At 39.8% G+C, this 60,948-nt stretch overlaps 2 protein-coding genes across 12 annotated transcripts; one reads left to right on the top strand and one right to left on the bottom strand.

Annotated features, from left to right (window-relative positions):
* Positions 1–7,314: 7,314 nt before the first annotated feature.
* Positions 7,315–48,771, bottom strand: cep170aa (centrosomal protein 170Aa). Of its 7 annotated transcripts, none has more exons than XM_086259073.1 (23): positions 48,571–48,771; positions 38,927–38,986; positions 38,248–38,387; positions 33,452–33,541; positions 31,159–31,240; positions 29,755–29,810; positions 29,431–29,656; positions 27,519–27,656; positions 24,094–24,267; positions 23,454–23,768; positions 18,995–19,360; positions 18,462–18,751; positions 16,786–16,878; positions 16,010–16,127; positions 14,264–15,841; positions 13,953–14,003; positions 11,860–12,118; positions 11,538–11,718; positions 10,896–11,063; positions 10,708–10,796; positions 10,497–10,590; positions 10,335–10,386; positions 7,315–9,977 (listed from the first exon to the last, which is right to left on the bottom strand). In XM_086259073.1, the coding sequence occupies exons 3-23, from the start codon at positions 38,350–38,352 to the stop codon at positions 9,643–9,645; spliced, it is 4,860 nt and encodes a 1,619-aa protein (XP_086115199.1). In that variant the 5' UTR covers positions 38,353–38,387; positions 38,927–38,986; positions 48,571–48,771; the 3' UTR covers positions 7,315–9,642. The 7 variants fall into 7 exon arrangements, with proteins under 7 accessions (XP_086115199.1, XP_086115196.1, XP_086115197.1 ...); XM_086259070.1 differs by having other exon boundaries at positions 11,487–11,718; XM_086259071.1 differs by having other exon boundaries at positions 11,487–11,697; positions 48,571–48,770.
* Positions 47,955–60,664, top strand: rtkn2 (rhotekin 2). Of its 5 annotated transcripts, XM_086259078.1 has the most exons (14): positions 51,599–52,143; positions 52,456–52,557; positions 54,085–54,284; positions 54,624–54,682; positions 54,824–54,877; positions 54,988–55,105; positions 55,335–55,535; positions 56,065–56,159; positions 56,892–56,998; positions 57,091–57,222; positions 57,671–57,839; positions 58,051–58,158; positions 58,479–59,220; positions 59,955–60,664. In XM_086259078.1, exons 1-13 carry the CDS (start codon positions 52,009–52,011, stop codon positions 59,189–59,191), a joined length of 2,193 nt encoding a protein of 730 aa, XP_086115204.1. In that variant the 5' UTR covers positions 51,599–52,008; the 3' UTR covers positions 59,192–59,220; positions 59,955–60,664. The 5 variants fall into 5 exon arrangements, with proteins under 5 accessions (XP_086115208.1, XP_086115204.1, XP_086115203.1 ...); XM_086259077.1 differs by having other exon boundaries at positions 58,479–60,664; XM_086259082.1 differs by lacking the exons at positions 51,599–52,143; positions 52,456–52,557 and adding an exon at positions 47,955–48,109 and having other exon boundaries at positions 58,479–60,664.
* Positions 60,665–60,948: the final 284 nt, after the last annotated feature.

The raw sequence follows: 60,948 nt of genomic DNA on the forward strand, positions 1-60,948 counted from the left end.
AAACAGTCGTCTTTTAATTAATAACTTACATTTACTTTAACATAATATTACAGGAAAATGATCAGAAATGTTTTCACAGATGTGTGTTTAATGAATCATTTAAGTTAAATCACCCATGATGCATTAGGAAATGTCTACACACTTATACATGGGCCCATTTTTAGTAACCATCACTGCTGTGTGGACCGATCACATGGTTATAAACCAGGTGAAAATTGCCTTCAAACTTTTGAGCTGTAGTGTAGATTGCAATGATAAAGTATAGTTATCTATTACAGAAGAATATATAGAAGTATGAGGACAGGGAGACACTGCAAAAAAGTTATGAGCTGTCTTGCTGCAGAGAAAGTGGAGTCTGTCATCCTTGAAAAGCTCCCAAGATAGGCAGCTGGCAGGTTGAATGATGCTCTGCCTCTGTGGTCAAGTACAGACATAGGCCTTAAGCAACCATGAGCCACTGATAAGCGTGACAGATTAGGAAACATGCATACAGTTCATTAGTTAGACTCCTATGAGCCACTAATAGGAGAAAATGAGCACGCAATAAAGTGGACTTGTTAGGGAGAGATTGCCATCAGAGTTAAACACTCCAACTCAATTTTTGATCACAAACGCGGCTAAAAAATTGAGCGTTTTGTTGACACTGATGACAAAATCCTGGTCAGATACAGACAGACACATGCATACAACACACACTACTGCTCAAAAGTTTGTGGACAGACTGAAACAGTCGTCTTTTAATTAATAACTTACATTTACTTTAACATAATATTACACAAAGCTTACCAGTAATGTTTTCACACATGTGTGTTTAATGAATCATTTAAGTTAAATCACCCATGATGCATTAGGAAATGTCTACACACTTATACATGGGCCCATTTTTAGTAACCATCACTGCTGTGTGGACCGATCACATGGTTATAAACCAGGTGAAAATTGCCTTCAAACTTTTGAGCTGTAGTGTAGATTGCAATGATAAAGTATAGTTATCTATTACAGAAGCATATATAGAAGTATGAGGACAGGGAGACACTGCAAAAAAGTTATGAGCTGTCTTGCTGCAGAGAAAGTGGAGTCTGTCATCCTTGAAAAGCTCCCAAAATAGGCAGCTGGCAGGTTGAATGATGCTCTGCCTCTGTGGTCAAGTACAGACATAGGCCTTAAGCAACCATGAGCCACTGATAAGCGTGACAGATTAGGAAACATGCATACAGTTCATTAGTTAGACTCCTATGAGCCACTAATAGGAGAAAATGAGCACGCAATAAAGTGGACTTGTTAGGGAGAGATTGCCATCAGAGTTAAACACTCCAACTCAATTTTTGATCACAAACGCGGCTAAAAAAATGAGCGTTTTGTTGACACTGATGACAAAATCCTGGTCAGATACAGACAGACACATGCATACAACACACACTACTGCTCAAAAGTTTGTGGACAGACTGAAACAGTCGTCTTTTAATTAATAACTTACATTTACTTTAACATAATATTACACAAAGCTTATCAGTAATGTTTTCACACATGTGTGTTTAATGAATCATTTAAGTTAAATCACCCATGATGCATTAGGAAATGTCTACACACTTATACATGGGCCCATTTTTAGTAACCATCACTGCTGTGTGGACCGATCACATGGTTATAAACCAGGTGAAAATTGCCTTCAAACTTTTGAGCTGTAGTGTAGATTGCAATGATAGTGTATAGTTATCTATTACAGAAGAATATATAGAAGTATGAGGACAGGGAGACACTGTAAAAAAGTTATGAGCTGTCTTGCTGCAGAGAAAGTGGAGTCTGTCATCCTTGAAAAGCTCCCAAGATAGGCAGCTGGCAGGTTGAATGATGCTCTGCCTCTGTGGTCAAGTACAGACATAGGCCTTAAGCAACCATGAGCCACTGATAAGCGTGACAGATTAGGAAACATGCATACAGTTCATTAGTTAGACTCCTATGAGCCACTAATAGGAGAAAATGAGCACGCAATAAAGTGGACTTGTTAGGGAGAGATTGCCATCAGAGTTAAACACTCCAACTCAATTTTGACGACAAACGCGGCTAAAAAAATGAGCGTTTTGTTGACACTGATGACAAAATCCTGGTCAGATACAGACAGACACATGCATACAACACACACTACTGCTCAAAAGTTTGTGGTCAGACTGAAACAGTCGTCTTTTAATTAATAACTTACATTTACTTTAACATAATATTACACAAAGCTTACCAGTAATGTTTTCACACATGTGTGTTTAATGAATCATTTAAGTTAAATCACCCATGATGCATTAGGAAATGTCTACACACTTATACATGGGCCCATTTTTAGTAACCATCACTGCTGTGTGGACCGATCACATGGTTATAAACCAGGTGAAAATTGACTTCAAACTTTTGAGCTGTAGTGTAGATTGCAATGATAGTGTATAGTTATCTATTACAGAAGAATATATAGAAGTATGAGGACAGGGAGACACTGCAAAAAAGTTATGAGCTGTCTTGCTGCAGAGAAAGTGGAGTCTGTCATCCTTGAAAAGCTCCCAAGATAGGCAGCTGGCAGGTTGAATGATGCTCTGCCTCTGTGGTCAAGTACAGACATAGGCCTTAAGCAACCATGAGCCACTGATAAGCGTGACAGATTAGGAAACATGCATACAGTTCATTAGTTAGACTCCTATGAGCCACTAATAGGAGAAAATGAGCACGCAATAAAGTGGACTTGTTAGGGAGAGATTGCCATCAGAGTTAAACACTCCAACTCAATTTTTGATCACAAACGCAGCTAAAAAATTGAGCGTTTTGTTGACACTGATGACAAAATCCTGGTCAGATACAGACAGACACATGCATACAACACACACTACTGCTCAAAAGTTTGTGGTCAGACTGAAACAGTCGTCTTTTAATTAATAACTTACATTTACTTTAACATAATATTACACAAAGCTTACCAGTAATGTTTTCACACATGTGTGTTTAATGAATCATTTAAGTTAAATCACCCATGATGCATTAGGAAATGTCTACACACTTATACATGGGCCCATTTTTAGTAACCATCACTGCTGTGTGGACCGATCACATGGTTATAAACCAGGTGAAAATTGACTTCAAACTTTTGAGCTGTAGTGTAGATTGCAATGATAGTGTATAGTTATCTATTACAGAAGAATATATAGAAGTATGAGGACAGGGAGACACTGTAAAAAAGTTATGAGCTGTCTTGCTGCAGAGAAAGTGGAGTCTGTCATCCTTGAAAAGCTCCCAAGATAGGCAGCTGGCAGGTTGAATGATGCTCTGCCTCTGTGGTCAAGTACAGACATAGGCCTTAAGCAACCATGAATCACTGATAAGCGTGACAGATTAGGAAACATGCATACAGTTCATTAGTTAGACTCCTATGAGCCACTAATAGGAGAAAATGAGCACGCAATAAAGTGGACTTGTTAGGAGAGATTGCCATCAGAGTTAAACACTCCAACTCAATTTTGACGACAAACGCGGCTAAAAAAAATGAGCGTTTTGTTGACACTGATGACAAAATCCTGGTCAGATACAGACAGACACATGCATACAACACACACTACTGCTCAAAAGTTTGTGGACAGACTGAAACAGTCGTTTTTTAATTAATAACTTACATTTACTTTAACATAATATTACAGGAAAATGATCAGAAATGTTTTCACACATGTGTGTTTAATGAATCATTTAAGTTAAATCACCCATGATGCATTAGGAAATGTCTACACACTTATACATGGGCCCATTTTTAGTAACCATCACTGCTGTGAGGACCGATCACATGGTTATAAACCAGGTGAAAACTGACTTCAAACTTTTGAGCTGTAGTGTAGATTGCAATGATAAAGTATAGTTATCTATTACAGAAGAATATATAGAAGTATGAGGACAGGGAGACACTGTAAAAAAGTTATGAGCTGTCTTGCTGCAGAGAAAGTGGAGTCTGTCATCCTTGAAAAGCTCCCAAGATAGGCAGCTGGCAGGTTGAATGATGCTCTGCCTCTGTGGTCAAGTACAGACATAGGCCTTAAGCAACCATGAATCACTGATAAGCGTGACAGATTAGGAAACATGCATACAGTTCATTAGTTAGACTCCTATGAGCCACTAATAGGAGAAAATGAGCACGCAATAAAGTGGACTTGTTAGGAGAGATTGCCATCAGAGTTAAACACTCCAACTCAATTTTGACGACAAACGCGGCTAAAAAAATGAGCGTTTTGTTGACACTGATGACAAAATCCTGACAGCTCGTACATTTGCTTCTTCCACACATATATAAGCATTGAGCCAAATTTAGTAATGCCAACATATTAAAAGAACAATCTTTGTCTGTTATATATAATACATCTATATATACACTGTCACAGATACTTGTCTTTAAGTGAAGATTTAAGGTGATAGAAAATAGAAATAGATGCAACTTGAATCTTTACTGAAGCTCAGTGTTTGGCACAGAGTTCATTTTCACTGCTGTAATAACTAATAATGAATAATATAATATTGGCCATATTATATTTACATTACCAAAGTGAGATGACTTTAGTCTCATGAACAACATTAGCTAATTTTTATTTTATAGCTAATCTTAAATGACTGTTCAGTACAGAAATGAAGCCCAAAAATCATGTTTTACAGTTCTCAGCCTCAGATACTTATCAAATCACACAAAGCTCATGTAGAAACAAATGTACAAAATATGTTCTCCTTCATTTCTGTCAAACAAAGATGTATGAAACGTTTCCAGCTGTTAGTATCATGGTTGCTAGGCAACCTGGGCAGCGCGAGGCTAGACCGTTCCATCTCACAAGCCTACAAGCCTCACACTTCCGGCCTCAGCGGTCTTTGAGTGCGGCCCTTGAGGACCGTTAAGGCTGCGTACTTTAAGGCTGCAGACTCTGAATTGAGAAACAGGCTGTATCCCAATCCAGGGTCTAGCCTCCGCTGCCCAGGTTGCCTAGCAACCATGATACTAACAGCTGGAAACGTGTCATACAATTTTGTTTGACAGAAATGTTTGTTTGTTTCTACATGAGCTTTGATCATTCTCTGTAAGATTAAGCTCAGCTATTGAACGGCGTATATTTTAAAGTAAAGGCTTTAAAACCAAGTTAGTACAAACGTCACTAATGTCACATAACTTTGCCGACATGTGGCCAACAGTAATGTTTTAATGGTCTTCGTTATTAAACATTTGCACATAAATAAGTGACATAATATTCAGTACTTACTTAAAGTTTACTCTTCGGGCGCCCCTCACTATGGAACGCCAGGACTGCCATAATGAATTAATTAAATACACCATTAAATAATTAATTAAATGTGTCAATAATTAATTAAAATGTGAAATACATAAATAATTAATTAAATATGTCAATAATTAATTAATTAAATGTGTCAATAATTAATTAAAATGTGAAATACATAAATAATTAATTAAATGTGTCAATAATTAATTAATTACATGTGTCATAACTATTTATTTAATTAATTAATTCCAATTTTAATTAATTATTGCCACATTTAATTAATTATTTAATGGTGTATTTAATTAATTCATTATGGCAGTCCTGGCGCTCCATACTCATCCGCCGTTTTTTTCGGCAAAATTATCCACACCCACCGCCGCGCTATGCATTCTGGGATATGTTGGGCCACGAAGTCTACACTGCCACAGCCTTAAAATTCAGGGAAATTAAGGACGCATTTCAGGGCCGCATTTCGAGCAGCCTTTGAATTGGGACAGCCTTCGGCGCGCCGCTGTGACGTAATCGGCCTTGAAATGCGTACTTTAAGGCTGCAGACCCTGAATTGGGATACAGCCACAGTCCCTGAATTGGGATACAACCATACATACATGTTTTGGTTCGTGCAACTGGTCCGTCTGGTTATTGTCTCCCCAGAAACATTTCCGTTGTCTTTTTTCCTATTTCCGTTGTGCTTTATGTGCTTTTGTAGCGTTTTTCTTTTTGCAGCATTTTTCTTTTTGCAAGCGTTTTCTGAAGTTGCAGTCCGTTTGGCCTCTCAGGGCCACCGTAGAGGTAGTACTTAATGGATTGAAAAGAAAAAAGATGACACCCTTGTAGTTCACACAAGTGGTGATGAGTTATAATTTGTAAGGTTTGAGTAATCATAAATTTTAAAACAGGAAAGTATACTATTTAACATATATTAAGTCAAAGCTAATACAGCTGCTCATATATAGGTAATTTGAAGAACTACCTACACCAATGAGTAGACTTCCCAGAATGGAAACAGCACTCTTTGTGTGGTTGGAGAAAACAGTCAAGTTGTTAAGAACAATGACTGAGAAGAATCCGCCTGTGTACAGCAGCAGGCTGCCTTCCTAGAATTTGGATATCCCCCGTGCGCTCGTCTCTGTATTATGTGCATTACCTCTCTTGGAAAATTAAAACCACAGCAGCTTTTTATAGCTTTTTTCATTCACTATCATCTTACACCAAAAGTCTACTCTGAAGAAGATTATTCTAAACATGCAACACAGTCACCAATCCCAGCAAATTCACCCCTAAGTCAGACTGTACAATACAGAAAATAAAAGAGCTACATCTCAGACTCTACAGGCTTCAGTTAGCATGTTAAATGTGAAAGTTCAGTTAGAAAAAGACTGAACAAAAACGGCCTGAGTTGAGCGATTAACCAAAGTGACAAACATTGCTCTAAATAATACTCCCCTAATCCAAGTAGTCACCTAAACCTGGACGTGGATTTAGAGGCCTGAGGGCCATCTCACACATTTATTCAGAAAAAAAAAAAAAACAAGTTTCAATTAAAATTAAACAAATCAAAATCTTGTGGACGTATGCCTTTTACATGTTGGTAAAATGTTTAGAATGAGATGGAGATATAACACTCATGCACCCTGAAAATTATGAAGGTCTAAATATGTATCAAAGGGACTCACTGAACATCAGTGGATTTCTATGGGGCAAACGTACTTAAACTAGCCACTGTGACCATTGTGGCAGAGAATGAATGTTACTGATGGGAACTATGAGGGTTTGTAGTTAAATTCCTGCTCTTACAGGATCAGTGAGTGTCTGTTTAAAGATTATTAATTCCAGTAAGATAACACATCCTGTCATAAAACTCACACCAGTTTCTTGATCATGAAAATGGGTTCACAATGAGTTCAAATCTCTGAGAATTGTTTCCAGCACCTTGTTTTGAAGGCAAAAGTGCAGTACTAGCAAGGTGTACCTAATGTAGTGAGTGGTGAGTGTTTTTTTTCACTGCCTAGTCAAATGAAATTGGACAGACAAGTGTATGGCTCTTTTTTATTAACAGTAAGAACCAATGCAGATAACTGAACAAATATAAAATGCATGAAACATCCACAACATATTAAAACAAAAAAATAAAATAAAATAAATAAAATGTTTTTTTTTTCTTTACAAAAATAACAAGAAAAAAAAAATACAAAGACCACTGAGCAGATGACACATGTAGAGTTTTAAAAAATAAGCCTGTACCTAGCATTCACAGTCCCCCAATTTATATTTTTTCTGATAAAATGGGAGAAAATAAAAAATAAAAACACAATTAGAGGCTTCTTCTTCTTCTTCTTTTTTTTTTTTGTACAGGCAGAATAGTTCCAGAGAGGCAAGGCAGTCACGTCTGATATCAGGCTAAATGATATCGCTCATCTGATGCAGCCTTTGACTACTTCTGCATGAAAACACACCACAATCTGATGTGCAAAACCAGATAAATCTTCCTTAGACGACTACGTCTTTTTTTCTTCTTGTAATCAATGCCCCCCCAGCTTCAAAACGGGCACTTTGAGGCATTGAAAAACATTGTACAGTACGGTATAGAGAAGGAAATGAACATGTATTGTGGTACCTAATTCACTATTCCATGAGCATCTAAGTACTAATACACTTGCCTTTAAGTTGTCTTACTCTAGTACACAGACTATAAGCTGGAGAGAGATTCAGAAAATGGTTAGTCCCCATAAAATAACTACAAAAGCAGCAATGTCAATGAGTAAGAGGTTAATTATACTGAAATTCCACAGTATCAGTAAGATAACAATGCACCTTCTGTATATACACAAGCAAAATTCATTAAATCTTCACAGACGGGGAGCTTATTTTGTAATTATCTAATCAATTCAACGACTTGATATTTTAAACCATAAAAAGGCTTCTTGTGAGGTGCCTATATTCTTTTGACAGCACATTAATTGAAACTAACCCAGCAGCTTTTTTCAAGTTCAGATTTTGTATGCACAAAGAAAACGAACAAGTCAAATCATAAAAAGTGTCTAAATATAAAACAGTGGTTTAAACAGTGACCTTCTTTGTTGCTACTTGAAACAGAAGTCAATCTGTGACTTGGAAAGAAAAAAAAAAAGCAGAGAAAAAGCCAATTGGAAATCATAAAGACACTTAGGCATAGATTCTCACAGGGGCCAGAAATATCTGTTTGCAATTATTAAAATAATGATTCGTTATAATAAATAATCTTCTTGAATTCTTGATTTGCTAACAGAGACTGGGTTTTGACATTCAGAGAGGTGGGTGAACTGCAGACCAGATCACGTTAAGATGAACTGCAATATCAGTTGATGACTTTTTAGTGTTTGGAAACATACTCGCTTTGGTAAGTGATTATCATTGGTTTCCCTTAGGCTGTTACTACTGAGTAAAACCACTATTCAGTATTGTTGAGAGCAACCCAGGCGCTAGCTTGCAGGGAGAAAACACTCTGCTCTCTCATGCATGTGCTACTGCTCTGACAAACATGTTTCCAGCTACAAGGAGGAAAAAATGGGGAGGACAGAGGGGAACATAACAGGCGAACAAGAAATAGGTGAACCGACAGATGGGGAGGCACTGCAAATCAGTTTGAGAGACGGCTCGATGGACGGTTACAATTCGGAAATATATAAAACATCTGCAATTTGGCAGTTCCTGGCATAAAGCATGTCTATTTATGACTGTGGTTTGTCGGGGTGGTTATTTAAGGCTGCTGAAATATTCTTTGCACTGGCGTGGAGCTAATAAATTATTGCAGTGTGTTGTATTTTGTTCTAGTGTAAATAGAACATGTTTTGCAAGTGTTATGTTACAATGCAGTCTGTCATGAAAGTGTTAAAAGTCTTTGAAGTAGAAGGGATACGGGGTCATGCTGCTACTATGGAGGATATGTTTTAAGGCATGTCCTTAGTGTAGAAGGGGTCCAGACACACGGAGAAGGCAAGAGGACTGGAGGAGACTGTACGCCCACAGAAATCTGTCCACTGAGAGAGCACCCGACCGGTACCGCCATGTCAGCCGGCCAGCTTGAACAGTTCAAAGTTGAAATGTCAGTCTTTCATTCATGGGTCAATTTCTGTTCATGGTTAACTCATGATGTATCAGCTGAGGGTCAGAGAGGGGAGTCTAAACGTCAGATGAAGCACTTCAATTCTGGTGAGGAGATCTTTTTTTTTTTATATTATGCTATAATCTTAGACTGGTATAGTCTCAGAATGGCCATTGTTCTGTCATAAACAAATAAACAAACAAAACAGTTTGAATGTTTCTACATGGATCACCAGCCGCTAGCACTCCAATCCATTTGTTTATTCACATAAACCAAACTTTATTTCTGGGCGATGGCCTCCTCTCCGCTCGGCCGGATCCGGCTGAAGCTAAGACCTCCGACTGCCGATTTACCCAAACCAATGCTGGTGTCGCGTGCTTTCTCCTCCGTGCTGGCAGAAGAAGTCTGAACCCTGGCGGAGGCTGCTGCTGAACCTCCAGACCCTGGAAGTATCTCCGGCAGTGATTCTTTGGCTGGGGGTGCCGACCCAGGGCTGGTAGCAGAGGGGGGAGTTGTTTTGGCGGCTTGGGGCTTTGTAGGGGTTGTGGGGCTGGTCAGGCTGAGGCTGGCCAAGGCATCCAGAGTCCCATCTGGGTCTACCATCACATTGATCACTATCACAGAAATAGACAGAGGGTCAGTGTGTGAAAGGCTTCATGCAAAAGCCAGTGTATATTTTCTATTGTAAAATATAGTTTTTGATCTGGTCTTGCTTTAAAAGCCACATGCACAAGTGTAGAAGAAGAAAAACATTTCAGATTTGCAGAGAATCTTTCTGACACCTCCATTTCCTACATATGTGTCCGTCCCATTTTGCAGGGTGATGAATTTTCAGCATTTGAAAGAAATCCATCATTTTTATTTCTTTTCCCTTAGTATTAAGGTGCTTCTCAACTTTTAAATACAAATAAACAGAGTTGAGATGCAGGAAAATATCTACGACTCTGAGCGAGTTCACATTTATAATTTACCTTGAAGCTGCTTTTCGACTCTCTTCAGTTCAAGCAGAATACCAGAAATTTCCTGTGAATGGAGGGTGGAAATAAAATGATTAGGAAGTAAAACGATTGGGTTCACTTAACACTGGGAATTGTTTGTCACTCGATATGATTCAGACAGATGAATTTACGCACCTTGTTGGAAGTTTTAAGGAGTGGTACTTCACTCTCTGATCTTAGTTTACTCTCAATTTCATCCCAGTTTCTGTCCTTATCCTTAAACAAAATCCTGGAAGCAAACATTGTACAACAGGTCACGTTTGTATTCAGGATCAATGGGTTAGAGTTAGGCACTGTAGATATGTTGTTAAATGCTAATGGTACTTATATCAACAAGTATACTCACCTTATTTTTCCTGCTGTTTTGTCAATGGAGTGCCTGATCTTGGTGGACAGCTGGGAAACTGAATGGAGCAGCAGGCTGTCTAACACGGCCTGCATGCACACAGAAGAAGAAACTGACTGTTAAGCTGACTGCTGAATGCAATGCAGCTTCCAGAAATTTGGTGTCATATGTTCTTGTTTGCCTCTCACCTCCTCTCTATTCCAGGTGCGTCTTCTTAAAGCTCGAGGCTCCAAGTTGTCAGGAGCACGGGGCCGGAGCTCTGCTGGTTTACCGTTTATCTCTGGTGGCTTACTAGTTGAAATCACAGGTGGGATCTTCCTGAAGTTGAGGCTCTCATCAAACACCCGATCAACCAACTAGGCAAAGAGGGGGAGAGATGGAGCAGGGAGAGAAGAAGGATGTCAAAGTTTTGAACCGAAAGTAGAACTTCGGTGTTGTTCTACTTTAGTTTAACATAGTATGTGAGAATTCATGGGAAATGAAAGAAAAACTCTATCAGTAAAAGCTAAGCAGCTCTGAAGCTTTTTAACTGTTTAGCCAAAGAAAGTCGGTTTTTAGTCTTATAGTAGAAAAATAATAAAAAAAATACTCTCTTGGTCAAAATAAGGATAAACAAATGAAAGTGGAGTGCATGGGACTGTAATACGTGAATACCACACAGCAGGTGAGATCAAGAAGCAGCAGAGAGGCATTTTTTTTAAATGAAAGCAAAACATTAAGATGGAAGAGTGCAATGGAAACACACGCAATAAGGCAATAAGAAGAAGAAAAATGGGCACCTTTTTCATGCTGTCCTGTATATCCGGCTGCGTAGGACGTGCAGGGCCTACCTCTTCCCGAGTGTCAATGGCCGATCCTGGAGTGGTGGCAGCGGTGCTGACTGTGGTGCTGGGTGCTGTGCCGGATGAGCTGACTGAGTCAATCTCGCCGGCAACATCGTGGATTTCACGAGCCAAGATGGCCAAGTCCTTAGCCAGGTCCTGGCTGATCCTGCGCACACAGGGGAATAACCTGTTAACCATCAGACGGGGTTCTTTAGGACTCGGGATAAACAGCCACATGAACACATGAAACCTGCATACACAGAACAGCATATACAAAACCGTTAAACCATTAAAGCTCAGTTTCACTCAGTTCAGTGTGGATCAGTACCTGGCTATCTCCTCGCTGTGTGCTGTCCAGTCCCTGATGTACTCCTCTTGCTCTTTCATGCGGTGTTTGATCCCCACTCCACCTGGGCCCGTCACCCCAACTGGGCTCACAGTGGCGCCGAGTCTGGAGTTGCGGTGTGGGACGATGTGATGAGGCCGCACGTGGGGCCGTTTCGGAGAATTGCGATTGGAGCCGAACTCTTCCTCCGAGGTGGAACCGTACTCTGGCGGCAGACGTCTCCACCTGCTGCTGCTGGACACTATGATAGAAGTGCATGAGAAATGTCATCTTTCAGTCAAAAATATCAGTTATTCATAAAACAGATAAATGTGCTTGTAAAGTTGAGATGCTTTATTTCTGAGGAAGCCAGCAGCCGATTCTGCTCTGATCTGACAAAATATGAATGTTAAGCAGAGGAGAATGGATGCTTCCTTGTTTGTTGACAAACACAGATATTTCTCAAAGGCAACGACGATAAGCTTGATTACTGAACTGCCTTGCTGGGCTTGAATAAAAAACGATGGGAGAATAAGAAGCGTTAGTGGTGCCAAGTATTTCAGGAATACTATCATTATTGCAACTTTGCTTAGTTGTTGTATGGACTGATGCAGCAATGTTTGGAGTTTAAAAAACATAATTAAAAACAACAACAACAAAAAGAAACACTAGTTGAGTTTATTGAAAAGCTCTTGGCCCATGCTGCCAACAAAAGCATCCAACAAGTTAACAAATCTTGTTAGAACCATGTTAGTGTATGTTAACCTGCTTCAAAATGCTCACACACCAGAGCCATTAATGTACTGTAACTGTGCCATGATGAGATGACACAGAGTGCTCTTCCAGTCTTCTCAGAGCGGAAGTGTCTAGATCAGGGGTGTCAAACATAAGGCCAGAGGGCTAGAATCAGCCCAGCAAAGACTCTAATTCAGGACCAAGTAAAGGAAGGCATAAACAACACCAAAGTAATTAGGTATTCGCTCAACAGTTAAATGAAAGAAAATTTCCATGTTTTTCACTATCAACTATAAAACCTTCAGGGTTTTTTACAATAGGACTAAAATAAATGGTCAAATAATGGTCAAAAAACCTTTTGCTTTAAAATTAAGAGACAGCCTGAGCAAAGACCTACCAGAACTTCTTCTGTAATTCTGCACGTCTTATAACTTAAACGCAAAGAGTCGTGCTGACAGATTTCTTTTTTTGCCACAAAGTGGACTGTACGTGGTCCGACACCCCTGCTCTACATGTAAATTCTCCACAAGGTGGAGCCAGGACCACATAATCACAGAGTTGGAGATCAAATATCAGATCTTTGGATAGAAGTGAAGCTTAATCTTTAATACATCGCTGTTAGCATTTATACCTGCTATAAAAAATTTTTGTATACTTTACAGAGCTGATACGACTGTATTGATTTGCTATCAGGAGTGACACTCGGCTGATCATATTGGAATTGAATATGATTGAATTCACTGAATCTATAAAAGCATTTAAAAAACATGGTAAACTTGTAAAAATCTAGCTACTGCATCAGCACAGTAACCAATCTAGATACAAACAAATCCTGTTACCATTTGCATCACGGCAGTTTTAACCTTGTGCTAATTAATAATTACATATAATACAACATACTACTACAAAAACAGAACTAGGAAACCTCTGAAAAGGTGCACTTCAGGCTGCATGTAGCATGGGATATAGGGCCAAACTACAGATTTGACGCAGTAAGAGTATGGGTAGAGCATTCGAGTCCTCATCACAGCAGATTTTAGGTAGGAGACGTTAACAATACAAATATGCTAGAGCTGGGTCACTGTAGTTTACGTTGACATTTACTGGTGATTTACTAAGCCTTTGCATTTTTGTATGTGGCAATTTTTGCCAAAGAAGCTACTCAACGTACATACATTGTTTTCATTTAACTTTTAAATGCAAGCAGCGCCATTTTTAAAACTGAGTTGCTGCAGTAACACAGTTCAGATCCTGTGGAGCTCAACCTTCTATTCCTGTGACCCAGGTCTGACACACACTTGTACACACTAGACACACACACATACACAGTCTAGTTAGGCTCTATAGTCCTGGTACAGTACCCATTAGCTCCTCCTCTGTATCACCACCTGGAGGTTCGGGTTGAAAGCTCTCTGGATAATGAAAACCAATGCACCAAATCATCACAACACGGTGGAAATGTTTGGACACAGATGTTTACACACTGACATGTGAGGTATGCAATGATGTAGATGTAATTAGACTTTGTCATACTTTTTTATAAAGAAACTGATAATTAGGTCAAAACAAAAATAAAATGAACAGCTAAAACTAGAATTCTACTTTTTCCTTTCTCTGTGCAACTAAAAAATCTGAATCAATCAGACAACAGTGCTGGAGTAGATGTATTCACCTGTTGGTGAGCAGTACCCCGCTGTAGTGGTCTTGCTTTTGGCTTCATTCAGTTTGGACACGCTGTTGGCTCTCATTCTGGGTGTCAGCTTGTTCTCCGTGGGTGTTGATGAGCGCAAGCCCAGACGCAGAGCAGTCTCTGATGATAGCCGGGGTGAAGAGGTGGAGCTTCGGGTCACTGTACACTCAGAGTCACTGCGGGCTGAGATGGAGCCCAGACGGTTTCTTCGTGGCTGCGCCAGCAGATCCAGCCGTGACATCCCTTTCCGGCCCGATGGCGGTTTTGAGGTGGAGCTGGTGGTGGACACCTCAGAAGCCACAGACACCCTGTCTGCATCAGCTAGATCCGTGTCAGATGTGTCTCCCAGTCGAGCACGACGGAGAAGAGAAGCTCTTGTGGGTCGTGGCTGAGGCAGTGAGGCTTGCTTGCTCAAGGAGGAGGCTGTGGCTGCATGAAGAGTCCGGCTGGTTTTGGAAGAACCACTGGCAGATGTCTTTGCAGACCTATCAAGTTTGGATTGCAAGACATCATCTGAGCCGCGTCCGTGTGTTGAGTGCCCCAGAGGTCCAGAGTAGGTCTCCTGGTCTGAGGAGAGGATGTCGGAGATGGGAAAGGATGAAGTCTGGTCGTCATCAGTGAGATCTGCCGAGGGCTGCCGTGCTCTGGAGGAGGCAGAAGATGGCTGAACAGAGCGACGTGCATCAGTCCGGGTCGTTGCTTCGACTGGCCTGCTTTTAGTCTTTCTCTCCAACCGTTCACGAGCACTGGGATTTGTGATGCTGGTTTTGGAAGCTGTGCTCATATTGCTTTTCTCCCGGTGCATACTGCTGAGGGAACGCCGTTTTTGTACACTGGCTGCTGCTTTCTTATCTGCCGATTCAGCCACATGACTAGCTGTGCTGGCTGTGTCCACATCTGATTCAGGAGAGATAGAGTCAGTCCGAGGGAGGAGGGCTGAACTTGAACCCTGAGCAGTGATGCCAGCTTTACTACTTTTCTGATCTAGTTTGTTTTCATCTCTTAGTTTGGCCTCTAGGAAAGCCATGACAGCTTCAGTGTCCTTCAGGAGAGTTGCAGTATCCATGCTGCCTACAGAATCACTGCGTTCACGTCCATTGCAGCCTCTGTTTATACGTGGGATGAGCTCGGCAGGGACGCTGGCACTGGGCTTCTCAATTGTGAAACTGCCCTGGCGGACTAGAGGCTTTCCAGACTTCTCGCTTCCTTCTCCTGCTCCTGCTCCTCCTCCTTTCCTCTCCTCTGACTTCTTCCTCCTCTCAGTGCTTCCAGAGGTCCGGAGAGAAGCCTTAGATGGAGAGGAGGTGGAACTTTGTTTCCGTTTACTAGTCATTTCGCTGTTCTCCATGGGAGTCGGGGACTCCCCGTCTCCCTTGTTCTCTTTCTCCTGAGGTTCAGTATCCTGCTTTTCCCCAATCTCTGACCTCAGAGTCTGGGTAGCGGATTTAGCCCGGGAGTCATCCACAGGGAGCTGAGGGAGGGTCCTACGCTTACGGTCAGTCAGACTGGAGGAGGATTCGCCTCTGCTGAGGGAGGCACCAGACTCAACAGTATTAGCACCTATAAGAAAAAACAACTTAATTGTGATTCTTTTTTTTTTTCTTTTGTTTGCATGAAATTAAAAAAAAAGATTTTCAGTCCTAGTTCTACTTTGAAATAATTAGCATATCAAGGTTTTAAAAATGAAAACATATTGTGTTTAAAAACTGAGTTTCCAATAGTATCTACCTCTCTCTTTGTGCAGGAAGCTGCCTGTTTCTGCTCCTGAACCCTCTGGGTCTGTTCTTGTGTGATTGGCTGCTATGCTGGCCCACTGAGAGACCCAGCTAGAATCACCAGGGAGAGCCTGGGAGGACACAACAGGGAAGAAAACAGGATTGAGAAAATTACAATAGAGCTCACTTAACTTAATGGTGGCACAAAAAATACCCAGGAGATCACAACAATTGCTATATCTAAAAGCCATTAAAGTATATAAATGATGAGAGAACTGAGTTAGACTGTAAGGATGAAGATATTTCACTACATTTTTATTTGATATTAAAAAAAATAACAGTTTGCTATATGCTCTGTGTATTATTTAAATACATATAAATCACCCAGACAGGGGGGCATAAAAGACAGAAGAACAGACAGAAAGGCTGTCATTGCACACACACGCTGTCCCCTCCCTCTTGTAAAACTGCCTAAAGGGCCGAGCATGTCTCTCCTCATCTTAGTATGATCTAGGTCACTCGTAGGGAGGACTTGCCTACTCCCACGAACAGGCTTAGGGAGTAAGTGCCATCAGAGTTATTCTGACACACAATATGAAGCTTAGTCATGAATCTTAAGTCTGTTATATGACACTGGACTAAGAGGCTATTGTCAGTACTTTAACATGCTAATCTATAGGTGAACATAAAAAAGCTAATCAAAGACAGAAAAAGGAAGAAAAATACTATAAGGGGCATAAAAAAGTAACAAAGCAAAAACAAATAACCAGTTCAAGTTCTGTTTTCTACCTCTTTTCCACTCTGTCCTGCCTCCTTTCCTTTTCCTTCTCCTTTCAGGTCTGACAGAATCGATGAGTCTTTGTTCTGCTGCACACCAAACACCTAAAAATGTGTAAAAAAAGAAGAATACAAAAACGTTTTGCTCAAGTACAGTTAATCTTTAGACAATATGCACATTTTGTATGCAACAGAATAATGGTAGTCTTTGGAATGAAAATGAAATACCGCCATAATATATTTTATAAACATATCATTCAACAGTTCTCCTACTGAACAAAAGTGAACTAAACAGAAGTAAGTGCTGTTGAAATAAAGCATTAATTGGGTCTGGTTATTTGAGTACCATGGCGACATAAAAAAATATCAGTCACACATCACACAGACACACACACACAGACACACATGCACTATTTACAAAAGAAAAGAGAGCGAAAGGCGGACAGACTGTGAGCAGTGTGCCAATTAGCGTGTCAGCTAATTACAGGAATTAGCATAACAACACTTCCAGTTTTGAATGTAATGTGCCCAGACTACCACTACCTCGAAATACACCCCACTAATTATATCACAGCTCCTCCTAAGATAACACCTGCATGCAACACTTGAAGGGACAAGTGCCACACTAAGATGTCATTTAGTAAAGTTAAAATCAGGCCTGTGTGATAACCTTGTAATTTAATAACCCACAGCAACAACCTGACTTCCTAAAAAAGGTTTATGTGCAGCCAATCCCAACTTCTGAATCGGTTAGGTGACAAATAAAAATACTGGCCATTGTTAGAGTTGCAAACTTTCCTTTCTACAACGTTCTAACCTTAGCAAGTAAAATTGTCTCTGTAAATTTAACTCACAGTCATCTCTCTAAGTGCATTTCTTGCCTATTTCCAGTATGTTTTCAGTGACCATGAAAAAGCTCTATGGCATAAGACCAGTGGCAGCAGTAGGAAATTGATGATGGTGGCTCAGCCTCCCTGGAGCATTGTTTAATAAAGCAGGACAGTCCTTGATGGAGTAAGTCTCTCCAGGCAACTACAGAAGCATTAGCTTTACCAATGGGACAGAGAAGATGGGTGGTGGTCAAAAAAGGCAACAGAAAGGGGATAGCTTTGTTTTAATGTCAACAACGCCAAGTACTCTCATAGGACTCACTACCCCTAAAACTGCCAATGAAGCAGGTAATAAACAGACTATTAACCTTGCTCTGGCCTGTTTATGTTGGCTCAGTTACTTTCTGCAGTTACTGCAGAGACCTTAAATGATGCTTGTCATTCTAACTGCTACTTTTATGGTCAACGTTTGGAAACGAAAAGCAACAACACACATAATTTTTGTTTTCTTGTGACTTTGGAGGGATCAGAACATAAAACATTAAGACTCAAACAACAAAATGCAACAAATGTCCTTTAAATAACCCACATTTAAATTTACTATTGTAATTTATCGTATACTATTTACACAGCACATCTCAGGTGAAAAAAAGATTTCAATCTAGGTATTTAAGGCTTTACAGACTTACAGATTGTTTCAGTTTGTTATGTAGAGTTTAGGATTTCGTTTCTGGAAAATATGTTTTTAATCACAAACTAGTGGTGATGTTTATGGCCCAAAAATGTGGGATCCTAAATACATCTCATTTCAAGTACTGTGAAAGCTGGGGCAGAATAACAGACATGTTTCCACGCTACCTTGTCTATCATTCGCCTGGCCTCCTCTTCCTCCGGGTTCTTGTTTTCCAGTTCGATGGTGTAGGTACCTTTATCACTGTGGTCGTCTTCTGCCTCCACACCAGCTGTACTTGCACCTCTGCCCACAATTGATGTGTCCTCACTGGGGGTGGTGGGGCTACCTGTCGCCAGCCCGGTACTGGCCGAGCTCCGACCAATACTTGGGTCCTCTGACCTCTGTTTAAGAAGCACTCGGGCAGCTGTAGGGGCACCTACAGTCACTGTAGCTGGTATTGGGGCTGGGACCTTACCTGAAAGGTACACACACAGAGCACAGAAATACAGCTGTTAAAAAAAATAATGGTCACACATACATAAAATGCTTTTCAGAGGATAAATAGTGCCTTTGTGTCATTCCTTTACTTAAATAGCTAAACTCCCAGTATGTCTTATTATATTTAATGGGTATAGTTTTAAACATTTACTTTGGAAAAGACAAACAAAATCTGGTCATAGAAAGAGTGTAAAAATACATTAAATCTGAGTTTTATTACCTGAGTCTGAGGCTGTTGTGGCCGAGGTGGAAATGCTAAACACCTTGGGGTGAGAAGGAGGCTGAGGACAGAGTCCCTCTCCACCAACTCCTGCTCCCAGCAGGGGTGCGGTCTGGGAAAATGAATATGACCGGCGCTTGCGAGGATTTTCCTCATCATAGAACTCGATCATAAAAGCAGTACGAGTCCCAGTTGTTCTGGTCCCACTGACTGTTATGTTGCCCCCTCCTGTTTCTCCAGATCCTCCTGCTCCCACGTGGCTGTGTGACGCTTTTAGGCGTTCCTCTAAAGCATGGCGTCTGTTGGCAAAACGCAGCCCCAGCCCATTCTCTGAGTCGCTCTGGGTGCCATCCTCATGTTTGCTGCCTAAAGGGACAAAAAAAAAAAAAGAATTATTTTAATTGACTATATTGACAGTCCACATATTCTCAAGCGAAAGATCTTACATTTACATCACAACATATATGCAGAATAATTCCACAGCAACAGGCCACAGCTTATGTAAAAAGATGCAATATAGCAATGCTGTGCATACAGCAGCATGTGCGGCATGTTCTGACAACAAGCAGTTAACACAAGAGCCAGGCACACAGAACCACATCCACCTAAAACCACATTCGTAGTCTAAATGAACTATGAACTTTCAGTTGTGACACACACATTTAACAGATAAAACAGACACTAAATTCACAACCTACCGCATTACTCGAGTTATTCTACATTTGTATCAGTCTGGGTCAAGTCATCACGTCCACGCTAATCCAGACATGCCACCCACACCCACCACTATCCCTGCCTACTTCACTGACAGCAAGAGAGGCGAGGGGGAGGGGAGGAGGAAAGCATGGAGAGGGAAGCGAAGTAGAAGAAGGCTGGACTAGAGTGTGTGCGTATGTGCGTATGTGTGTAGAGGGGGTTCAGGCTGAACAGAGAGGAAGATTGGGGGATGTGGAAAATGAGGAGGGTGGAGGGGCAAGGAATGAAAACAGATTAAGTGTGACAAAAAGGAAAAAACAGAGACTGAAGAATGCTCAGGATACGGAATGTATTGTCATTAGAGCTAAGAGAATGTCACACAATCAAAGACCTAACCAGTCACTGGCATTTAACTAGCTGGCAGTCAGTCCATCAGGATATGGGAGAAGCGAAGGGAAGGAAACACCACAGGACTGGTGCTGCACATGATCACACACATTGTATAAACCCAAAGCTCTGTGATATAGTTAATACTTTCTCCAAAATAATACAGGCCCCAAAAGCTTGTTTTTAGGCTGTTTTTCACTTCAGACACAATGTGCAAGTAGTGCTACTGAACTGCCCTCTGTGAGAAAAGAGGACAAAGAGCCTAAAAGATGCATACATGCTGAGTGGTCTTGAATGGCTTGGCAGGTTCACTGTGCACAGACTGCTCCTTTGAATCTGTTAACTTTCTAGATTAATTTCATTGTAATCAGGACTGAGAGTCAAGTTATGGACAGTACTGAATTAAAACTGGAAAGCCGGTAAACATTAGTGGCGTATCAGGATGACACATTATTTATGTTAACAGTGACATGTGTACTTACAGAAGCTCCACATATGACACACTTTAGTTTTCTAATTACTTCTCCTACTTGAATCTATTACTTTTGTTTGTTTTGTCAAGTCTAAGAAAGTCTGTTTAAAAAATGTGAGAGCTGGAGATCTAAACAGCAATACACCTTTTGAGATAACCTCTATGCCATCCCAACACTAGGTGTCTCTGTTTTGCTTTGGTCTTGTTGTGCTTTGGTGGATAGCTGGATGAGCTACACCTGGGCCCAGTATGCCCAGCTTTAACAGCTCCCTCCTTCCTGCAGACTGACTGGCTATGCTACAGTGAACTCTTTTAATTTAATCATTTTACTTTTCATGCATGCTGCCAGCCACGCATGCATGCATTATAATGCTGACTGTCTGATATATGCAAGTTCTTTTAAGTTGATCATATTGTTTTCTACGTTTCTACATCTAGTTGTGTCTTATTCTTTGCTATACTTTTTTTTTTTTTTTTTTTTTAAATCTGCCTTTTACAGGGCGCCAACCTTCATTCAAGTACAATATTAAATTGCAGAGCACCCCTGTAAGTACTTTTTCCACACTGGGATATCACAATGATTCTGCTGCCTAGGGCATAATTCAGAGTCTGTGGCTCATTTGTCACATTCCACCGGCCACCTCCTCAAAATGTTCCATCTTTCCAAACTGTAGTTTATTAAAGCATTTATTAAAGCATCTATTTCATTAACAAGAAGAAAAAAAAGAAAACAGTAGCTTGAAGAGATCAGCAGATAAGCAGACAACGAGAGGCAGGTCTTTCATGCTGTGTGTCCGAGACAAAGAAGCCCTTGGTAGGGCCAGAAGAGAACAGAGATGTCTGTGAGAGTCCAGTGCTCTGTCCCACTCGCCCCACTATGACTCACAGTGGAGCTGGCCTCTGCCCGCACATGCACACACGCACACACGCACACACACACAAGTAAACAGACACACAGACATACAAAGCTCAGCAAGAAAGTACTTACTTTACATGTAGACACACTCACACAAGCAGGCAAGCAAACACACAACCTCAAACATACACAGAATTGTACTGTATGTAAGGATACACTGCAAGTACAACACATACAATTGAATTTAAAGTCCTGAGTATGTGATAGGCTTTAACTATTAGGGCAAATTAATTACATTTCACATGAAACACTCATCATTAATAAGAAAATGAATTTTGTGTTCTTAATAACATCTCAAATCACACATATTTGGCAATATGCTGATAAGCGTGCAACAAAATACTTACATTTTCATGCATACACATGGCAGTTCATATTCTAAATAACCAACAGTATAAAGATATATCATGTAGACTATTTCCTACAGTGAGAAAAGAAAGACTTACCTTGATGGTTAGAAATCAAAACCTCAGTTGCTTCTTCTCAATTTTCTTGCTGAACCTCTGCTACCCTCTCTGCCTAGAACCTCTATGACACACCCTGAGCACATCTCACAAGCCTCCTCTCACACATGCCGCACTGCTTGTCTGCAGATCAGTGCAGAGCATGATTCCAGCACACACATGCAGCAGACGCAGACCTGGCGAATTTCAGCAACACAAATGAACATGTAAGCAGCGCATGCTTCGCACACGCACTCATCAGCACTGAAACGCATGTCTCACACATGCCGCTGCAGCCTTCACACACAGACACACAGACAGATGTTCAGCACTAGTGCTTGCTATATATGTCTGAACGCTCGCCTTCCCTGCCATCATTTGCATCACTGTTACTATAACAACTAACTAAAAAAAAAGCTCCCTTCCTTTGCTGCCTCCCTTTCCGCTTCTACTGCAGTGTACACAAGTCTCTCTGTCTCTCTCTCTCTGTCTTGCTTCTCTTTGTTTAGTCACCTTGGCTGCAGTTACTGCAAATACTGCTCTCTCTCATCCTGCTTCTTCCTACCTTCCCTCTGTACCTGTCTGCAGATAGCTTTTCATCCAGCTGTCCACTTACCCTCTATCTCCTTGCTCTTCAGCCACATTTTGAAAAGACTGCAGCATCCAGCAACCCAAAACTCGTATTAAAATAATAGTCCCATAGCTGAGCCATTCTGACAGCCCATTAACATGTGTGTTGTACTAACTCCATCTAACGAATTACCTTCTCTCCCTTTCACTTCTGCTAATAGATTTCCATTTTCATCAGCTCGCATCTGCTGGTCCCTTCCCTTACACATGCCAGCACTATCATAAATTGGCCTTCATTTAATTGACTCAAGACATGTGCATGGCCTAGCCTAGCATCAAACCTAAACTCTCTTTAGAGGGAGAGAGCACAAGGCTTAACCTTGCTTGGTTTAATCAATTCTCATAAAAACCCATAGCAGCAGGAGCCAACTCAGCAGCTGGCTGCTTGCAGGTAATGGGGACAAAGAAACACAGAGAACCAAGAAATCTACAGCAATAGTATTTTCAAACCTTATCCCAGACATAATACAAAAGAAGAAAAACATTTTTCTGATCATGCAATCAGGCTTTAAATGGCAGGATGTATTCTATGCATGCATGTGAGTATGAGTACTCTTTTCTGCAAACAGGAAAAAGGGGCTGAGCTATACAGCAGCAGAGGAATAGGCATGGTATTCTCTGCTAGCTGCTAATCTCCCCTGCTTGGCTACCACTGCCAACAACCTCTGGCAAAGAATCAACTCCAACTTCACATAGTATGGCAAATGACAGTGTGTTAAATATTGTACTATTACACTAAGAAAGTGAAATTAGAATGACTTTGCTGGTGAACTAACTGATAACTCACAAATAAGGATTATTGTAGGGACTAAATGGGATTCTTTTGTTAGAGGAAGGAGAAATAATCAGGGAAACCAAAAAGAGGCACAACAAAACACACAAACTACAGACATACAAATAGTAAACGCAATCTACCTTTCAGTCTTTTCAGATGAACTGGCACATCGCTCTTGATGCTCTTGCTGCTCTTGCTGTCATCCTCTGTCGACTCGCTGCGCACAAGAGTGGGGTCATTCTGGGCTAGCCAATCAGCTACTTTGCTCTCAGATGCCATCATAGCAGCCTGTAGGGTACTCAAGTCCCTTCCTCCTGCGCCTCCACTTCCTGCTCCACTCTTCTTGGAGCGAGATCTGTGGTGATCGGGTGTGAACTTTGACACGTGGTCTTTAATGGTGACTTTCCCTGGAGACGTGTTGTCAAACTCTATGGTAAAGGAGGCGTGACCTTGAGCTGTGGAGCAGACATACTACTGTGTCAGTCAGTACTAAATATAAGTTTGCTAACTGAAGCACTTTTCTAAAAGAAAAAATGCATATAACCAGATTGTGTAATTATACAGTAGTGCATGGACATTTGCTAAAATGTACTCAAATAAGCCAGTGTCACTAGCAGAATAACTGCTACTTTGTCTGCACTAGATACACATTGATCTCTTATTTGTGCCATAAAAGATTTCTCAAAAGTTCAACATGAATAACATGAAGAATACAAAACATAAATACACCTGCTTTTATCAAGACATATCAAAAAGAATTAAACATATACTTCACTTTACCTGTAGTGATGTGACTGGCTGTGCCCTCAGTGTCCTTGGTAGGAATCTCATGGATGCCGTTACTGGCCATGTGACCCTCCTTGGTGGGGATCTCAAAGTAACTGGAATCATGGGCAGTGGGCGCATGAAGACCACCCTCTTTAGCTTTCTCCCCTCGATGTGCCTCTTTGCTTTCTAAGTTCAGAAAATACCAAAAGATGCATTCGAAAATAGATCAAATTTGGGTAGGCAATAAATATTTGACATCAGTGGATTAAAATAAAACCACCCAACCAACCTGTGAAAATCTTAGCCAAAATTAGATGGTGAGATTTTATTTTGGGGTTGTGTTGTGTTACCAGCTTGTGGACACAGCACAACACTGTTCCAGCTAATGTGCTTTTGCGCTGCACACATCCTTTTTAAAAGAAAAACACAAAGCTTCCGGTACCAAAAATTTTGTACGTTGCCTAAAGACTCCATATTCTCAGCTTCTATGTGGAGCACAGGAATACATTACTTAGTCGACACAGATGAATACTAGATTTAATTTTCAAAGGATATGAAAGCGAAAATATTGAAAATCAAGCCATTCAAGACACAGATCAATCCACTCAAGGTTTGTTCTTCACATCAACTTTCTGTTTCTCATTTTCACTTTCTGTCACTATAAAAAAAGAAGTAGTGCTGGCATAGCTCTTTAAAACCTGATTTCGGGGGACTTTTTTTCTCATTTGTCCGTATTAGCAAACAGACCCTCTGTGAGATCTGAATATGACAAATGATACTTGCAGAAATTAGAAGGGCCATCTGCTTCATGTTGGGGAGCAAACGTAGGAACATATGGCAATTGACAAAAAGAAACAAGAAACAGAAACTGTCTGCACAATACAAGAGTGAGCAACAGTGAACACATTTCTAATAAAATATTTATTTTAAATATATCACAGAGCTGCTTAAAGACTTAGGACAGAAAACAGGACATTCCAAAAGGTACAATCTCTTAGTTAAAAGCTGCACTTTCCACTTCACTTTACTTCCCTCAGCTCAGTTTAGTTGATTTTTTTTTAATCTTTTTGAAACTATCAGTGGCTGCCAGTGTAAGCGGCTCAGCAGTTTTGGAAAGATTTACAACACAGATTAAGACTGAGAGCAAATATGATGTACTTTAGATCAAATATGTGCAGTGATGCTTAAGATTCAATGACTATGAGAACACTGTAATACCATTGAACTAAGACAGAACACATGGTTCAACTTTCAAACAGCAGTACTACTACACTGTTCACATTTCTTCTCTGTGATCTCTTACCTTTCAGGGCCTTCTGGTGTTAAAACAAACAGTTTTAAAAAGAGACAAAACAATATAAACAGCAACAGTTATTCCTTTAAAATTCTGATGAACTCAGAAAACTTCCTCTATCCCACTCATGTAAGGAGTGAGTTAGTGTGAACATAAGTCATCTGAGAATCACTTACATTAGTCACTTCTGCAAAGTAAAGAACTCCAATAATAATTTTATTTAACCGCTAGGTTCAAACTAACTGCTGAATGTGTTCCAGGATTTCTGTTGGCCTAACAGTACAACACCAAACCCTTTCTCATTTCACAGACTTGAGAGTTGAAGAGATTTCACTGACTGGACAGCTCTTCAATGAGCTGCTGGCAATCAAGTGCAAGGTAAAATATTAGATAAATACAAAGCTGACCCAAACTGAAAGCATTTCACCAGCTCCATTGCTCAAAGTGTATGGATGAGAAAGTGATACTTACAAAAGAATTAGAGCGTGGTTGGCTAATGATTGCTGCAGTGTACACTTAGTGTGGTCTGTTTGGACACTCTGTGTGTGTGTGTGTGTGTGTGTGTGTGTGTGTGTGTGTGTGTGTGTGTGTGTGTTGGGAGGAAAGGGGGGAGCTGGTGCAATGGTGTAACCCAATCAGCTTGAGCAACAATACATGAGGAGGGGAGGGTAGGGGACTCTGACAGCACAGCCTATTCAGAGGGAAACATAAAAAGACACACACTAAATTTAACTGAAGTACACATACATGCTACAAAGCACACAACCAAACAGAATCGCTTCCTATCCCCAAACCTCTCTTTCTCGCTTTCACTTCCTCCTAACTGTCATATCTGAATAAAATGACCTATTAGGGGAAATACACATGGAGGTAAAGCCACACCATTTAAAATTAAATGTCCACTGATAACATACTGATAAATATGCACGCCGCTTCACAATCCAACGTTTCAACATTCATCTTTTAAAAGCCGATGCTGGGGAGGGTAAATGCCTTTTACTCACCCGCTTCCATAACTGAAGTAGCCAATCCCATTTGGCTGATCTTCTGGAAACGTTTTTTTTCCGTTTGGTTTCAAATCAACCCTTCACACTTTTGCAGATTTACTCCAAACTGACAAGCTTTTCTAATCTCACTTCACCACAAAAATACGACACTAAAATCCACAGAGTGATGAGAATCGTAGAGAACGGAAAGCACCTATAACTGACTGTTAAAAGAGGTAAAACAAAAAAAACAAACAAACAAAAAAACCCCCCCAAAAACCCAGTCTTCTTTTACCGACTGGCAAAGATGCTGCCAGACTATCCATCCAGATGTAACGAGAGATTTGAGGATGCTTCAGTCTGCTCCAGTGTTTTTTTGTGTTTGGTTAACCTCCCCCCACTCCTTCTGGTCCACACTAAACCAGCCTGGCACAGACTGATTTTTTTGTATCACTGAGCTGTTCCACTATTCCTCTAATCCTGTTACTCTGACTATCGGCTTCTAGTTAACGTTATTCCCTCCTCAGTCCAATGGTCACTGTCTAATCGCATAGTGCAGGCAAACAGACATACATGCATACATGCTATGAAAAAGGCCTTTGTGTGCACTTGGACTGTCACAAATACAAAAACACAGGCTAGTTGGACATCACCCCTTCAACACAAAGAAAGCAAATAAATGGAGCTGGAGGACATTAGGATGACTTAAGCTACTGATTCAACTTAACATAGCATCTTTAATGTGTTAGCTATTTAACAGCAACGTTTCACAGTACATTGTAACTATACACTGTAAACAGTAAAACACTTTGATTTTAAGTTTTTTGGTTGAACTAAAGCAAATAGAAGCTTCATTTAAATTACTGAAAGTGCATCCTATTATAGAGTATGAAATTGAACTTCTACGTCATGTCTATTTGTAAAGCAGTTACCAAGTGCTAACAGTAAAAACACCTTTTACAAACCAATCACAACTACACAAACTTTATTATAATATGTGGAAATCATTTGGCATTCTTACAACTATGTTTTGAAAATGTAACACTGTCATTGTACATGTACATTGTACCTGCTTGCTGTGTATAAACCCAAGAAAGCACATGTTTGCATTTGATCTCTGAAAGTGTAAAATAATTCAAAATCTCACAGCCTCCTACCTGAGGTGGAGCTGTCATGCTTTTTTGTGGATGTCCTGTTTTCCTGTTTGAAAGAATTCTCATCATCTGCGTCCCCATCCCCCCACCAAGACGGCTGGCCATACAGGGGGGTCCCACGAGGCAGTGCTGTAATATCCCCTGGGGCAAATGTTCACACAAAAACATTTTAACAAAGCCTTGCAGTGAGTCTACGTGTTACTCTGTGAAGGCGAGTGTTTATTACTGACTTTACATACTCAGGTCATATCTAGATAAACAGTTCACTGAATCACGTTGCACCAAAATTAACCCAGCTGCTCCTTGCGTATGTCTGTGTTCGTGCTTTAATTCCCCCTAGTCGGGTCTTGCAACACTGACCTATTTTCAAAACTTTAGCCAGCTTGGTCGAACACGCATGTGAACATTCAATGTTTTGGGTTCTTTCTCTTTCAGAAATAAATGGTGGATATGAAAGACAAGCTTTCCATTTGCCTCCCTGTTCCTATCAGACTATAAGAAAAGGTACTATGCTCCAGTGGTAACTCTTAAACTGAGTAAGGAAGTGAGAGGAAACATCACTGAGTGCTGTATCAGAGGACATCTCGTCAAGTTCTTTGCATTCTTTCCTCATCTTATGCCTTTTCCCCTCATTTTAGTACCCTTCACCTTGCGATGTGTTAGTTTAAACACAGTATATCCAGATAATTATAGATCCTCAGTGCCAAATTGTTTACAGTGAGTAGGGCTGATCTATATAAAAACTACTGAACGTATGTTTACTGTAAATTATAATATGTGGGTGAGGTCTGGTACTGAAGCAATAACACTGAGATTGCATCCTCATGAAAAACCGCATGAGTGTTATTTAAAAACTGAGTGGAAGATCAGGCAACATGCAAAGCTGAGTGTATATCGTTGCCTGTTTAGGTCCAAATTTATTTCTGTGTCTGTGTATCTTACTGCATTTTATAGACAGCAGAGCTGGGATGTTGGTTTGCATTATTCATTCAATCTGACCCTATTACAGCTTAAGCTGTCTGTAAACCCAAGCCCTCTATGGCCTTGTTTTAACATCTGGAGATTAACCAGAAACACTGCTAGCACCCCAACATGCCCACTGATGTCACTTATTAGGGACACCCTCAAATGTAAGCCGTCTTCATGATAATGCTCAGCGCCGGGCAGCAATTTTTCCTGTGACCATGTCCACCCCCTACTGGCCTAACCCTACCACACTTAAATTACACAATATTCTTATTTTAAAAAAGGTTTCCTTATTTGGGAAAAAACATCAACAAAAAACAACAACAACAACAACAACAAAAAAAGACACAAACACTAAACCAGGGGTGGGGAACTCCAGGCCTCAAGGGCTGCTGTCCTGCAGGTTTTAGATATCACCCTGGGTCAACACACCTGAATCAAATGATTATTTCATTACAAGTCCTCTGGAGAACTTCAAGACATGTTGAGGAGGTAATTCAGCTGTTTAGATCAGCTGTTTTGGATCAAGGACACACCTAAAACCTGCAGGACACTGGCCCTTGAGGCCTGGAGCTCCCCCACCCCTGCACTAAATGATGACATGAATGTGAAGCCTGAATGCGAATATAAAGCCTGCTCTCTCAGGGTTGTAGAAAGTGAAAAATTCAGTGAACTGCTTTTGAAACTGTGGTATTACATCTAGAGGTTTTAGAGAGTATTTGCAGAACTATATATCAGAACATACATTTTCTACTTGTTAATATCAGCATAAAGCCATTACTAAACATTTGTATTGCTTTTGTTGTTATTTCAGTCCCAGGGCTACTTTTGGATCACCACAAAATTAAAATTCCACTGAAGATATCTTTATTCATAAGAGAAATTTGTAAATTTAAGGAAACAGCAGACTAATTTACTTTTCCACATTTACTTCTGTTTTGTCTCTTACCTCCTATCCTCTCTTCAGCTTTGTGAGTGTCCACAGGTTTGGCAGATGACTCTTTGGAGGAAGTGACCCCATCCGTGACTTTGCTCTCCCCTGATTTAGTGTGGCTGGGGGATCTATGTGCCTTTGTTGGGGTCTTACTGGGAGATTTGGTTGTGGCTGTGGTGCTAGCGGTTTCACCAGTCGATGGTTTCTTGCTGAGTTGGAGGCCAATGGTGAACTTTTCATGCTAAAGGGAGAAGAAGAAATGGACACATAAAATGAATAGCCATATATGTAGTACAATGCAACTGTGAAACATGATCATGTTAGGACAAAGGTCCTCACCTTTAGAGCTTCCTCAGGCACAGTGAGTTCTCCTCTCACCACCGTAAACAGATTGGTATGTGAAACAGAAAGGTTAAGGAAATACGGGTCACCATACAACTATGACATGATTACAGACACTAATGCAAGCCCACAGGTGGGGAAGCACAAATGAGGTAAGGACCTGCACAACCAGGTTTAAAAAAATACAAAGTAAAACTAATTTAAATGATTCTAATATTTTCCCTATTTTAATTAGAAAATAATAATAATCTAAAAATGCTAATCTATTGAAAGAAATTATTCATAATTCCCTATGTATTGTTATAGATTGATAAAAGTTATGGGGTGTCAGGCATGAGCTGTTTTGGCTTCTGTGATGGGGCATGACACAAACTGTTTAAGAACTGATACACTGGGGCTCGCTCGGGCCCCTTTGGAGGTGGGGTGCCCCCGGCCTCTCGGCCTAGGGCTCGGTCACTCAGGCGCAGCTGGGGGCCGGCGGAGCTCACGGGCGCGTCACTGCAACTCCCCCTGACTTCTGCTCCGTGGCTGCTGGGCGAGCCCTCATCTGGGACTCTCCTCGGCTCTTACTGGAACAGTGGCGCGGCTGCCCCTCTGTTGGTCTTCCATGGTCTCTTGTGTTCTGGGGGCCTCTGGATGTCTGGAGTTTTGATCTCCTCCATACCCGCTTCACACCCTGGAGGACGGGGCTGTGGCCCCCCCACACTCCCTAGCAGATCATTACATGGAGAAACCTTTGGAATGCAAGCATGCTGATCCACACAGGTATGCACACATGGGTATTCACAGACGCGGACTAAAGCTTTCTTGGCTGCTGCCTCAAAGCACACTGTGCGCTGTCTATCTTGCGTGCTGCACAATATCGTTTATTACTTAGTAAATATTGATATCTATGACTAGCTAGTTTATTGTGATGGTGCTTTGTTTTCTCTATTATTATGTTGCTCTTTGTTGTTTGCTGTCTCCTCTGTTTGTTTTTTTTGTTTGTTTTTTTTTTTTCTCCATACAGGTGACCCAGGAGTTCTTTTTTTTTTTCTCTCTCTTCCCCCCCCTTCTCACCGTCTCTTCTCCCCTTTGGTTTTCTTTCTTTCTCTCCCCCTCTTTCTCTCATTCATTCCCCCTGTCCTATTTATTAAAAAAAAAAAAAAAAAAAAAAAAATGACAAAGGATGAACTGAAGCTCTGCCATCACGTAATGTCGCATACTGCTGTTTCTGATGTCATTTAAAAAAAAAAAAAAAAAAAGAACTGATACACTACTGCAAGTTGTGAACTCAACTATGTTTCTAGGTCACAACACAAGTTTGGCACCTTGGTGAGAATAAAAAAATTTTCCTCAGCATGTTCTCTAAATGGTGAACATATTGCTGGTTGTGTGAGGGGTGAACAGATTAGTGAAGGATATCATATCCAAACCTCAGCTTGTCCTCTAACTTTAGAGTGATGTACATCTGCTCCTGAATGCGGACATCGTTTACAAAGGTCTGCAGAGAGAGGGTACAGAAAGGCGGTTATTTAAAGAAATAGTCACAGTAAAATTCCAAAAATAACATGTGCTTTAGTACTTTAAGTACTATGGTTGACATCTTTCTTTCTTTATATTTATTTCCTTTTCATCAACAATTAACATCCTAATGTTTAATGTTTTTTTTAATATACAGCCATTATAAATCACAAAAGCTCACAGCAGGGACAGTAAGTAAAGTAAGTAAAGTTTATTTATTAAGCGCTTTTCATAGACAGGTAGTCACAAAGCGCTGCACACAGAGATTAAAATAAACAGTACGATAAATAGCAAAATGCACAATATACACAATATAGAGTTTACAGCTTGCTTGGTCTAACCAACAGTTCAACATGTAAAGATATTCAGGTTAATAACATTCAATACAGGACATGACAAAGCTTCAGATTCATAAAGTAAGCTAAAAACAGATGATGTTCAGCATTTTTGCAAAAACAAATACATCACTCAGCCATCTATGTCTCTAGCTTGTTAAGAGGTTAAACTAATGGATGGATAAAATGATTAACCGATTAGCAAAATAGCAACAGATTAATTTTCTAGTGATAAAATAATCAACTTAAGATTACAGCTCTAGTCTAAACAGCCTAAACAGTTTACAGTTTTAGGATTATGAAGCTAGGATAAACCAATCCGACAGATTTAAACACCAATAATAAACTTTCATATAGTCAACGGGGCTTCTTATATAGGAACCACGACTGGTCTGGATAGCGTGGATCAAATGCCAAAGCAAATGAAATCCTGTATTTCTTTGTTTTGTTTGGAGTTTTGCTTTCCATTTCTCTCCTTCTCATATCCCCACACAACCCTTTCACCCTTTTTTCTACTGTACAGCTCTGGGAAAGATCAGGTTTCACTGGATAGCCAATGAAAATCTATCACACTTGCACTGCTGTTGTAATAAAACATTCCTGTCTTCTCTCCAGTGAGATGAAATCCAAATATTTCAACAACACAGCTATGAAATGACTTCAGAAAGACAGTAAATGGTGACACTGTCCAAACATAGCTTTTCAGACCGTGGCAAACCTCAGTATATCCACTGACTCAGCAGGAGAAAACTTCCTCTAAATCCCGTCAAAGAAGCTGGACGGTTAATGACACAGCAGGAAGCGGCTCTGACTCTGGCTTCCTGTCTGAGAGCTAGAGAGGATGTGAGGGGCATTGTGCATATGTGTCTAATCTGGTGGGCTGTGACTGAGTACGAATCATTACACATGACTAACGCCATGTGGTAGCTGCGTGTAACCAAGTTTTACTGAGTCAAAGAGACAGAGAAACCAAGAATTACAAAAACGAATATAAATGTGTTCCCCATAATTCTCACATGCATCATGCTAACATCAATTATGGTGTTTGTTATGTGGTATTTTGGGATGAATGTACTGCTCGAATTTTGGTATGAACCAATTTAATCTATTCCAACTTGGGTATCACTATCCATTACCCTAAATATGCAAATAATTATGCTTTTCTCCACACATCTTTTATCTTATACCCAAAAACATTACGCATCTACAACAAACTTATTAAAAATTCACAAAACTTCGTGCAATAACAAAAATTTATAATGCTTATTCTTTATTTCATCTTCCACAATAGCATTCTTTCTGCCAGCTCACATGTTTACAATGTGTATTTCAAGTAGCATCAGAAAACACTGACAGCTTTTTTCTTCCATTGTCTTCTCATAAACCCTTTAGGGAGAGTTATTTAAATCAATCAAGGTAAGAAAACAGGTCCTAAAGATGTGTTTAATTGGCAAATTGACTCCTTAATTCATGTTCACATCACAGAGTTTGCCCTTAAGCAGCAATTTGCATAATTGGGTTTAGATTCAAATTGATCCAAGCCTTGATATGAATCTTGATTGACAAGGTGATTGATTAGCAGCAGAAAAGAAGTTCCCAATGACTTCCAGAAATAAACAAATCTCTGACCTCATCTCCATCTCTCCTACTTTTAACTTGACTATATTGAATGTTTTGTTTCTTTGTATCTATTGGTCTCTCTCTATTTCTCTCTATCCTTTTATTATCTTACTCCTCCCCATCTGTCATCCATCCTCTCCCCCTTTTCCCTTTGCTTTTTGACTCTGTATCCTCTTCTAGTCTTTTTATCTTGATGCTTACTTCTGTCCTTAGCATATTTTGGTGTTTGTACTCACCCCATTCAGACTGCCCAGATCCTTAACCTTGTGTTCATCAGTCCCAGGCTCGTAGTTGATGACAGCATGCTGCTTATCCACACTGCGCGACTTCAAACAAAAGGAAACAAACACGAAACATTAGCAAGTGGTAACAGCTGTTAATGTGATTATTGACATCTGGACCTCAAAATAATGTGTGATTGTTGGCTTTACTCTTCATGTTTGCTGTTGCACTCCAGCACAGATTCACAGGTTATTCACACTAAACATCAGGACAGTAACTGTTTCTTACATAAACGATTAGAATACTGTATGTCACTGAACCGGAGCCTTTGTGGAATTATCAGAATCCATGACAATGTCAAGAATGTAACTCTGAAGGTAAATATCAGGGTTACTGCATATGATATCTACTATCATATCAACTCTAAGCATATCAGCAGGTATTTCAATGTCTGTGTCGGGGCTCTTTGTAATCACTTGCATTTGTACACAGCTGTACACAGCTGTACACAGCTGTACACACACACACACACACACACACACACACACACACACACACACAGTAGACAAAGAGGAGCAGTGGAATAGTAACTGGAGATTGGAGGTAAAATATTGATTTTAAGCAGGCTGTTTGGAGGATAAACAATTTCCAGTAGAAACACTGCAACCTTCTGCATAGCTAAAAAAAAAAAAAAAAAAAAGATGGCAAGAGCCTCGGAGAGAAATATGCTGTGGAATTTGGTAAATATGTCTCATGTACCAGTGCCACACAAATGTTTCATGTATCTGAAGAATTGCAATGACACTGACTGGTTAGCAAATTTGCTGCAGTCAGATATCTACTGCAAAACCCTAAATCTATAAAAATGCAAATAAAGCAGGACAACCTGGAATTATTTTGTGTGGAAATGTCAATGTTTCCATTTTAATTTTACTGTTTGAGATTGAAAAGTCTGCTGGATCTGGGGTTGATAGTAGGCAAGTCATTTCTCAATGATTAGCTCATCTGGGAGTGACCACATTTCTGTTGCCAGCCTTAAACCTCTCCAACGCTGACAAATACAGATGTTATATCCGGTAAATATGTGCACAAGCATAAACTCAGGCTCGTCTAAGGGCTTTAGGGTTGTGGAACCACAGAACCTCTTTCACTAACCTGTTGAATGCAAAATTTTAACAATGCAGATGTCACTGAAAAGAGGGCCCAAGGGCAGTGTTCAAAGAATCCATAACAATACACAAAGACACAGATGTCAACAGGACTGTATATACTCACAGAGGCGATTGGTGACGAAACACAGGTAACAACGAGATGCAAGTGGAAACAATCAAGCATAGGTGAAACAAATGATGGCAGGGCAGACAAATACAAAGGATGGAAACTATAAAAGTAACAGATACATTGGGCAACATTACAAATAGAACTAATAATGACTAAAAATAATCAAAGACTAAGTCATTTCTGCAATGAAGCAAGGCAGACAATAGTGAATTTATTCCACTGAAATCAGCCAGTGCTGATTATGGGAGCTGAATCTGATATTCAGTTCTCATATGACTTTCCTATAAGCCATTCACTCCTTGTTTAAACAAAGAAACATGCTCGTGGTGAAGAAAAAATGTTAAGATAAAGCTGCAAGGCTTAGTAAAACCAAGGGAAGCAACTCCAGAGGGCCAACTGTGAAAGCGATTACTTTAGTGAGATTAGGCTAGATCAAACAGGATAGAGACCAGCTGAGCTGGATGGGGGAAAAGGCACGGTCAGGATCCTGTTTCTTGACTTTTCCAGTGCCTTTAATACCATCCGGCCCTGTATGCTTCAAGAAAAACTGAACAGGATGGAGGTGGACCCCTGCCTGGTGGCTTGGATCTCCGACTACCTCACCGACAGACCACAGTACGTCAGGCTGAAGGACATCACGTCTGACACAGTGGTCAGCAGCACAAGAGCACCACAGGGAACTGTGCTGTCCCCTCTTCTCTTCACCCTGTACACCTCTGACTTCTGCTACAACTCTGAATTATGCCACATTCAGAAGTTTGCAGACGACACAGCCATCATGGGGTGTATCTGGGATGATCAGGAAGAGGAGTACAGAAGTCTGGTGAGGAACTTTGTCGCATGGAGTCACACAAACCACCTGCAACTCAACACCTCAAAGACTAAGGAACTGGTTGTGGACTTCGGGAGGTCTAGAGCAGGTCCACTGCCGGTTCAGATAGAGGGGGAGGAGGTGGAGGTGGTCAACAAGTACAAGTACCTCGGGCTGTGGGTGGACAATAAACTGGACTGGTCATGCAACACAGAGCACCTGTATAAAAAAGCCCAAAGCCGACTGTACTTCCTCAGGAGGCTGAGGTCTTTTAACATCTGCAGGAAGCTCCTGAGGATGTTTTACCAGTCGGTGGTTGCTGGAGTACTTTTCTATGCTGTGGTGTGCTGGGGGAGCAGCACAGCAAAGAAGGACTCATCCAGGCTGGAGAAACTGATCAGGAGGGCTAGCTCTGTGGTCGGCATGAAGCTGGACACTCTGGTGACAGTGGCAGAGAAAAGGACATTAAAGAAACTGATGGACATTATGAACAATGCCAGGCATCCTCTGCACACGGCCATTAACAACCAGAAGAGTCTGTTCAGTGACAGGTTGCTTCTCCCAAAGACAAGAACTAACAGACTTAAAAACTCCTTTGTCCCACACGCCATCAGACTGTTTAACTCCTCTCTGGAGGGGAGAGGGAGGGGAGACAGGAGGACAAAGGAGGGAACAACTAAGCTGTAGTGCCTCTTCACCTCACTGTGCAATACCTTTTGTGCAATACTTTTGTAAATAGTCAACGGTGCAATAGACTCAATACTTGAAATGTGCAATTCACTTGTATTTTTATTTTTATTCCTATTTATTCTATTTATCCCCTTTGTATATTTTATTTATATTTGTCTCTGTATTTATATATGTGTGTGTGTGTATAACTCTGTAACTTCTGTCGGTGCTGTGCTTTTTTGGAAATCGAATTTCCCAGAGGAACCCACCCGAGGGATTAATAAAGTTCTATCTTATCTTATCTTATCTTGTACAGGAGAGAGGACTCATGCTGCTATACTCAGACGCACTGACAACCAACAGAACATATGCAGAGCCAAGCCACGTCCTCAAAATGTTTAATTCAGGAAAAATCATTTGTAGAGGTTAAATTAATATCATAGTTTGGTGTTCCTCTATTCACTAAACACCTTCTCTGTTCAATAAGAAAATAAGAGCTAGGCGCTTCGGATCATTATCCTTAGTTTGCAAATACCATGACTGTCAAAAGCAATGTAGCACAAACAGTATGACTGATGGGAAAAACAAGCCAATTCTTCAAGCTGACAACACAACATCTACAAAACACTTACGCAGACCACTCAAGCAACTGTGTGATAAATTCTGTCATATATTCACTTGTATTTTGATATTCTATCTGTGAGTGTGCATTCCAGTTTTATTTGGTGCATGACACAAGCAGCCTTAAACCATGTGATGATGCCTTGGCTTGTTAAAACAGTCACATGGAGGGTAACTGTAAGCCGCTTCTCATGTGCTGTCCAAGTACACAAAACCAATGTCTGTAACTTGGAATAGTTCCCTTATCTTTCTCTGGTTCCAAACACATCAGAGGGATAGAATTACAAGAAGACACACAGAAAGAAAAATCCACATCCAATCCACAGAACCCGAAGACATGCAGGTCATCAAAAACACATTAAGAAACCACTTGAAGAAAAGAAAGAGATCTTTTACAACTCAAAGCAAAGCAAACAACCTGTATTACTTAAGCACTGAAGGCTGTGAGAAACCAGATTGTAAAGGCGTAATACGATACCATCTGAACAGCAAGTAGTTTCCAAGTTTTATGGATGCAAAGACATTAGTAAGATATCACCGAGTTTGTTTTATAACATATCATTTTTAAATATTTTTCCATAAAAGTTGTACACACATACATATGTATCTCAACTTTAGTCTCTGCTTCATATGCATTTCACTCAACGCATGACATCTAAATTATTTTAGCCACATAACGCTTAGAGTCCTTTGTGTTTTAGCATTAGCTAATCTACACTATTAAACTATGAAAATTAGATTTGATTATCTGAACATTTATCATTTAACTAATACAAATTACACACAGAAAATCTAATTTTCAGTGTTGTATAGAGGTTTTGTACTGAAAACAGAAACTAAAAGCAGACAGAAGCGTATGTGTGATGCATAATGTAAACAGTGAACAGAAAATGTCTGCTGACTCAGGATCAGTGAGTCCTAAACAAATGTGTTTTTGACAATCATACTTTCTGACAGGCACTGGTGGCAGTGAAAAGTTCTCTAAAAATGTAATGTCATAACTGGAGTCCTGTAGCCATGGATGAATACTCTATCCACAACAACACACATCAGAAAAGATCTAACTCAAGAGGTATCTGCCCCACTTTCTATTATTAGTGCAGTGACCAGAGGTACACATGAGCATGCACGTGGTCTCTCTGGATGCATGCACAGCTGCAGCGACATCAGCATACAGACATATAAATCAACCTCTGCTACTTTAAGAGCAGCAGCATGAGCATTGTGTGCTATTGTTGTTCAATCCTTGGTACAGTTATTGCACTGTCCAATGAAACAGGTCAATGTGAACTCCGCAGCTTACTTCTAAGGCTGAGAAAAATCTATGTGTACAGCAGTTTTAATGATCTCTAAACAGTAAAATCAAACACGATTGTTTTATTGGGGCTTTTTTCAGTGAAAAAAAAGAGGCATATCAAATGTCTTTACCTGTAGCATGAGCTCACAGTCATCCCGGCCGACAAAGATCATTTCCCGTGGGAGTCGGTGGCGAGTCCCACCGCTGCTAACCAGAAACCAGGAGGTCACGCTCATCTTTGTACCCTGCAGCAGCCTCTCATGCAAACCTCCTGGAAAGAAACATGCAGAAGTGTAAGTAAACTGTTATTCGGTGACCACATTTTAGATGTGGTTGAATCCACACCAAATTACCCACTCAGCAAAAAATATTTGTATAGAATTCAAATTCATAGGTTACAGCTGTAATCCTGGCATTTTTCCTCATAATCCAGAGCCAGTCCCCCCCCCAAGAAAACACCTCTTCTTAGAATCAACCTAAGTCTTACCGTCTAAATAAATGTTGATACATCATATTTCAGAAATGAAATCTACGAATATGTGTGGATAATTTTTATAAAAACAGTATATAAACAACAGTGGGAGGAATTGTTTTGTACCAACAGTATTATTTAAAATAACAGATTGTAATAAAAAAGAATGAAAAATGTGTTTGTTACCATACCCTGTGGAGATCACTGATCAAGGTTTAACTTATCAGTGCACCACAGTATTCAAAAACAGAACTCTTTATTAACGTACATGTAATCTGAATGTATGCAAAAGTAAGTCATAATTTGAATGAAATATGCTGGTGAACTCTACTACACACCTCTGCTCCAGGTAGCTCACTGCAGATTGACCACTGACAGCAAAACACAGCTACGCCATCCTGAAAAAGATGAAGAACCAACATTTTTGTTTTCTTCTTTTTCATTTATTCTCACAGATTCAGGCAATCATAGATTTTCTATCATCATGGAAAATTGGTAACCTCATATGACAGAAAAGATCATGACGACATCAGAGAAGATGAGAAAAAGTCTTTCACAACTCTTTCCATCTTCATTTTGTTTTGCTCCAAGGGGGAATGAGATCGAGTGGGCGGTCTTGCAATGTGATGCCTCTGTCTACGCCTGGAAATGAACACTGGGCCAGCCAGTAAGATACATCCTCTCTCTCTCTTTCTCTCTCTCTGTGCCTGCCTTGATCACTGCCAGATGTTAGAGGAGGAAGTGATGTAGATTTGTTGGCTGGCTGGCCCATCAGGACATTCATTTTCCCTCCTGCCTCCCTCCTCCCCTTGCTCTCCTTCAGATGAGCTGAAAACGAGGTCAAAGCCAGCCACTCTTACTTTCTAACTGCCTAGACCTGAAACTACAGCATTAAGGAGATCTAACTGATGGGCTGTTGACCTCTATACCTATTTTTAAACTGATTGAGCATGCTAGAAGTTTGTTTTGAGCAACAGACTGAGTGACTGTTCCTGTCTGATTAAGCAACAGGGTGTAAAATATGAGACTAAAGGGACATTTTAAACTCAATTTTAGCTGTAACTAATGTTGTACCAGCTATGAAATTCATTTTAACATACTGTTGTTCATGTGGGGTTTGGACGGTTCTAAAACATTTCCTAAGTAATTATTTCAAATTAAAAATAAGTTTCCAAGCTTTTTGACATTAATTTGAAGTGGCACTCAAATAACCAGAGCTCTCTGTCGTGTGTAGAAAGTGCCAAGAAAAGCCCATCAGAGTGGGAATTAAAGATTATTGAGCTAAGCTCTTGCTCACTTGACCTTTTAAGTACTTAGTATACCAACTCAATAATCTCTTGGGTAAAGTTTTAATCAACTGCACACCTCAGTTCTTGCATGACACTGTAGGAAATATGGGTTGGGAATAGGACTGTATCAGCAGCTGTCTCTGATGTAAAACAGATCAGCTTTCATTCCAGTGACCACTCTGAATATCTGACAGCTTTACATGCTGAGTGAAAGATTTAATAGGAAAATTTAGAAACTTGGTAGGTACTCAAATACAAGTAATGTGCTGCAACAAGCTGCTATAGAGAGAAGCACTTTTGAAGATGTCACATTTTGACAACAGTGATTACATTCTCAAATCACTAAATCTGACTTATGATTTCTCTGCATTTTCACATGCAATTATCAGGAGCAAACATAAGTATTAAGCACCAACCAAATATAAAGTGATTTGCACAGCTTGTATTGGTCACTTCTGCGGAGAGGTGTTTTAGTCCTTTTGCAACTTTTAGCTCACCTCAAAGTTGAAAAGGTTTCACTTGAGACCCATCCAAGTCATGTTGCTAAGTGTTATTTTTTAACATAACTTCTCTTCCTTTTATTTTAGTATAGTAAACTCATGTTAACTGTGAAGTTAAAATAAAAGTAAACTAATTTAAAATGTTTTCATCTGCAAAATAAATAAGATTATTATCATATATTAAATCCAGCACCAGGGCTAATGATCAGATTCCAACTAATGATGTTCTGCTTACATTGCATGCTCCACCTGTTTGGCTAACAGGTGGCACAATTTGTATTGACAAACCTGCAGGTACATGTGAACATTATGTGGCAGATATTACAGATAATGGTGTTTGGATACACCACTAGTGCAACCAAACCTAGCAACAGAACTATAATTGTTTTTGGTTTCCTACTCGACTGTAACTAAAGCATCACAGAGCTGCCTGTCTCAGTAACCACTGCAAACTGTTATCAGAATGCAAGCCTAATGAGAATGTGGTTAAATAGTCTGGATGCAATCCATACCAGTCTCCTTTATGGTGCCATTAAAAAGAAAAAAATCTTCTCACTATTACACATGAAAGACGTAGCACAGATGGAGGAATGCAGTGGTAGGTCTGAAGAAGGACACACAGCTGAGAGGGAAATATTATCAGTTCTGCATGTAGTCTTTTCCTTCTCTATAATAAAAACGGTGAGTGCGAGTGCATCCAAATAACAATATTAGAAATATTAGAAAAGTCCTTGTGTTTTGGACAGCTAGTCTGACATATCATGCAATATAAGGCACTGCATGGGCAATTCACAAAGCACTAATGTGTAACGCGTAGCCAAAAGAAGGACAAAAATATTTCATTGTTTACATATTTAAACAAACTTGTGGGGATAGGTTAATTGGATAATCCAAATTGCCACTAGGTGTGAATGTGAGTGTGAATGTGGGTGTGAATGGTTGTCTGTCCCTATGTGTTAGCCCTGCGACAGACTGGCGACCTGTCCAGGGTGTACCCTGCCTCTCGCCCTATGACAGCTGGGATAGGCTCCAGCACCCCCCGCGACCCTGAAAAGGATAAGCGGAAGTGAATGGATGGATACATATTTAAACACATTGTTTATATATGTAAACACTGGAGTGGCGATGTAGCACGTTTTCAGCAGCATTTTCTACTAGGGCTAATAAGGAGGAATAGTGACTCATGGGTTTTGAAAGGAATTTCCCAACCCCCGACCTGCACTTATACTATCTCCAACGCACTCAATCTCACACACACACACATCCGCAAGGACTGAAACAGGAGGATTATTCTAAGATGACTGTGAATTCTTTGTATAGAGGAGATGGCAGAGGAGATACAGGAAGCATGTGCAGCGCCCCTCGCTGCAGACACTCATCTTTGCATCCACAGAGCACAATTAGGTGATTTTTGATAGGCTGAAATGAATTAAAAAACATTTGTTATCTATAGCGAGGCTGCTCGCTGACTTTTGGAAAATCCAATTTAACTGCACTTGTATTTCGTATGTATTTCGGACCAGAAAAAGTTATACAAATAGCCTTTTATCCTTTCAACAATTCAAACCTCCTCCTTTGACATGAATTACCCAATCATAAACGCTGGCTGAAGGGCGGCAGGAAGTGATGTCAGTGAGCACTAGTTTATTTACTGGCATCACCTAATATGATTTTTTTTTTTTGGTACTGGCCTGCTACTCTCCACGTAGCATCTGGCTGGAGTGTGCGTTCCAGGATGATGCAACAGCTGGGTAACCATTAGAAAACACTCATCTGCTTTTCCTCTCTAACTTTCCAGATGTCACATCAACTGGCACAACCATGACAGCTGACTCGCACCACATCACACACAGAGACATCACACACACATATGTCCTACGCAAACGAAGCGACAGACAGTAAGAGGGAGAGGACGAAGGGGAAAGAGATGGGATGAGCACAGAGAGACAACTCATTCTTTCGTCACACTCATTTCCACATGGTCTTATGATAAGAGCCAAACTTAGTACTTCTAAGGGCGTGGTTGCATGCCTGCATTTATAGCCTGTATCTGACAACAGTTAAATAAAATACGAAAATAATAATAATAATAATAATAATAATAATAATAATAATAATAGTCACATTTGCTGCTTATTCACTGGGATCAATCAAAGTAATTACATTTAAAAAAAACTTTCAGGCACTCGTTGCTTTGATTTTTTATGTCTGGTTGGTATTTGTCTGGCAGACATGAGACAATGCATCTAATGTTTACAACAGCCGAGGCTGATTGTCCAAATATAAACAGCACTCAGTAGTTACAGTAGCTTCAGCACTTACAGGCCCTTAGGCTAAACGGACAAAGAACAGAGCAATAGCTGTACTAAATTAAACTTTGGTCACTCTGACTGATAGTATAACCAATATTGTAGCTTCACAAAGAAAGCAAAGATGGTATGTGATGTTCTGGAGTACCTTGAAGGTATAAAACCAATAAAAGAAAGTATACTGGCAGACAAAACAAACAGCAAAGAAGCCTATTCTTTCAATAACACCAATGGAAGATCTGTGAGGGCTTTCAGATCAATGTCAATAAATAATAGGTCAGAGACGCTGAATCAGTCTCGCAAGCTTAGTTATGTTTTTGTGCAAAGAGTGCAAAGGACCCTGAGGGGTGCAAATCAGGTGAACGAACTCAAGACAAGATGGTAACCTTTGGACAAACAGACAAAGGCTTTTCTATCCCCCAATGGCTTAGTCGACTACATACATACAGACATGAAAGCATGTAGTGGAGAACTACAATCTATTGTTCTTCTAAAAACGAGACAAAAGGAGTATCCCAGCTCTTGTTGTGATATAATAATATACCAGACAATTTCCACAAGAAAAAAGATTCTGTCCATAATATGAGATAGGTTTTGTTGCTTATGGGAAAAAAAAAAATTTATGTTTTTATTTCCTTTTAAAGTTTTCCAATGGTGACCACTTGTTTTTAATAGAATTTACATTCAATAATTTTTAAAACATGATAATTGAAATAAAATAACTGTGGAGCATTTTGTTTCACGATAATGCTCTTATTTTGTTTTTCAGCAAAATCTCCTCCTTTCAAATTCCTTCCCCGCCAGGCAATGACAGATTTAGTGCACATTTATTTATGTTTTCAATTTAGATTTATTTAATTCTAATAAAAGTACCAAGAAATCCTATTTTAGAAAGACTATTTTTTCCCAAACTCTAGGCAAAATTGGATTAATTAGTTGTGATCTCAACACTGACAAAAATAATAAACATTACAGCTCTAGAAACTAAGTTTTATTGTGTTGCACAGAATATAATGCACCATTCTAATACATGAGTATGACACCGTTGTCAAACATGTTTACAGTCTAATGTAAGAGAAATAAGTCTATCGGTATTGGTCCAAAGCACTAAGTTACAACACTTTGAATAACAAAGGCAACCAGTCAATAAATTAGATTTTATTTAAGAATAATTCAATGATATGGTACATCAAAAATGTTCTTAAGAGAACACAAAAGAAGAAGCTATGGCTGATTCAGACATACCATTCTGTGATATTTTATTGTTTGTGACATGACATTGGCCTGCTTTAACTTCTTCTAATATAGGAAGAATAGCCAGTAAAATCAAAACACTGCCTTTCCAAATTATGTTAAAAGGTACCTCATCACAGTCTGATATAAAGCCGGATTCTACAGAGTATATTTTGACATCCATAATAAACACTTTGGGTTTATCATCATAAAAAGGCTGAATGCAGTCTGACAGTGTGTATTTCAGCCAAGGATGCTCTTCCAACATCCAAACCCTGCTTAAACACCAGGAGCAAAAAAAACAAAAAAAAACAAGAACTAAGCCAAATGAGAATCTTTTAGACACACATGCACACGCGCACACACACACATGTACATCTAAAGTAAACAAGTGTTTAATATTCCATTTAATCTCAAACTGAATTATATATATCGAACAAAATCATAAGTATGTATTGGCATGTAAGACCTTTCTAAACATTTTTTAAGGCTATACTCATGCTTTCTTAAATATAAATGTAAATATTAGTATAAATACTTTGTGACAATAAATAACTCAAGAATAATCAACTGCCTCTCCAGTGACTTTATCGTCCTATGGATCGCCCTGCCCTGCTGTTTGTGTTCTTTATCTGCAGTTTTAGTGAGCTCAGTAACGATGCACATAAACCAGCATTCTACTAGCTGGTTGTGGTTAAAAGTGGTCAGCTTACAGCATATCTCCAAAGTAGAAGGAGGACTACCATCATGGTGAAGTTAACACTGAATCTAACTGAGAGATAAAAGACTGACTGGAGAGACAGTAACTAATCAGTCTGCTAGCAGGAAAGCACAAGGTACTGCTGACTGTCAAAATCAGATCAAGGTGATTGCTCACTAGCTCTGTTACATGGATATATAATTTTTAAAAACACATTGAACTGCCATATATAACTGGCTGGCCTTTAATATCAAGCAGCAACATGCCAGTGTGGTAAAGTTCACCCAAAAAGTTTGGTGAGAGAAATCCTAATATTCTGCTCTAATTGGTAGCATTAGCTGATAACCTTGAACTGCCAGAATAACTGCCATATTTTACCACTGTGGTTAATAAAGTAATGTAAATGTGTATGTAAAAACCGGACTTCATTCTTACATATCTTACCTGGTTCAAAAATAGACTATATACCCACATTAATCTAATGTGACAGAGTCATAGCACCATGGAAGGACATAATAAATCATTATGGGCAGTGTAAGTCAGCAGAAACTTGGGTGCGCGTGTGCAGCTATGGCTATGTGTAGTTGATGTGGCTTTTACATGCAGCATGTGGGTGAAAAAGAAACAGTCCAATGCAGCAGAAAAGACCATATGGTGTAGAAAAGCAGCCACACACACACACCACATGAGCCATCGGCAAGAGGAACAAACAAGCAAACACCATCATTTAGCCAGCATCCATCCTGACTGTTTCAGTGTTGTTACCAAACACAACCCAGCACACCCTGGCCATAAGACATAAACCCACCACATGCTTAGTGACCCTTGTGTTCAAAATGAACTATAGCCCTACTGATGGAAATTTAACCTTTATAGAACATGAAGAACAGGATTAATGGGAAAAACAACAGTATTATTCATGTTGAGTGGAAGGAGGAACATCAGCACCCTGGGCAATCCTTACAGTCATATAGATATGCTGAAAAAGAGATTATTAATAATCCAAGAGAGTTAATGATGCACATGCCCTGAAGCATAGTCATTTTCATGTGACTCATTCTCTGGAGCATGGGTACACTACATTTTTCAGAAACAAGGTCTGGAGGCAGCTTTCTAATAGGGAATAAGAAAAATAAATTGTAAATGAAAAAAAAACAACACAAATTACCTATTAAACTTCCAGAAATAAATATTTAATTACAAAAACCTGAAACTTTTAACTAACTAATTATTCATGTAGATAGTTTTACCTATTTTAGCATCAAGAGGGCACAACATATAAACTCCATTTACATAAAAAACATATTGCAGTCATTTCAAATATACCTTCGGTCTGATGACTGCTCTAATGGCCCCGCATAGCCCCTGCTGAGCAGATAATGACTAACCCATGGCCCTTTAACAGGAACATTAGTATTTGGCCAACCCTGCCACTTTGATTATGGTGCCAACATTTATCCTGGCTGTAGCAATAGCTTCAGTAGCAGATAAAAATAGTGAACTCTCTCACTCTTGCACTTAGAAGGGAAAAAAACATAAACATTAGCATAACAGGACAATCAGGAGTTGGCAGAGGGAAAGATGAGAATAGAACATGTTCAAATATAAGATTGATATCTAGTGGAAAGAAGTATCAAATGAAGGAAACTCAGAGGGGAGTATGTTACACCCCAAAACAGATGTGTAATTTCTCTTTCTGTGAGAGGTTAAATGGCTTTTTTTTTTTTTTTTTTTTTTAAATCAGACACACCCTTGATGTTCCATAACAAGGGAGAGGCTGATGATTGTATTAATAAAATGCTCCAAGCTTGTTTTGGGGTATTTTGTCTGGTATACTGTGCTGTCTCTCCCAATTTGTAACCACAGACTTCGCTATTCACCTCTCTTGTTTTTCCCTCTGACACCACACGCCAGCATGAGCGTTACCAGGCAAGGCTATGTGAATGTCATAACCCTTTTAAACTCTGGCAGATTACAAAACTGAGATTCACTTCTATTTTTAGCTACAGGCTCCCAAATACAAAATTTTTAACAACATCTTAAATACAACTGAATACAATCAGATACTAAGTTCAAGACTGGCTTGTTTTCTGTCACACATAACACTCCTGGGCCACTGAAGTAAAATGAACTCACTTCCTAAACTTCCTACTATACACAATGGCCGTGGGCAGGCTGAGTAAGAGTCTCCAAAAATGTCCCCAACTTGAAACTAGAATTGAAAATATTACTGAAGGATATACTATATGCATACAAATTACTCTTTGAACAGCAGATTGAGTTAAGATGCTGAGAAAGAATATCAGGGCGAAAAAGCGGGATTTCAATGAGTATGGTAATTTACAGCAGTGCACATTAAATGTGAGTTGATCAAACAGCACTGATAGTCGAATTACTGCAAGAAGCTTCTAGATTTTCTTTCTAAAGAAAAATAAAACTCAAAAAAGCTATGTTTTAAGTGTAATAGATAAGTCTGTAGTCAGGCTCGGCTGTAGTTTAGCTTCAGTCAGTTTGCTGCTTCCTCTCCGAAAGTGCAGCAACCGTCCTGTGACACTGACACAGTTTTTAAAAATGCAACCGCCAGTGGAGCCAACAACCCTGCTGGCAGCCACATTTGTGGGGAGAACACAGGAAGAAGGCGGAAAAAGGGGAGAAAAGGGAAAAGGAGCAAAACTGGATTGGATGGTATTATCTGCACATTCTTTTGGCTCGAACCCAAGAAATTTGAATTCTTACAGCTGAGGGAGGAGACTAGCAAGATACACTGATGTGAAACACGTAGCTGTCAAAGAACATCTAATCGGGTTATAAACTCAGACCAGAGCTGCAAGTGACTTTCACCAGCACCTTTGAGTCTACTGGATGAAATTAAAGGGCATAATATAGCTGATTACATAAAATAAAACAGCTTCTAATGCTGTGAATATAAATATTAATTTTAAATGTTTTGAACAGTTGTGAGGCTTTGATTGATATGCATCTGCCTCTGGCATTTGTGCTAAATTGGTAACAGTAATTAAACAATAATTACAATATTTTTGCATTGATTTCTAGCGTCAAGTACCGTTTGCTTATGAACAGCCTGTCAAGAGTTATCAAATTACCATATGGCATTTAAACTAAAGCATTTGCTTCTATTTTCAAAAGTTTTACAGCTAATGTGATGATGACAGCAAAAAAAAATCAAACTCAACACAAAGAGAGCGGATGCATGCAGGCCAGCTACATCTGCCCCACGAAAACAAAGCCTCCACACAGAAGAAGAGGGGGGTCCGTTATCGGAAAACACTCGGCAGTTGTCTTACTTAGAGCAAAACCTGCCCATAAAATCTACCTCTTAGACAATACAGACTAAAAGAAGACCCGAGGGGTAGCATGTTTCCACTAAGATAAACAAAGCGTTCAGTGTGACCGATCTTCATTGATGTGCATCTTGTCTCGATTAGCCTCTGTCTGGCTACAAAAGGATGCAACTACTGGATAAAATCAGGTCAGTAGTAAACAATAGTATTGATCTGGAGTGAAGCAGTATGTGGCCGGTGTTTTTACAAGGGCAGCAAAGTGGCTATAGTCTGTGCGGCTTACAAAGGTGGAGCAGGGTGGGCTTGTCATGCCGCTGCTGACAATAGTAGCCATCCCGTTAGCCAAGAGGGAGTCAGACCAGTCTGCTTAGTCGTTACAAGAGCCGGAGTGTTTTTTGTTTCCTAAATTTTACTCAGATTTAATGCAGGTTTAATGGTTTGAAAATTTGGGAGAATTTTCTATGAGCTCACTGAAAGAGGAAACTGACATCAGTGGACTGCAGAAGGAAAGAAAAAGCGACTCTTTATATTTTTTGTCTGCCGCAAACTTCACGTGAGTAACGGTCAACCACCTAGCTAAAACCATACTACGGACTGTCCACTGTATACTGTTCGCTAAGAAAAAAAATCAAGTACACTCCACACTTACCCTTTCCTTAAAGATGTTTTTTGCTCTGTGACTGCGTGTGGAGCCCAGCCCTGTCGTTGCTGCAGTTCAGTCTGGCTCTATGCGGTGGCCTTCTCTTCCTCCGTTGCTCAGCAATAAGCTACTGACTCCCTGCAAAACAGCGGCGAGCGGACCAGCATCCTGAAAGAGGCGTCGAAGTGGCAAATAGGCCAATCGCTGCCTCCGGTCAGACGTTTCAAAATAAATGTCAAAGAGACAACAGGATACTCAGATTTGCGAGTTGAGGCGTCGATCATTATTTAAGTGGTGTTTTAAGTTGTATTCATACGCTGTCACGGTATAGAAATCTGCTTCCGCTAAAAGGAAGTTGAGGTAGTTTTTAAAATTTTTTATTGCTATTCTTAGTCATCATTTCAGGGTGTTTTCCCCCCTCAAAATTAACTGGAAATTTTACGTTATTTTCTCGATTTATGTCATTTTGGAGTTATTTTCTCTGACTTTTTTCAGATAAAAACCTGCCATTTTGATATATGGATGGCAAATAATGTTGGGTTTTTTAGTGGTGGAAACGGGCTTCCATAGTAGATAGCAATTTTTCAGTTTTGTTTTTTGTGATGTGATGTGATTGTGATGTTTTTAGTTTGCAAAAAGAATAGGTTGAAAAGAATGTACAGAATGTATGGTAATAAAAAATGGTAAATGATAAAGTTCATGAAACATCCTTCTTATTAGAGAAATTAGGATTAAAAGACAGCATTCATTCAACATTCAGACAGCAGTTCACCCCGAGTGATTGTGTCACTGCCAAACAAGCCTGTCAAGTATGGCCTAAAGATCTTCTAGGTTTGTGATACGCATCCCCTATGCAATCTGAAATGGTTAACATAGGGAAACGAAAATGGAAAGAAAGGATAGAAGTTGATAAGAATCTGGGTGAAACCATTGTCCAGCAGTTGTGTAGTAGATTCAGAAAGACAAGAAGCAACACTGGCACAGATAATTTTTTTCCTCCAGTGTACTCTTTCACCATGCCTCCTGGAGACACTTTTGTGGGGACTCTACATACATCCTTTATCTGATGAAGGCTTCTGAGTCCAGGGAGGCTTACAGCACACAGTTTGCATTCAGTGGCAGCTTTACCATAGTCAGCTATGTCAGCAGAAAGAAATGGCTGTTGTACTCCTGAGCACGATGTATCACAACAAAATGGGGGATGAAAATACCAGAAAAGGGAAAAAACACTAATTAATCACATTTTATAACTAGACCAAAGGAGGTATAGATACTATGGACAAGATGGTTGGCACCTTAACCTGCAAGTGTAAAACATAGAGATGGCCCATGGTGCTGTGTTACAACTTCACATTGAATTCAACAATGGTATTATCTGTGCTTGACAGGTCTTTCTCATTGAGCTCTCAAAGCAGCTTGCGACAACACATATGAAAAAATGAGTAGAAAGTTGCCCTCCGACTGCAAGGTGTGCAGTTTAAGTTCCCCAGAAAGCTTTTAAATTACTTATTTATTTATTTGTGTATTTGATACTGAAATAAACTTAATATTCAGAACCACGCGCACAACTATAATCTCACGATCACCTGAGTTACACCAGAGGTTCAACCAAAGTCCTTCTCTCATGAGTTTCAACTAAAAAGTTCAATATGTTGTTCTAACTTATAAAGCCATATTGTGTGCATTGTGTACCTATCGATCCTTTTATATTTTGGGATATGTGAAACCATTCTTCGGCAAAATATGCATGTAATAACCTGTGTGTATTTTGAATAATTTATTATGTGGGGAAAGTAAAAAAAAGAAAAAGAAAAAAAAGAAACTTGTATTTACAGTAATACCATATTTATGGAATTACTGTACTCTAGATTCAATGCTACTAAAAGCATTATAGAGATAAAGACTGATATCATAGATTAAATTATTAAAAATATAAGTAAGAAAGACATGACGAGTCATTTTAAAGCCATAAACCACTATAGCACTTTCCCAATAAAATTCCAAGCTCTTGCATCCTGTTAGGAATGAATGCATTTCAGGAACATGCCTGTATGTTAACACGTTTTCCACTTATAGATAGGTCAGCTGCTGGTGCAGTTGCAGACTAGTTCGTGATTCAAGTACTACAGTGTGAAATAAAACGTTACAGCCTATGAATACACACACATATGGATTATTGTAGGACAGTCGCTCAGACTAACAATGCTCTCCAGATGGTAAAGTAGCTGACTGTGTACTGAGTGACTCAGAGGATTACACTGCATGTGAACCTCGTCTGAAATTCAAAATCCTGTGTTTTATTTTTAAAAGCGGATGTAATTTCCTGTTTTAGTGGAATTTCTCTGCCCAGCTTGACGGAGTTCATCTCCAGGAGCGCCTGCGTCCACAACTGCAACCGTGGATGCTTCCAACTCAACCAGAAGCGATGTCAGCCAGAACCGGGTGGGCGGGTTTCCTGGACTCGCACTGGTTACGTTCCGGGGTCTTTTGTTACAGTACCACTACATGGACTGTGCAGAGGTCATGCTGATAATGAAGGCTGTACCTGCTGCATGATAACCGGGAACCAAACTACTAGAGATTATCAAACTAATTAGGGATGTAGCACTACAAGAAAAACATCCACCGCTTTTAAAAAATATAAATTAAGGAGATCGATTAAATGGCAGTAACATATAAAAGATTCATATTTGTTCTGCTTCAAAAATGTGAGCTCAAAATGGAAATGCTCATTGCATAAACGTGAAAATTATACTTTTAAATTAGCATCACAGCCTCTTAGTTAATTGCACGTTTGTATGTATTATATTATAATATTTAAAATAAATTTTCTGATGAATTTAAAATAAAATAAAATAATAATATATGTAATAAAATGTATGTTATCTGATACCGTCTATGATTTTATACCGTCTAAAAATTCAAACTCGAAAACGGTTCAGCCCTGTTTTGTCTGACACACTGACGCAATGACGCCCCCTCCCTGTTGGCGTAAAGGCACTCGTTTTTATGTATGGCAGTGCCGCCGGGAAAAGCGGAACGTTTTTTCATGTTTATTTTTGAACTGTACCCTTTTATGTATTATTGTTAAAATATTCTTTTTTCTTTATTTAATGGTTGTTATTTAATGATTTCGATTGCATAGGACATTTGCAAGTTAGAGTTTAATTTTGTTTTAATTTTAAGGTTTGATGGTGACTACAACATTTTATTAAGTCGTAGCTTTATGTATTGGTTACATTTTATACTCTAATTCTTATTTATTTGATATGATATTAAATGTGCTGAGAGAACAACACACTTTTAAGCTTTTTAATGGGTGTACTTTATGTTAACACGACGGGAGATTTCGTTTACGGGGGGTACGATAACATAAATCGAGCCGCCCCCGGCCGTTTGAAGCAGGAGCAGTAATACGCAGCTGTTGTTAGCGAATGGACATGCAACATGGACGATCCGCGGGACGTTCAAACTTCCAAGAAAAATGGGGGCTCCAGGTCATTGTTTTTGGCCGGCTCCGCGGTGGATATGGAGATTAAACGAAAGAAAATACGACAGAGTACTTTATTCCTACAAACAGAGGTATGGGCGGTACGACAGTGATTGTTTCGTATGATTTACCCAATGGAGTGGTCCGAGTGGGTGTAAAGTGCACGTCAAACACGGGAATGCTGATCTTTTTAATTCACATGGCTTTAATAACATAGTTTCATGTGCTGCGACTTGACTTGCTAACGCCCTTCTCAAGCTGGATTTCAACCCTCCAGGGCAAAGCTAGTTCGGGGCAGTGCCCCTTTTGTCAATATTCACTTCCCTGAAACCATATCCGTGTACGCTGCATCATCATTGTATGTTTGCTTCCTTCTAATACTGCTCCAACTAATCTCCCTGCAGGCAAAGAGCATGCAGCCGTGCCCTAGTCTTCTGAAAGACACTCTCCAGATAGTAGAGGATATGAATTTGTTGTACATACGACAGATTTCTAAGAAGCTACAGGTGCATATTGTTGATTGTGATATGGAGAATGATGATGTTTGTGTTATATTAGATGTGATTATAACAGACATCATCAAACTTCATTTAGTTAGAATATGTCTGCTGCATGCCTGCCAGTTTTCACTTGTTTTGTGCTTTTCGAAATGCCAATCGTACATTTCCAAACTCCATCTTTGCCATTACAACTGCTACCCGAGACAACTTATTAATCTCATTCAGCTGGCATTACCATCTAACCCCTTCATGCATGCATCATTACGTCACCGAAAGGTTGGTCTTGAGTTTGTGATTTCAAGCTTATCAAGTAATTTGAAACATCACCAGTGTATCATCTTAACTAGTGAGGCTAATGTGTCAAATGATTGCAAGTCCACCAAAGGGTCCAAAACTTGTAGGGAAATCAGTTTTTCACAAAAAATGCTTAATATTGAGATTCCAGCATTCCTACAAAGGAATGTAAATGTATGAAAAGTTTATTATTTGAGGTCTGAATCAGTTTTTATTGCAATACATGAGCAGATTTTTCCTAAATCTTTCATCTGACATATGCTCTCATTAAAACAATAAATAAAAAGACTAAAACTAAATAAACAATAAACACTAAACTGAAAAAATAAAACTGAAAGTAAACTAAAAGAATAACACCCAAAAGGTTGAGTCTGTTCATCTGGACGTAGCATTAAAGAATAACAAAAAATTCAGTAATTAAAAATAAAAAATAACTAGAAAATACCATGAAATATTGACTGGTATGGCCCACTTGTGATCAGATGTGTTTGGACACCCTTGGGCAAGAAGATTTCCCAACCGCCATGCTGTTTAAGATCTGTCTTTTGTATTAAACCCAGAAAATGTTAGTTCTGTTGGTGCCAGAGTGACCTTGGATTTTGTTTAACAACTGCTTTTCTTTAAAAATACCATATAAGGTAAAAACATGGAAAAAAATGTAGGTCTGCTGTGTCTGAAGGCGATAAAAACAATAAAATAAAACTTTTCAACGAAACAAAATACAAGTTATCATATACACAAACAGTTGTGCGCGCACAAAGAGCTGTTAAGTTTAAGCCTATGAGAATAAAGGTTTTAAGTTTGTTTTTGAATGTAGACCAAGTTCCAGTTGTCCTCAGGTCAGCAGGCTGCTTGTTCCAAAAACATCACCACAGTAACTGAAAGCACCCTCAGCACGCTTCTGTCCAATTCTGGGAACAGTTAAAAGATCTGCACCTGATGACCTGAAAGGTCTAATTGGGCTATAAACTCTGAGGAAGTCAGAGGGGGTAAACCAATGAGTGCTTTATAAGCTACACAATGTGAAGTGGACTAAAAGACTGAAAGAAAATTCTGGTAATCTAAAAAGCAATTTCCTATGAAAAAAGTTTGCATAACTAATGAAAACCTTTGCTGTGATGCCGCTCATGTCCAAGCTTTTGTTGTCTGATGCACTAACACAATAGAAAACGTCATAGAAAAGTTGGCAGTCTGTTCTTTTTTTGACACTTGTTCATTCTTGTCTGTTTGTCCACAAAGACAACTAACATACAGGAGAAACTTGACTTTGAGATGCGAATGCGAGAGGGAGCCTACAAGCTGCTGCTCGCTTGCAGTAAGAGAGAACAGGTACTAAATGCTTCCAAGAACATGTTTACCTGCAATGCCCGGATAAAGGCATATCTCTCTCAGCTGCAGAAGAAAAAAGAGGAAGAGGACATGATGGGGGGAATCGGCAGGTGGGGAGATTGATGCTTATGGCTCAGTTTGAGTCCACATCACTGTTGTGTGTGTGTGTGTGTGTGTATCCAATTGATATATGTTAACTTTGATGGGGAGGGTGAAACAATTGTCCTGTCACTAATGAAAGAACTGAGCGGGTTTTGGACAGAGGTTTTTAAAATGTATTTTTAAAATAACAAAATCCAGGAAGTCTTGTTAGATGTGTCTAAAATCTTAATCATGCAGCGATTCCATCCTTTTTTGTAAATGTACATACAGTTTATTTGTTTTGTTAAATTAAATACATTACACACATTTTGATCTATTGTAATGGTAAATTCCAAATTTTATTCCAGACCTTCAGATCTAATTTCAGGTGACCGTTTGCCCTGTAATGGAACAATTGCTTTGTCAGGTAAGATTGCTCATCTTTTATTCAGAATAAATCAGCACCGCACATCTAAAACTATGCAACGATTACATTTAGTTGCAACATTTTGCTCCCTGAGTTAATTTTTAAGAGCCTTTCTTTTTAATTAACTTTCTGCAAACGTAGGGCTGCGCATACCTTTGATGTGGAGGGACTCAGACCACTTTAACAACAGAGGGAGTAAGTTTGCTCTTTGTTATCTTTCATGCCTCATGTTCAGCTTTGCCTCCTGTAATTTTTGTACATACTGGCTGTACTAATGCATACTGTACATCCATGACATTTGTTAGGTTCTCGCAGGGTGGCTGTGTTCTGTCTGATGCAGATTGGCTCAGAAGTGTTTGACACTGAAATGGTGGTGGTGGATAGATCAGTCACTGACATCTGCTTTGAGGGAATTACCATCTTGTAAGTGTTTTTGTGCTTATGTAATATGCAAAGTAGTACTCTCTGAACTGCTGCACTCCACCCTTTAGGTGGATGTATGTCTATTTTATAGATTTATATATAAGGGAAATTTTAAAAGTATTTAATGAAATTTTGATCTAGTATATGTATAATGTATATTGTGTCACTTCAGCCCTGGTTTGTTAATATGTTTTAATGGTTATGTTCTTATTAAAATCCCCACCCTTAGTAAAGAAGCAGTTCCTCAGTTTGAGCTGAAGGTGGAGTTGTGGAGCTGCGCCCTAGAGGAGGAGCTCACACTGGTAAACACGCCAAAGAAACTGGCTAAGAAGCTCCGCAACTCCTTTGGAAAAAGCTCTGGGAGGAAGCTCTGCTCTCTGCTGGACACTCCAGACCCTGACACCTTCCTACAGCACAACCCAATACCGTCGTATGTATTGTGCTGTCATTAAATACTTTATAGGCTCTTGGCTCAAGATTTTTTACAATAACTCTACAATGACTGGTTAGTGGAAGCAGGACTGTTGGGCCAGAGCTTGTTAGGGTTTTGAAAACAAACCCTGTTCCCGTGTTTAGCTTTTAGGTAATCATGATTTATTTTTTTGTCATAATAAAAATAAGAATTTTATTAAAATGAGCGGAAAAGCATAGTTTAAACCATTTAGAATATTAATTTGTTTTTTTTTTGTTTTTTGTTTTTTCAACAAAAAAACAAACAAAACAAAACAAAAAATAGAATATTAATTTGGACTTCTCAGCTCAAAGTATCTCAAGTATCACCTGTTCACTGGGATATAATTTACAAAATATAGGTTATGTGTACATTTTAGAAATTGAATTGTCTTCATTATCTTTACTGTTATTGCTAAATTTAAACTTGGCAATATTTCTCCTGAAAAGTCAGCGTGCTCTACTTGAAGACTGCTAAAATGTTCATATGTGTCTTGTACTTGTAACAGTGGAGCCAAATACAGCCTGTTGGCCTACACAGCGCTGTGTCTGCCCGAGGCTGAAGGCAGCTTTCAGTCTCACTCCCTTATTGTCCTCCAAGATGGTAAGAAGCAAAACACACCATTTTATATCTGGAGGTATGAAATGCTTATGCTTTTTAACTCCTGATTTCATTTTGGAATAGTAATGATAGATATTTTTTAACATCACTTAAATCTAAACCTCCATTTAAACAAAATGAAGAGTGATGAAATGGAAAGTTAGGGCTTGGGCAGGTTTCTGCCCCTCCTGCATTGCTGCCCCACCTTGATCCTGGTTGTCTTCCTGTTAAAAAGAAGTTCTTCCTCCTCACTATGTGACATGTGCTTGCTCATAGGGGATCATCTAATCACTGGGATTCTCTGTATATATTTTAGGAATTTTACCTCAAGCTTTTGGTACAAGTTTGCACAGTTTACATTATGGGGTTTTTACCCTTCATTTATAAAAGGCTGATAGGGCATGGACGCCCAAGTTTGTGAGTGCAATAATATGAGAACGAGGCGATGTAAGAGTTTGACCTCAAGGTTGAGGTCAGAGGCTAAGTTTTCTGAAGCGCTTATGAGCACAATAAATCGAGAATGTTGTCACCGAGGAGTTTCAAAATAATACCGTAGTTGCATCTGCTAGGAGGCTGAGGGGAAACACTGGGGCTTTTGTTACAGGAGAATGTATGAGTTGTAATAACATATATGTCCTTTTTAGAACTGAATTATTTTTAAATTAACTTTATTTTTTCCATATAGTACAAGGTAACTTATTACAGTTTTCTGGTTGCTTTTCATCGTCCTTACAGCTGAGTGGTCTTCTTGGCTTCCACTTTATGGTAACCTCTGCTGCCGGTTAGTGGCTCAGCCTGCCTGTATGACACAGACCATGATGGCCGGTTACCTGAGCCAGAAGGTGTGTTCACTGTTATTTTGTAATGATAGCAATAAGCTCCATCATTGATTCTCTAGTGTCTTAGTATTTATTTGTATTTTGCTGATTTACAGCAAAGTGTGGAAGGCATGAGCCGCTGCTGCAGTCTTTACTGCGTGCTGAGTGCCGGCTTTTTGTCTTGTTTCTTCACTCCAGAAGAAATTGATGCTAAAATACAACCCATTCTCAAAGTACCCATTAATAAGGTAAGAGACACTAAGAAAAATGTTGAATTACTTGATAAACATTAATGTTAGCAATTTCTTGTTCTGTTGCATCATTTTATAACACAAGACTGGAAGAACAAACTTTTCTAAAACTCTGCATAAGATGAGGCTTTGTGGTTACCCCTGTTAAACTTCATTATCTGTTTCAATTGTGCTGTCTGGAAAGAGAAGTTAAACATCAGATTCATTGTTATTGATTTAAATCTCAGTTCACCTTTTCCCTAACATTTGCAGAGTAACCAAAATACAAGATACCAAATTACTCACTGCGATACGGCTTGGAGCTTTGGCATTTTGCTGTGGAATTAATTTTCTTCTGCAATATCAGCGATGTAATTTTTAATGCACTAACTCGCACAGAGGTGTGATTTGTATTCCGTTAGTGATTTTCAGCTTGTAATAGGTTACTTTTGCTTTTTTTGTGCAGGACACCCGGATCCGAGTGTTGGAGAAGGAATCAGCAGGCCACAAATCTAGGAGTCTGTCCATCATTAACCCTTCACCAGAGGGATCACAGTCCATCGTCTTCACCACAGACACCAGGGAAGCGCTGGAGGACTGGGTGGAAGCCCTCCACCAGCACCATTATGATCAGAGTGAGTGTTATGTGACCATGCACCACAAGCATTTGTATATGAAAACACGTGTTTATGTAAAGGGTTTCGTGTGTGTTTGCCATTATAAAAGAGAAACTGGGGTGTGTGGGCTAGTCTGCGCAGGAAAAGTGGTTGCACATACACTTAGCTAAATTTTAAGAACAGATGGTATAGGTCTTATCATCTCATGCCTATCCTTGTTTATGACCAGGCCAGTGGATGCACTGCTGTGACCAGCTAATGAAGATCGAAGTCGCGTCTCCACGGAAACCATCACTTTTTCTCTCTAAGCAAGCAGACTCTGTTTACAACGACCTGAGTGAGTAGATTAATTGGAAAGAGTCACTGAAGCGAGTTAGACGGAGGTTAATATTTTGCCGACTGTTTGATGATGTGGATTTAACAGGATTTATATTTACACATATTCATTTTAAGAAGGTGTAATGCTCACAGCAAATAAGACACTCACTGAAAAAGAATACACATAATACATTAATTTTCAGTGGTGATGCATGTTAATAAGATGCTTTTTCAAGCAAAATATAATGCTGCAATCTGAGCCTTTGTGATGCTTTATTATATTTTAATAGTACATCAGGGAAAACACTTGATTTTGGTGTTTATTTATTTCCCTTATAGGTATAAATTCACCAGGCAAGTTTGAGAGCATCACTGATATTATCCACAATAAAATTGAGGAGACAGATGGGCACTTCCTTATTGGCCATGAAGAGGAGAAAGAGGCACCTAACTGGTCCAGTCTGTTTGATGGTTCCCATTCAGTGGTAGTGCAGAAGGGTATTCTGTCCCAGAGCAAAACCTCCACCCCTTGTTCGAGCCCCAATCCCAGCAACAGCAGCTGTACTACCAACAGCAGCAAGAAGCGACGCGCTCCACCTCCTCCCCCTGACAGAGAGCCTTATGTTGCTCCCACCTGCCCAGCCAGACCTCCTCTCCCTGCCTCTCTTCATCAGCACCCTCCTCCCTCATACCAGGAGAAAGAGAATTCTAGCACTAGCACTTCACGTCCAATCACAAGGTCCAAAACAGGCAGACCATCTTTGGATGCCAAGTTTTCTGCCATCATCCAGCAGCTCCAGCGGAATAATGCTGGAGGAGCCACCGCCTCAAGTCGAAAAAATGCTCCTCTGGGCGTGCTCAATGTACACCCACAAGGTCAGCACCAGCCCCCCCTCCAACAGCTGGACTACCAAAACCACCACACCCAAACCCCTGAGGCCACAGCTGATCATGGCTTTGTGAGAGCCACTGATGGTCCTGGTCCTGTTCCCGCACCACGGAGCAAACTGAGGAAGTCTTTCAGAGAGAGGATGAACCTTAAAGCGTTGTAACCCCAACCTTAGATCAGATCTAGAGTGAGGTAACCTTACTACTAATACAGATACCTGTCACACTTTATCAACTGAGCTGGGTAACGCTGCTAAAATCAAATATAGCACTATAGAACTAACTGAGGAGTGATGATAATTCGTCATGATCGGTGATGATATTTGGGCTTGACTGTTGGTGTGGTCCTTAATAGAATACTTCATCATTTGGGAAATGTGATTTGCTGACAGTTTGGTGGGAAAAATTCAATACTACTCTCATATATACAGGAAGGAGCTTGAGCCAGGACATTTAGTTTAGATTAAGAAGGTTATAAAGCTGAAAATGCAAAGACGAATTTTCTCGATAGGTAATAAATGTGTTTACCTGCACATTTCTCTCAATCAAATATTTTAAATAAAACAATAAGGTTAAAAGGAGAGTAATGTCAGAAGCAGTGACTCACTGGAATGGGCATGACACAGCTCAGAGAAGTCACGCCAGCGCAAAACGAGTGTTAGTTAATATTTTAGCTTTAGATGTGAGTGTAGGTAGTTTTTACCTTTGGACAGTCTTCAGCCCGAGCTCCAGCTTCATACTGACTGCACAAATCTTACTCAACAATGAAACACATAAGCATAGTTCCAAAAATGTGTAACGGTTGTTTGCCATAAAGGGTGGGTAGGTGATGACGCCACGTTTGAGTTTACACCTTAGTTTGCAATATCAGGACTATGTGTATAAATTTCCTGCTCCTCTTTCCCTTTCTAAACCTTCCATGTGCAGCTAACCCACAGATGAAATTAAAAGCTGAATGCTGGCTTATACACCACTACCACCATCATCAATCGCACTAAAATGGAAAGGCTTATTTCTTTGCTCTGCCACTGGAACATGGATTGAAGAAAGAGCTTTTGAAAAGGCGCCCAAATTGGAATTGATCCATTGGCCGACTGAGGACGAGTCATTCCTTTTGGAACTATTGACTTTATTCTACTTACTGTGATGACTTTATGACCACTATAGCTGAATTTAAGGAACATAATTTTAAGAGCAATTGCAGGCACTAATGTGACATTCCCTGAGGTCTTAATAATAGTGTGACCTTGGTTTTCAGTGGCTACACAGTATGTCCAACATAATTTAACACTACAGCCAATATATGCTATGAACATTATTGAATGAATGAGTCTTTTGAGTAGCTGAAATAATGAATGCCCTTGTGTGTGTGTTTTGAACATATCCAGTACTGCCAGCCACTAAATATCTCAGCCACTTAGTGATATTGTGTTGAAGAATGGTCGTCATAATTACACACAGTGTGCAAAACATTAGACTTTGCTCCCTTCACAATCTAGATGAAGCATTATAGTGAAAGCTGCAGTCCCTGTTTTCTTAAATCTCACCCTCCATACTGTTTAATTTAGAGGGGAAGATGTAGATTTAGGAGGAGGTGGATTACAGACGGGTTTAGTTTAAGCCTTGAAAGGGAAAAAGGGAGAGAAGAGTACAGAAAGCGCTGCAGCTTGATTTTTTAGCAGTGTGTCAAATGCTTTTTGTTTGATGTGTATTACTGATGCATTAGTCACTTTGATCTTGTACTGTATACACTTGGAAACATAAGAGAGGGTTTGAGGCTAGAACAGCACACCATCACTTTTCGCTGATGAGAACAGTGGTTATGTCTCAGACCCCATGATTATCAAAATAATTACATTGCACATCCTACATCCCCCCCCCCCCCCCCCCCCCCCCCAACATCTTGGCCATTTTCAGGTAC

Source organism: Aulonocara sp. 'chitande type north' Nkhata Bay, linkage group LG13 (assembly GCF_057382095.1).
Source record: "Aulonocara sp. 'chitande type north' Nkhata Bay isolate Kocher_YH1m ecotype deep benthic linkage group LG13, A_spYH_male_GT1.1, whole genome shotgun sequence".
Taxonomy (NCBI): domain Eukaryota; kingdom Metazoa; phylum Chordata; class Actinopteri; order Cichliformes; family Cichlidae; genus Aulonocara; species Aulonocara sp. 'chitande type north' Nkhata Bay.

Bases quoted from the DNA above. Each gene is read 5' to 3' on its own strand.
- cep170aa (XM_086259070.1), bottom strand. From the start codon at position 38,352: ATGAGCGTGACCTCCTGGTTTCTGGTTAGCAGCGGTGGGACTCGCCAC. The intron at 11,064-11,486 runs GTGCCCATTTTT...CTCTTTGCCTAG, and splicing joins TACAGGACAGCATGAAAAAG to TTGGTTGATCGGGTGTTTGA. The intron at 9,978-10,334 runs GTAAATTATAAA...TTTCTGTGATAG, and splicing joins AGTCGAAAAGCAGCTTCAAG to TGATCAATGTGATGGTAGAC.
- rtkn2 (XM_086259077.1), top strand. From the start codon at position 52,009: ATGGACGATCCGCGGGACGTTCAAACTTCCAAGAAAAATGGGGGCTCC. The intron at 54,285-54,623 runs GTGGGGAGATTG...ATTTTATTCCAG, and splicing joins ATGATGGGGGGAATCGGCAG to ACCTTCAGATCTAATTTCAG. The intron at 56,160-56,891 runs GTAAGAAGCAAA...TCGTCCTTACAG, and splicing joins CCTTATTGTCCTCCAAGATG to CTGAGTGGTCTTCTTGGCTT.